The 56258-nt window shown below is 35.7% G+C and overlaps 3 protein-coding genes across 3 annotated transcripts; all 3 read left to right on the top strand.

Annotated features, from left to right (window-relative positions):
- Window positions 1-22390: 22390 nt before the first annotated feature.
- LOC137733333 (ethylene-responsive transcription factor RAP2-7-like) lies at window positions 22391-25573 on the top strand. The gene is made up of 9 exons (XM_068472486.1): window positions 22391-22911; window positions 23013-23038; window positions 23151-23181; window positions 23297-23384; window positions 23505-23662; window positions 23781-23887; window positions 24159-24268; window positions 24404-24496; window positions 25316-25573. The coding sequence occupies exons 1-9, from the start codon at window positions 22391-22393 to the stop codon at window positions 25571-25573; spliced, it is 1392 nt and encodes a 463-aa protein (XP_068328587.1).
- Window positions 25574-40028: 14455 nt separating this feature from the next.
- LOC137735222 (protein RETARDED ROOT GROWTH-LIKE-like) lies at window positions 40029-42652 on the top strand. The gene is made up of 7 exons (XM_068474631.1): window positions 40029-40474; window positions 40661-40772; window positions 40983-41142; window positions 41501-41649; window positions 41740-41891; window positions 42126-42240; window positions 42337-42652. The coding sequence occupies exons 1-7, from the start codon at window positions 40083-40085 to the stop codon at window positions 42475-42477; spliced, it is 1221 nt and encodes a 406-aa protein (XP_068330732.1). The 5' UTR covers window positions 40029-40082; the 3' UTR covers window positions 42478-42652.
- Window positions 42653-52322: 9670 nt separating this feature from the next.
- Window positions 52323-52814, top strand: LOC137734413 (uncharacterized mitochondrial protein AtMg00810-like). Its single transcript, XM_068473687.1, has one exon. It carries the CDS (start codon window positions 52323-52325, stop codon window positions 52812-52814), a length of 492 nt encoding a protein of 163 aa, XP_068329788.1.
- Window positions 52815-56258: the final 3444 nt, after the last annotated feature.

Here is a 56258-nt window from a genome sequence, read left to right as displayed (position 1 = left end):
AAGTTTGAAGTCATAACAAAAACTACTCATTTATGGGGAAAAATAATAATTAATGATTCAATAAATGAATGTATCCCCATAAAGAATAATTTCTTAACCGTTAATTTAAATAAATTGAAAAAATCAAACAACGATAGTAACTAACAAAGACTATGTGGAAAATAGAAAGGACTCTGGTGTGTGAATAGCACAAGCTTATCTTGTATAAGTTTTAACTGTACACACATTTATTTCTCATTTACCCTTTGTAGAAAAAACACCAGTGCAATTCCAATAGAAATAACTCTCTGTTAATTTTTAGTTAGTAGAATTAATAGCAATAAGCAAATGAGTTGTCATCTTAGTCAGAAAATGTGTAAGACAACTTCATGTATTTTTCTACAAGGAATGAAAAAAGTATGGCATTTTGGTTAAATATCAATCTGACTACTAGGCCTTTTACTCAACTTAGGTCAGAGTTTTGCTTTTTCAATTTACCCCCTTGCTTTTGCTAGGTGAAAATCTGTTACACTTTTAACTAATATTAAAGTTATATATTTGTATTACAAATTTACAAGAGGACAGTAAAAACTAACGCGTAATACTAGAGAAATTAAATTTGTAGATAAAATTTGTAAACTAAAAGATATGTTATCAATAAGAAATAAAAACATTTATCAAAGGTTAGACAATAATCCAATCATCAACTTTCATGCTATTTAGTTTACAAAATTTTATCTACAAATTTAGTCTCCTTAGTATTACCCAAAAACTAACAGTGCAGGTTGATTTCCACAAAGCGGTTAAATTTAAAATGCAAGAAAGGACACACAGCCTATATGTTCAAAGAATGTTCTCCTCAAGCTTGGCTTCTCTCAACGGTGGGTGGATTTTATTTTGGTCTCTGTCTCTACAGTTTCTTACTCTTTTTTTATTTTTATTTTTTTTATTTTTTATAAATGGGGCACCAAGACTATATCTGCATCCGTCGGGAGGGCTGCGACAAGGAGACAGAAACTCCAGCATAACTACTGGCTTCATAGCGTAACTACGGGTCTTAATAGCAGAATATAATGAAAGTAACCTTCAAAATTATTCTATATTAGGTACACAAGAAGTTAAAGCATTCAAGCTTTACATTTTTCGTAATGTGAAATTCTAAATCCGCCATTATTTTATGACTCTTATGTATCATTGACCCCCCCAAAAGTAAACAAAAAAAATAAATGTACTGAGGCATCCAGCCCCACGTAGGAGTCCCTTATCCAATTGGAATCCCAAGCATACAAACTCTGGTATGAGTGGAAGTACACAAAGGCAACACCTTTGGTTTTTGTTAAAGGAATAAAAGGAATGATAACATTGCCTTGGAATGATAACATTGCTTTTGCAAACCGTCAGTTGTGTTTTTAAGGAAAGGACAAATCCGTATAGAAGACTGTTCATCGACCGTCTCTTTACCATTTTTGTCCACCCACGAAAGCCATAAAAACTACTTCATGCCTTCAACACGGGGAAAGATGCATAAACATAGTTAGGGGCTATTTGATAACCATTTTGGTGTAGAGTGTACTATCCATAAGTTTTTTACTTCTCACACGTTCATTGTTAATTTTTATTATTTGATCTTCTTCAATTATTCGATCCAACGGCCGAATAAAAAAAATTTGAAAATTAATTTCTTGAGTTCTCAAAATTCGGCCTTTTTTTTTTCTTCATTTTTTATTTTTCTTAAACTGAAATTAGTTATCAAACAAGATTTTAGTTTTACTTTTCAAAAAAATGAAAATAAAAACTGACAAAAAAAAAAAAGTTGTCAAACAACGCTTAGTTTTTATTTTTTATTTATAAAAATAACTTTTAAATACTAAATAAATATTCATGAAATGTTTAAACATGAATTATATTTTCATTTCTTGTTGATGCTAAATTAAACACCATCTATGTCCTCAATTAGTGAAGGAAGACTCCGGCCCTAACAAGCAAATAGCAAAAATATAGAAACATATAGAAACATGACGAAAAATATACATATATTGTGACAACCCATCCCGAATCATTTGTACCGTAGGTGTGAAATATCAATTTTGCCCCTGGATGTTAATTAGTGTTGTAGGGTGTTTGGTTTGTTTTGTTTTTTGTTGGTAGGCTACCATCTGGACCACACACTCACACACACCCATCTCATTTCCCGTGACTCTCTCTCTCTCTCTCGCCTTCTCTCAGATTTCATCCGTTGTCTGTACAAGTGGTACGGTCACTCTTCAAACTACCTTCATCTTTCACGGATCGACGTCGAGGAGATTACTTTTGTGTTCTTTGTGAGCTCAAGAGCTCATCCATACCCTTAAATCGACGTGAGACCTTCGAAAATCCGAGAACCTGAGAACCCAGTTTTGGTGCACTGTTCATGCACTCGTGATCGCGGAGGTTTCATCGAGTTTTGAGGTCGTAGGGAGCTTTAAAACCTTCTCACGAAGCTCGGGGAACAAGTTTGAAGGATTTTGGACGTCGAGAAGCTCGAGTTCATTAAGTTGCAGGTTTGGCCGAATTATCGAGGTTTCTCTAGCAAGATTCCTTTGGTTTTAGATCCCTAAAGTGGTAAGGTTTTGATCTACTCGTTGTAAGCTTCATTATGGTACAAATTTCATAGAATTTGGTTGAGAAATGAAGAAGATATTAAGGTTTGAAGTTTTTCTAGAAACCGACGAAAATTCGAGTTGCAGATGGCGGCGGACGGCGGTGACCGGCGAGGTTCAGTGGAGAAGGAGGTGAATATTTCATCAAAGTTAATGAAATATTCTAACGGCGTCAGGTAACGGCCATTAACTTCTGTTAGGGTTTAACGGAATATTCCCTAACGGCGTTAGGGTTCCACACGCGTGCCAGGCATATGCCCACGAGTGGCCGGCGTGTGGTGGCGCGTGAGAGGTCGAAAAATTATTTTAAAAAAATGGGGATATTCGTGAGGTTGAGTAGAGCTCGTTGGTATATTCAAACATCCCATTTGAGCAATGTATAAGAAGTTATTACCTAAGGTTGGTTATGTGCGTTAATTTGACGTTTATATAGTTGTTTTGCTTCTAGGTGATGACTATCCGGAGGACGAGCACAGCCACGCGAGGGCTTACGACCTTTCTACATATCAGTGAGTGGGCTTTTGTTTTCAGTGTATATATATATATATATATATATATATATATATATTGATTGGTATCTTTCCAGAAATTACGTTTTAATGGTTTTATAATTGAAATGCCATGTCGAATATCATTGATATTATTATTGTGATTGTGTTGGTTATGCTTTGGTGCAACGGATGCTCATGTAAGTCAAGTGAATATGTTGTTAGTGATAGACGTGGTGTTGATGAGATTGAGTTATAGCTTATATTCATGCACCTCGGTGATTGTGCTCCGCCGGAGTGGGGCCTAGCCTTCATGTGATCGTTTACCTCCCGCACCATACGCTCACCTTGGATCCAAGGTAGGTGCCAGCCTGTCGTACATACCACTTTAGGTGGTTCTGACTCGTAGGTGACTTGCGATACATCGCACAACCTTCACGTGATTGTAGCATTGAGCGTATTTATATACACCAGCCTGTCGTACAGAACACTATAGGTGGTTCTCACTCGTGTGCAGGATAGTGGTTGATGAGCTATAGTTTCAACCGTACAGGTCATTTTAGATGACTCCGGCTGATGTACTGATATTACTGGCATATTATGATTTGTTTTATCTCACCTGCGTGATGTTTATACTATTTGTTTGGATATTCTAATGCGGCATATTCTGGCATGGCATATTTGAGCTTTATCGTTTTAGCATGATTTGATATATAGGTACGTATAATATTTTCTGGAAAGTATGCGGGTTTTACAGAGAGGGGTTATTACTTGATATTGAAATGGTTTGAAAAAAAAACTTTGTTTTTGCCCACTCACGTTTTCTGTTTTGTGCCCCTCTAGGTTTTAGGCAGCGAGGACGTGGGTGACGAAAGAGGCATCGAGGCATTTCTGACGGAGCACCCTCCACGTAGGACTTTCTAGTTAACACTTGTGTAGTGTTTGTTTCTAGACTGCACCTAGGATACTTGAACTTTTAATTTGCATTTCTCCTTCCATGTTTGTCGCTATCACTCACTGATCTTTTTATTGTAAATTATGTCATCAACTTTATTTTTCTCGTATTTTCACTCTATTACTTCCGCATTGCGCACTTGGCTACGTCACCTCACGTGACGGCTAGCACACCCCAATTTTTGGATCGGGGTGTGTCACTTATAGTTTTGTCCTTCAACATACATTTCTTGAGTGTCCCATTTAATTTATTTAATCTCATGACAAAAAATATAAGAACATGTGTAAAAGGTTAAATAATGTGTGAAACTAAATTTCCTTCAGTTATTATTAAGCTACAACAAAAATGAAAGATCTAAAGTCATATACTACTTTTTGTTAAAAAAAAAGTCGTACACTACTTGAGAAATGATTTAGAATAACAGGTTGCGTTAAGGTTTTGTAGGCTTTATTGAGGATTGAACTTATTGTTTGTTTGTGCACCCGTAATTGAACGAAAATAAAGAGTCCGATTACAATTACAGATTATCTTTATGTTTACTAAGATATGGAATAATCAAGACTGTATGAGACCCACATGAAAGATCGAATCCATCCCTTCCTTTGGAGAAATTGGATTCATTGGTGGGAGGTGGGATTGAAGTCCAGGTGTGGGGGGCAATCAGAATGCACGATTTTTACTCATTATATCCCTACACATTTGGTAAAATACCAAGTTTGCCTAGAGTATATTTAAAGTAGTTTGGAGATGATGGCCTTAACAAAAACAATTAGGGAAATTAAAGTATACTTAGTGAGTATTTACAGTAGTTTGGAAAAACACTTAATTGCAACCAAATAGGTCTATTCTGAATATAAAAAAAATATAGGCCCTACCCCAACAGTAAAAAATTGCAACCAAATGTCCCTATCCCAGCAGTAAAAAATTCCTCATGGCCTAGCTCACCCATCTCTGAAGCTGGAATGCCTTTACAGAGGAGGCTATCCGAGGAATCTAAAAAGTTTTAAGTGGGATTGGAATGTGATTGGTGATGGATGATGGTTATGAAACTAGTTTTGCATCGTATGATAAGCCTATACAAAAACTTTATCTTTTATTGGCGTAGGTAGGTTATTAGATTGAGTTGAATGCCTGCTAATGCATAAAGGTCCAGATTCAAGCGAGAGGCCGAACAAGGGAGGTGAGAACATCTTTGATTAAAAGCTCCAATGTGTTGAAGAATGAGAAAGACTTTAAATAATTCAATCAAACTGATCGAGAATCTCATGGGCAATTAACCGAGTTGAGCTGGGTGTCCATGTCACATAACCTTTCTTCTAACGAAGAATCCCATTATGATAACAGTACCGAGAAACAAAGAAGAATTTCAATAGAGTCGAAGAAGAAGAAGAAGAAAGAAGGAAAAAGAGAAAGATCAACAAATATGAACTGTTTTTCATTAACTGCACATAATGCTAAAACACCGGGACATATAGAGAATTCCTAACTAACTTGCCTATGTGGCTTATCCAATACAACCATTCCTATTGTATCTATCGTTATCTCTTCATATCAACCAATAGCCTGTTGACATCTATTATTACTCCCCCTTAATCTCAGCCGGGATTTCCTATCCTGGGATTATGATAGTGCTTGATGAATAGAGGACTATGCAATCCCTTTGTAAGTATATCAGCAACCTGAGACTTTGTTGGTACATAATGCACTATTATATCTTGATTTTGAACCCTTTTCTCTGACAAAATGATAGTCAGTGTCAATGTGTTTTATGCGGGAGTGAAACACAGGATTAGATGAAACTGCCAAAGTTGACAGATTATCACAATGTAGAGCTGGAGGACAAGTCAGAACCTGATGCAAGTCTGTTAGCACTGATCTGATCCAACACACATCAGCAGTACAGTTAACTAAAGCCTTATACTCAGCTTCAGGTGAACTTCTTGAAACTAATGCTTGTTTCTTCAACTGCCATGAAATGGGATTATCACCAACATACACTACATGTCCTGAATTCGATCTCCTTGTGTTTACATCTGCAGCCCAATTAGCATCAGAGAATGCTGAGATATTGATGTCTGTGGATGGTAAGTGATTCCACAATCTAATGTACCTTGCAGATACCTTAGGATTTGTTTTACCAAGAAAAAATGTGCATTAGTTGGCTGAGTCATGTATTGGCATACCACATTCACAACATGTGATATATTTGGCATGTGAATGTCAAGTATTGCAATGCTCCTACTACACTCTTGTACAATATTGGATCTTCTATAGGTGTACCTTCTCAGACAAGCAACTATGTATGTGGCTTTGATGGTGTTGGGGTAGGTTTACATGAATTCATCCCTGCCTTACTGAGCATCTCCCTTGCATACTTTGATTGGTTGATAAACAAGCTGCCATCTAGTTTATATTGCATATGTAGTCCCAGAAAATATGTCAGTCTTCCCATATCTTTTAAATCAAATAGTTTTACAAGATGAGTAATGATAGATTGCACCTTTGCTTGATTTGAACCAGTTAGAATAATATCATCTACATAAAGTAGTAAGATGATAATATCCTTACCATCATGTTTAATGAACAGATTTGCATCAGATTGAGAGACAGTAAACCCAATAGATGGAAATACTCCAGTGAACTTCGCATTCCAGGTTCTTGGAGCTTGTTTAAGCCCATACAAGGATTTAACCAACTTGCATACATGGTTGGGATATTTTAAATCAAGAAACCCCTATGGCTGCTTCATATAAATCTCTTCTTGAACCTCTCCATGTAGAAAGGCATTCTTTATATCCAGTTACCTTAGTTCCCATTTGTGACAAGTAGCCAAAGCCAATATCAGTCTTACTATGGTATGACGAAACACGGGACTAAACGTTTTTGAGTAATCAATACCTTGCTCTTGAGTGAACCCCTGAGCTACCAACCTTGCATTATATCTTGCTACACTCCCATCAAGATTTCTTTTTATCTTATAAACCCACTTGCTGCTAATGATTGACCTATTGGATGGTTTGGGAACAAGATTCCAAGTCCCTTGAGTTTTCAGTGCATCAAACTCTTATTGCATTGCTTGCTGCCACTTGGGATTGGATGCATCAGCTTGAAACGTTTTTGGTTCATCACCATCATGAACATCAACTATAAATGAATATCCAGCAAAGATGGTATTACAAGTATCATCAATTTGTAATGACTGAAGTTTTGGAAATGAAGCAAGATAAGCAGCATAGTTTTTCTTTTCAATAGCTCATGTGTTTATCCTTGTTTGCATAGGGTGTGAGTTATGTGATACTGGTTCTTGAATTGGAATAGAAATTGGAGATACATTAAAAGGAAATGGTAGGATTACCTGTAACTGTTCAGGATTGAGGACATGTAACAAAGATTGAAGTTGACCTTGACCTTGAAAATGAGCCTGAAATTTGAAGTTTCAGATCCCCATGAAGATTCTTGCATTGTATGATTTGTTGTAGGAATACTATCATTCTCAGAAAAATTGTAAACTAGGACTTGTGAGATTTGTCTGCAATGAGAAGTAGAACCTGAATCATTATTTGATCCTTGTATTGACATGCAACTGTGACTTACAGACTGTGTTTCAATTGACCTTTGTGGATGTGTTCTGGAAGAAGCAAATAACACCTTTATAACCAGAAGCATACCTTAGAAATAAACTTACAGAGGTCCTCGGTTGAAGTTTGGAATCATTGTAATGCCTCAAATATAGATTTACAACTGATCCAAATATCTTCAAGTCATGTAATTGTGGTGATTTATTAAACACAGTATAATAAGGAGAAGCCATCTACAAGGTTCTACTTGGCATTTTATTGATCAAATACACTGCATGAGCACAAGCATGATACCAAAATTCTTGAGGTACTCTAACAACATTCATCAATGTTATAGCAGTTTCAATTATATGTCTATGTTTCCTCTTAACTAAACTAGTTTGTTAAGGTGTGTAAGGGCAAGAAATTCTGTGAATCATGCCCTTGGAGGCAACAAAATCCTTAAAAGCTTTATTGACAAACTCACCCCCTTCATCAGGTTGCATACTTTTGATCTTAATTCCAAATTGAACTTCAACAAAATTATAGAACTGAACAAAAGTTGAGAAGACTTCAGATTTACTGAATAATCGAAAAATCCATACATGTATAGTATAATCATCCACAAAGGTAACATAAAACCTATAACCTTCAATTGATTTAACAGATGTTGGCCCTCAAACATCCATATGAATTCTTTCAAAAGGAAAAAGACATCTCACAGATTCAGAAGAAAAATATTTCTTAGCTATCTTTCCATGAATAAAAGCAGTACACATCTTATGCACATCATCTATAACATGAGATATTTGAGACTTAGCTAACATAACAGACAATACTTTATTTGTTGGATGCCCCAATCTTTGATGCCACACTGAAGACTTCACCAATTGTCCAATAAAAACTGCTAAAGATGAGAAGGTTGATGCAGGGATCTGAAACAATTCTCCAGGCTTAATCATTCATTGTTACAAGATTTGCTTTGTTGCCTTGTCCTGCACAAAGAATATTGTGTCATCACAAATAAACCAACATTTATTGTCTTTGCACAGTTGAGTCACAGATAAAAGATTAACTGATATTAAAGGAAAAATGTAACACTTGTTTCAGTATTTGAGAACTGAAAGGTGTTTTTATCATAGTACTTCTAGTATTACGAATTGATAATCTCTGACCGTTCCCAATTTTGATTGTTTCTACACCTTCAAATGGAGTTACATTGTTCAAACTTGCAATGTTAGAAGTCATATGGTGGGATGCTCAAATATCAAGAATCCATGTTGAATTCTGTGCAGAAGTATTAGGTACATTATTCTGAGCAGCCATAACATGGACTTGATATGAGGCTTGATTCTGATCAGAGATATTTGGATAAACCCTTGGAACTTGATAGGAAAAATGTGCCATGAAAGGAGCTGATGTACTACAATTGCCTTGTTGCTGAGAGAATGAACCATATGGAATTAAAGGCATTCATGAAGAAGTATTGAATGTTGGTGCTTAAGAAATGGGTGGCCTAGGAGGTTGATATGCATAATTTCCCTGTGGTAACACTCAAGTGCAGTGTGACCATACCTTCCACATATCTGGCACTCAGATGAATAACCAGTAGTTGGTGATTGAGAACCCTTGAAGAAACAATTTAGAGCAGTGTGACCTTTTCTTTTACAAATTTGACATTTAAGATGCAAAGTTATTTGTGACTTAGTATTTCCAGACCATGTATTGTTGTTCATATACCCATTAGACCATTTTCCTTTGTAATTTGACCTATATCCTCCATTATTCCTCTGTTGACTACCATTGTATAGCTTTTGTTGTTGCTGCCCACCATGATATTGAGTTGCACCAGACCATTGACCAGAACCTGAATCAGTGTTACTACTACCAACAAAACTAGTTTCATAATTAAAGTTTTGACCAGGAAAATAAGGAACAACTCTAGGTGGCTGAGAAGTGAAACTTGGTGGCAGAGAGCCATAAGGAACCTGAGTGATTCTTCCTCTAGTACTTGACTCAACATCAAAAGAATTAGAACTCGAAGAACCACTGTTAAGTTGTGAATTACCAGACAAACTGGATGATGCACTATTCATATACAAAGCTGACATGCTATTAGACAATGAATTAATCACCGTTTCATTTTCCCTTTCAGCACCAAGCAGTAAAGATCTGAATTCTTTCATTGAAATAGTAGAATCCCAGGCCAAAATTACAATTCTTATTGTTGCGTACTCCTTTGGCAGTCCAACAAAAGCAGCAATAATGACATCATTATCTGAAATAAACTCTCCCGCTACAGTTAATTGATCCCTAATATATTTAAGCCTTAACATATACTTATCCACTAAATCTCCACCCTTTTGAATGGTATGTAACTCAGTCTTCAAATGATTAACACCAGTTTTTGACACAAAAGCAAATCTTTCCTCAAGACTCAACCAAGCATTTCTAGCAGTTCTACAACCAATAACATGTTCAATTGCATTATCAGACAGTGTAGCAATTAACAAACTCAACAAAGCCAAATCTAGTGATTCCCATTCTTGATAATCTTCTGACACATCTTTACTCACTCCATTTTCAGCACTTACAGTAAATTTGGGTGGACAATTCATAAATCCATCAAAATGACCAAACAATTTGTAACATTTCAAAACTGACTGAAACTAAAAAACCCACTTAGTGTAATTGTTATCACTAAGTTTATAGTTAACATACCCAACAAACCTTCAATTTTCATAGTAGACGAAACCATGATATCAATCTTCAACAAGAAACTAAATGTTCAAATCTTTCATAAGAATCACACACTGTAATCTTCAAAATTCAACTAACTACAACAGAAATGGGTAGCATCGGCTTTTCAGACCCACAATCTTGATTAAGCAAATCCACAATATTGATTAAGTGCAATACCCAATAAACATTGACCTTGTTGAAAGCAGTCAAATTTAGAAACTAAAACTTCATCAATTCACAGCAAATTTTCTTATAGAGATAATTTATTAAACAGTTCATTTGCGAATTTTCAAGATAAGAAACTATAAACCTAAGATCGCCTGGAAATTTGCACCATTGAATCTTGCAGACCGTAGCCAAAGAACGGACCTCAAAGAGCTAATTACTTCAGAAAAAACATAACGTACCTCGAAGGGCCAATTACTTCAGAAAATACATATATAGTGGAAGATTCACCACGGAAAATTCACCATGGATTGAACCTCGACTCTGATACCATGATAACAATATCGAGAAACTAAGAAGAATTTCAATAAAGTCGAAGAAGAAAGAAAGGAAAGAGAGAAAGATCAACAAATCTGAATTGTTTTTCATTAACTGCACATAGTGCTAAAACACCGGTACATATAGAGAATTCCTAATTAACTTGCCTATGTGGCTTATCCAATACAACCATTCCTACTGTATCTATCCTTATCTCTTCATATCAACCAATAGCCTGTTGACATCTGTTATTACATTATTGATCGAATCGGGCTAATTCTTGGCAAATGAGAAATCTATGTTTTAACACTTAACACCTAGAAAGAGGAAGAGTTACTAAGACAAGAGCTAGTAAGCAAGCAAGAAGGACATGCTAGAAAATGCAAGGCAGGGGGCTCTTCTAGGAAGATTGCGTACAAGATTTGGTAATCTAAACCTTGCTTCTTCTGGTCTACCCGTGCTTTATTATAGGTAGTTTTTTTCTCCGTTCCTTTAGTCTTTTCAATGGTACTTGAATCTTAACTCGTGGTCCTGTCTCGCCCCCAGTATAGTGATCGGTTCTATGTCCCCCTTATATTTCCTCAGTTCCAGGCTCAAGTGCCTGCTCATCCAACTTATTCCAAAGGCGAATATTTTGCTTGAGCGACTGTAATTGTTATGGTTTACAGCTAATAGTTATTGCCAACCCTTTCTCGTGAGCTTTATAAAGCTTTTAGAGAGAATAAGGAGTAAAGGGGACCTTCGCTTCATTAGGAAATTGACCCAAACCCTCTTTCTTCTCTTGTGGAGCCTTGAGAAAGTAACCGGCGTGGTTAGTACGGTTCTCCTACTAATTTGGCCCCCCACTGATTTAGGAGCTTCTTCTTTAGTCTAAGATTCAAAATTAAATATATAAAAAAAAAAGTGGCTAGGCGAGAACACGAGGCGGTCGCCATCCAATGGCCAGTAGCTTTACCAAACGAAGAACCGCTTGCAGCCTATTCTTTGCGAATAATATTTGTAGTAGCCTAGGAGAAGAGAAGCAAGCTACCTTCGCCTACCTCCCATCTATACCTGTAGGCAGCAATGGTAAGAGCTAGTAAGCAGAGTAACTATACTGGCGGCTGGGATTCAAAAGAATTAGGTTTGATAATACTAAAAAAAAAAAGAATTATTATTGGCACTCGAAAAATCTCATTTTGCACTCCAAACTTTCTATAATTAGAAAGAAAAATACACTTGTGAAGAGTGTATAATGAGATTTGTGGAGTGCTAATAACAGTTCCAAAAAAAAAAAAAAAAGACATATCATAATGATGCACCTACCATTGTTTAATTAAATCTTTTGTTCTTGTTTGGGCCCAAAATCCTGCGCACCACGTAGGTTTTGTAACTTTTACAGTCAACAGTTCCATATAAAAACCTTTTACTTCTATTTCAGTTTCTTGACCGACTTATTATTTCAAGCTTTTTTTTTTTTTTGAGAAGTGTTATTGGCACTCCAAAAATCTCATTCTACACTCCTCACAAGTGTAATTTTCTTTCCTAATATAGAAAGTTTGGAGTGTAGAATGAGACTTTTGGAGTGTTAATAACAATTCCCTTTTTTTTTTCTTTCTTTTCCTACCTTAAAAGTCTAAGCAAGTTATGTTTGCATCATGATGTGTGAACCTTCTAAATGTTTTTCTCGTTGAACTTGAAAGAATCAAACCATGAACTTACTCTACTACTAAACTATAACTTTAAAAGACTTAAACCTTTTTGTCAAACCTTGTTGAAATTGACAAGAACATCTATAGCATGATACTCGTGCATCTGTAAAAATATAATATTAATGAACTCATGAAGTATACTACATTTGACCAAGTACAAAATGCAGATTTGTCTATGCAGTACGCTGTAAATAAAACATGACTAGAGACATAAATAAACATTGTTTTGGGATATGTAACAAAGGCCAACCGCTTTCTTGTCCTGTTTTCTTGGTTGTTAATTATGAGGAGGGGTGGGTTTATTCAACCTGACCGTTGGGTTTATTACCAAGTCCAACGGCTGGATTTATTCAACCTCTCTATTTATATGGGACCATGACCATCATATACACCATAAATTGAGAAAATAATATGAGAGGCCATCGATTGAACAAAAATAAAAATAAAACTAAAAACAAATAAATAATACAAGAAGGTGGTCCTTCAAATAAAGGATACATCTATGGCATTTCATTATTTTCGGCATCAAACTCTGAATTCGGATCCTCTTTGTAAGGATTATGGGGATCCGTCAATCCTGTCCGTTTATCGTACATCGTGCAATCATAAATTATTTTAAATATTTTTATTTAAAATTAAACACAAACAGTATTTGACAAAAACTGACCGCACGAACTGACTATACGATGTACGATGAACGGATACGATTCACGGATTCTCACGATCCTCACTAAAAAGATTTGGAGAGAATCCTGTTGGTCAAACTCTGATACCTCCATCCATCTTTGAGGTATTCGACCAACCATAGAATGCCACGTATTCATGGTGCCCGTTTAGATATATATAATTTAGGGATCATGATCCTCTCCTGATCTAAGGATGAGGATCCTCCTGACCAAGGAGTGTGGGCTGTTGGATGAAAATTCAACGGCTACAAACAGGAGGGTCCCTTTAAAGTTATAATAATTATAACCGTTGAATTTTGATCCAACGGCCCATATTTTTTGCTTAGGAGGATCCTCATCCTTAGATCAGGAGAGGATCCTGATCCATAATTTAGGTTAATTATTATTTTTAAATTAAGATTTTAATCTTTGTGTGAGAATTCGCGTTTGCCAGCCGACTGCTTGACCGTCCAAAATTGTTGAGTACCAAACCCACGACATTTCCGCATTTAGTAACTGCCTTTCTTACAACGTAATATAAATTCTAAAACAGTAAGTACAAAAATATTCTTGTAATTTGACTCATTTTGGACTTCTATTTATATTTTGCACATCATGGATTTTTAGGCTGCTAAATATAGAATTATGTTTTGGTTGACTGCTTAGTTACACAATGTTCTCGCTTAGTAACACTATCTATTAGTATTCTTCTGCATTTGCAAATGAGAGGTTTTAGGTTCGTTTCTTACTAAAGGCCAATTAGAATCACATTATTGCTAGTCCATTGTAAAAGTTAGCTCATTGTCGACCCCTCAGCGATGATAATATTGTCTGTGCAAATTAATAAATTACAAAATGTTCTAAGTTCTTTTTTTTTTTTGTCGAAACACAATGTTCTAAGTTCAAACATTTCTTTAATTGTATTATACCTATTCCAACACTTAAGTAAAACTCATTCTTAGGAAAATTTAGGCCATAATTCTCCCTGGGTTAGTGGGGATGTGTATTTGGCTCACCATACATGCATATTTTTTGTAGTTTTATATTTATGAATTCATTGATTACAACTATCACATCCCGACCTAGGCCCCCACTACATCCCGGGCTTGACTCTATCATAGCACGATATTGTCCGCTTTAGGCCCCGACCACGCCCTTACGGTTTTGTTTATGGGAACTCACACGAGAACTTCCCAGTGGGTCACCCATCCTGGTATTGCTCTCGTGCGAACTCGCTTAACTTAGGAGTTCCAATGGAACCCGAAGCCAGTGAACTTCCAAAAGGCCTCGTGCTAGGTAGAGATGAGAATATACATATAATGCTTACAAGATCCATTCCCCTGGGCGATGTGGGATGTTACAATCCACCCCCCTTAGGGGCCCGACGTCCTCATCGGCACACTTCTGGCCAGGGATTGGCTCTGATACCAAATTGTCACATCCCGGCCCGGGCCTCCACTACATCCTTGGCTCGACTCCACCATATCACGATATTGTCCACTTTAGGCCCTGATCACACCCTCACCATTTTGTTTCTGGGAACTCACATGAGAACTTCCCAGTGAGTCACCCATCCTAGGATTGCTCTCGCACGAACTCGCTTAACTTTGGGGTTCCAATGGAACCCGAAGCCAGTGAGCTCCCAAAAGGCCTCGTGCTAGGTAGAGATGAGAATATACATATAAGGCTTACATGATCCATTCTCCTGGGTGATGTGGGATGTTACAACAATGACTAAGATCTAATATAATTAAATTCAATAGTCAAAAAAAAAAAAAAAAAAAAACTAATGGTCCAAATTTAAACCCAAAGGCTAAAATAATTAAAAAAAATGATTTCATGTGTTTCATATTCATAGTGTTCCACAAGTTTTATGATTTTTCAATATTTATCGGAATTTAAATATTTTTAGGTTCAAAAATGTTCATAAAACTAAATTAGGATAGTTTACATAATTTTTTTTTTCTCTTAAGTTACCTTAAGAAAAAATTATCCTATATTTATTCTTTAATAATCTTGGGCTAAAAGTTTAATTGGAGCAGAAAAACTGTTTATAGGTTAAAACTTAAATTTTCTAGGTTAAAAATTATACGTTTTAACCTAAGGGTTGAAGTTTGTCTTAAACAATAATTTTACTTTGGAATTGTGTTATATTTGAATTAAAATAAATTATGGTTAATAGCTGAAAATATGAAGCTGTTAATTCGTCTTATACTCTGTTTTTATTGGACACAAAGGTCCCATAATTCCACTAAACTTGTTTGTGTGTGAGGATGAAGGTGGTGAGTGAAAACGATATGACAAGGGCCACTTGCAATACCAAAAATTATTGTGGTTCCAAATTTTATACGAGTCAGTGAGATGGATGGATTTCTAGGAGGTATCCGATTTGAGCACGAATATGTCAATTTGATATTCCTGTGTATATGCCCCTTTTGGGAAAGAAGAAGAAAACAACTATCAATCCTTGTTTCCCCAATCGGCTGTCTTACGTATGAATCATTTTCACTCTCAATGGTTTCAACTTCTTCAATAATTTTGTCCATTGCATAAGTACATTGCTTTAATTGGCCAGTTTGAGATTGTTGTGTTTTATTTATTTATTTATTTTTTTTTAATATTGTTTTTGTTGTGCTTTAAGCAAGGTTCTAAACAATACTAGGCGCTAATCGGACGGCGGGTAGGGGTCTAGTGCATAGGCCGCTAGGTAGGGTCTAGGCGGATTTATGTAAAATTATTATATATCTTGTAAATAAATGCCGATTAACACTTGGAAAAAAAAAAAAAAAAAACTAGTATGGATAATAAAAGAATGATAAAATGCAAAAATAGAAGTAGAAGAATACACAAAGTACATCTATCTAACAAGTTCAATATTAAAAAAAAACAGTAAGCATATAGTCATAATGAGGAGTATTCTTGGATGATAGACTAAATTCTTCTTGTTCATGATCCTTGCATTGGATTGGACATAGACTAAATCATTTAACCTTGTTGTATCTAGTTTATTTCTTTTCTTTGTATGTATTCCCTCAAACGTGCTCCAATTCATTTCACAGCTAGATGAACTTGTAGTCAATCCATCCTTTGCAAATTAGGTACACCATTTCCATAAGTATACCACCATGAAACTTAAAAAGAAAAAAAACACACAATTAATAAGCAAATAAATAAACCAAACCACCTAGGTGCCGCCTATAGTGGTAGTTGTGGTGACAATGGTGGCGGTTGCATTTATACTGGTGGTGGCGGTGGCGGCAACAATAGTAGTGGCAGTTGAGGTTGTGGTGGCAGTGGTGGCGGGTACAGTTGTGGTGGTGGTGGTGACAACAATGATGGTGTTAATGTCAATGGTGGTGTAAGAGGTTAGGGATTGTAGTGGCATGTGGTAGTGGTCACTATTTTAATTTCTATCCAATGATCTAGCAGAATAAATATGTTATTTTGTAAAATTAATAAGCATATTACATGAATTTAAAATATTCATTAAAGGCTCAACTCTGTTTTTTATTAAAGCAGTTTTAAAGGGCAACCTACACACTGCTTTTAATAGTTGCCTTATGGAGGACATTACTTTTAAAATAAGCACGATATTTTATTTTTATCAAGCAATTTTTGGTATAAAAAAAATAATAAAAAAATAAAATAAAATAAAATAAAAAAAAACCAAATTGGGCGTAAGTGTATGTTTTATCTCTCTCGATATTTTAGAGATGCGTACATGTGGCTCATTACTAATTATATGGATTGTTTCTTTAGTTTATATGTATTATATCATATATACAGTACAGAAGTTTCAAGAACATTAATGTATTATCATATATACAGTACAGAAGTTTCAAGAACATTAATGTTGAAGGGGACTTAAAGCTAGTTATTGATGCAGCTAAGAGGATTTGTCAAGTCCCTTGGAGACTAAAACCCATCTTTGATGACATTGCACGGGTCGCAACTCCTTCAACAATATCACTTGGAAGCATGTTTTTAGGGAGACCAACTTCCTTGTGAATGGTGTTACGAGATGGGGCCTGACTTTCAGAATCTTCATATTTCGTTCCTTGCCTTCAAAAGCATGGAATGTGTTTTTATTTGATTGAACTGGAACCGGTTGTACTCATGGTTTTGATCTTCAATTCAATCTCTTTTCTTGAGATAAAAAACAGTACAGTATGTGTATAAGGTTTTATTACAGAATATTTTAAACAACTAATAGAATCATTTATTATATATTGTAGTTTATTTCTCAATGTTCTGTCAAATTTCCCGATATGAGACGATTTTGCATTGTTATATGCACAATACAATATGGTCATATTAGTGCTATCGCTTAGAAATTTCATCCGTCCATATTTTAGGTATTTTTAATGAATAATTTTACCAAAAATCTCATGTGCTCATATGCATGAAGTGAAATATGGGATTATACATCGTAATGTTGCCTTGCTAGATTTTTGTAGCTAGATAAATGTTTATATTGTCCCATTGTCAATTTAAATTTTATATTCATGAAAAAATCAGTTTGATTAATAATTCAAATTTGTGGTCTAGCAATATAAACATCTTATATTGTTGCCATACAAATCGAGAAAAAAAAAACACATATATATGAATTATCCATGTACATATACATATATACATATACATACACGTATACGTATACACCCTCTAGGTTTTAGGTTATTTTCAAAATGGGTTCATCATGTTTAACATTATTACATAGGATCATGAGGTTTTAAAATTGTATCAATTTATATGTTTCATCTGTTTGAACATTTACTCCTTGTTAAAGTGGTGACACGTCATATGAGGGATCCATTATAGACTTGCATATAAGCCACAATTGTACAATTTGGACTAAAACTTTTCAATTGGTTGTCTTCTTAGGTAAATAACCACAATTGCACAATTTGGACTAAAACTTTTCAGTTGGTTGTCTTTTTAGGTAAATAAAGCATCGATTAGGAGAAGATGAAGCTTCATAATGATTTTGTTTTTGTCCATATAGTGCTAGTATTGGGTCAACCTATAAACAGAGTCGACATGCACCACGTCATTAATTTATCGAAGGACCAACCCATAAATATAAATTAGACAATTTCAAATCTGTGAAACAATGTGAGAAAATTAAAACTTTGTAGTTTGTTGTGAGAAATTACTCGTAACATGAGAGAAAATTATAGCAATGATTCTTTAATTTTAACCTAATTGGAGCAATGGTTCTTTAACTAAACATTCATGACCATTGGTCTTTTAACTCATTAAAACGTACATCTATGGTCATTTTCGTCAACTCCATGAGAATTCCGTCAAAATGACTTGTGTTTAAAGGACTATTGCTATAATTGAGTTAAAATTTAGGGACCATTGCTTCAATTGGGTTAAAGTAGAGAGACAATTTCTCTAATTGGGTTAAAGTAGAGAGACCATTTCTCTAATTGGTTTAAAGTTGAGGGACCATTTCTACAAAAAAAATTTCATTTGGTTTTTTATGTTTGCCCATTGATTCGGCCTCACGTGCGTGACATGTGATTCATTTTAACAGAAATTTTAACGGAATTGACGAAAAGGGCCATAGCTACATGTTTTGATGAGTTAAGGGACCAATGATCATGAATTTTTAGTTGAGAGATTATTACTTTAATTAAGTTAAAATTGAGAGATCATTACTACATTTTCTTATGATATAAAATATAGTAACCCATAAATCGAGCACCTTTATGCTATTCCTCTTTAGGTTGGGTCAAGTCACTTCACTATTTAGTGCAAAATCAAGTTACCTGATTTATACTGCCCTTGATTCAGATTCATATTAATGGAAATCAATTTGGTAATTTACTTTTAACTTCCTTAAAATCTCTCCTTACTCTTTCCAAAAACAAGAGAGAAAAAACAAGAAGCTCTCTAAAAAATAATAATAATTGTATTTCATTTTTAGGGAATGAGCTCATTACCATATAAAAAAATTTATAATTAGAACGGTTTAGTTTTTAAATTTTAATGTAAAGATTATGCTTATAAAAATCATTCAAATAGAAGTTCGTTTAATCATCTAGAAGTATCAAGTAAATCGACGGTGTAAGTACCAAGTAACATATTAATGATGAACCGTCCACTTATTGATACATTTTGATGACTAAACGATATCTAATTCAATTGATTTTTGTAAGGTTGATTTAATGACGATTTTGATACAATTTTTACGATGATGATACGTTATTTGCAAGTTTAGAAATGAGCTCATCCTTCCAAAGAGGTGAATACAAGCAGGATAATACTAAGGAGACCATCTAGTTAAATCATATTTTGAAAACCATATGACATCATTATTGATGATTGGATTGTTATTTAAGTGTTGATTAATGTACTTATTTTTTAGGATAAATTACACTTTACCACCTCAAGTTTGAGGTCTATTGCAACCTCATACAACATCTTCAAAACATTTCACTTTCATACCTTACGTACTATTTTATTTCAATATAATACATCCACTACATTTTCCATTCATTGATTTGTTAAAAGCTGACGTGACTGCCAAATTTGTGCCACGTGGTAATTTTTTTTTTTCCATTAAAAATATTATAATATTGAACCTATTAAAAAAAAAAAAAAAAAAAAAACCCAAACCCAGAAACCCATTCCCCCCGACCCCCACCTCGCTTTCATCCATTCTCTTCACCTCCCCTCCCATCCAAAAACCCACCTCATCCCATCCCACCCCATCCCCACCTCTGCCATCGTACTTCTAAAGGGTCCGCTCCGCTGCCCTCACTTCCCGCCATCTTCTTCCTCTGTTCCAATCGCTGCAAACCCTAATTTCAATTCTCCAATTTCCCCATATTTCTCCACTTTATCCCTAATTCGTTTCCCAAATGTAGTGCCTCTCGTTCTCCAAATCTACGAGATTCGAAAGAGGGCCAAGCTCAAAGCCGCCGTGTCCGAGCTCGAGCGACCGTGGGAGGTTGTCGAGAAAGCTTTGAACTTGTTCTCTGTCAGCGCCGACAAACAAGTCAAGGTCTTGGCAGATAGGTTTCAGAAGCCTGGAGCTTGAAGATGGAGGATTTGGAGAAGCTGAGGAATTGGGTGATGGGTTTAAGGGTAAGGGGAAATTGGGAAGTGGGTCATTCGATTTAAAGGAATTAAATGGGGAGGGTTTGAATCTGAAACATGCTCTAGAATCGTTGAGTGTGAATGGCGAAGAAGTACAATGAAGAGGTGGGGTTGGGGTGGGTTTTTGGATGGGAGGGGAGGTGAAGAGAGTGGAGGAGAGGTAGGTGGGTTGGAGGAATGAGTTTTTGGGTTTCGTTTTTTTTTTTTAATATGGTAAATTATTATAATATTTTAAATGTATAAAAAATTATTTTTTTGCCACGTGGTATAAATTTGGCAGCCACGTTAGCTCTTAACGGACCACTAGATGGAAAATATAACGGATGTATTATATTGAAATAAAATAGTATGTGATGTATGAAAATGAAATGTTTTGAAGATGTTGTACGAGGTTACCTCAAATCCGAGGTGGTAAAGTGTAATTTACCCTTTTTTTTTAATTAACAGATCACATGATTTACAAATATGATATAAAAAATTAGTCTATATAGCATTACTCATACAAGTATTATCCCTAAAAAATAAAACCAAACAAATGGTTTTTTTATTAGTACCCCACATATTGTTGAATACACCCCACATAAATCTCTAATAATTAATGAAACCCTCTTTGTCAACTAAAAGAGGGTGAAAAGACTACTTAGTCTTCTATCACACAAAAAAAATGGTGGGCCGTAATGTAATTTCACAAATCCAAATTTTACTGTTTTTTATTGAAGCCTCACCTACAGGTGATGTTAAAATACCTACAATATTAAAAAAATAAAAAATAAAAAAAATAAAAAAAACCAAAAACAAAAACCTTCCACTCCCCCACGTTCTCTCTCTCTCTCTCTCTCTCTCCTTCTCATTTTCTAAAAAAATGTGTTCATACACACAAAGTGTGTAGGCAAATGCTAGTCTCTCCTTCTCATTTTCTAAAAAAATGTGTTCATACACACAAAGTGTGTAGGCAAATGCTAGTATATATTATTAATCACTCATGTATCTTAACATGAAATGACTATTTAGCCCCAAAAAATTTAAAAGAAATTGAATACACAAATTATTTACTAATATGAACCCTAACTCTAAATTGGTTGTCATAAACCCGAACCCTAAAACCCCTAATTGACAAAAACCCCCAAATTGATAGAAACCTAAACCCTAAAAATAAGAAAATGTTACGAATTCGTAACCAAATGTACTTCATTATGGATTTTTGTAAGAACTACAACATTTTTTTGTTGTCAAAATCTATAACTACTCCAAAACAAATTTTCAATTTCTTAAAAAAAAAAAAATTGAATAAATCCATTATAATATAAACAATTTTTTCTCTAAGTGGTAATCTTGGCGGTCGGCACTACTTTCTTTTAAGTTTTGCTCAGTAAAAAGAATTGAACCCATTATAATTTTGAAAAAAAAAAAATTTCACCCATGTCCATCATTCTTTTTTGGGTTGAAATTTTGCGAGATTGACTCTAGAGGAGTAACAGAGAAGGATACAAATTCTGGATTTGTGCCCTTCCGGTAAAATAAACCAACAATCTAATGTCATGTAGTCGACCTCATAATTAGCATTTACATGTCTAGCGAGAGTCTTAAAATTTAGAAGTGTGGTAAGAATGAACAATGAGATAATGTTGAATGTATATAAAAAATGTGGAGTGTATGTAGAAAGTTTGGGGTGTGAGGGTAGTATAGGAAAGTATGTGGGGGTGTACTAAGATAAATTTTGATTGAAAAAATAGATGTGTGGTGTATTCAACAATATGTGGGAGGTTAATAAAACAACCAACAAATAAACAAAAATTCAACACCCCATTCCAAGTGTAACTGTTCTCTTCCTTCACAGCTAACACGTCCCCATCTCTTTCTATTTAGCCTTTGAGACCTCCCTCAAAGCCTCACAACCAGTTCTCATCTTTCTTCCTCTCTGCTTCCTTTCTTCTCTCTGACAAAGTTCACAGAATTTTTCTGGTGGTTTGATTTTATTGTTCCAAATTCGGTTGCTGCAATTGGGTTTTTTGTTTCAAAGATTCTGAGCTGAGCTAATGCTAAACCAATAGCTAAACCAGAGCAAAGAATTACACACGAACATGTTGGATCTTAACATTAATTTCATCGACATAACTAATACAAAATCTATGGAGGTAGAAGATTCCGGGACCTCCAACTCCTCCGTCGTCAATGCCGACGAAGCTCCGACTCCAGGCAATGCCGGAGACGAAGACTCCACCAACAATACCACTTCCTCTTTCATGTTTGATATCCTGAGGAGAGAGAAAGACGGTCTCTCCATTTCTGGGGACGGAGACCAGACTCAGTCTCTGCAGTTCGTGACGAGGCCGCTTTTTCCGGTGGCCGGATATGGCGGAGGAGGCAAGGAGGGGGCAGACTGTGGGTTGGGATTATCATCATCGTCCTTATCAACGGCAAGGACTCACTGGCTGAACCTGTCGTTTGCCGAGTCTGGAAGCCAGACTCAGGCGGAGCTTAGAGTTGTGCAGCAGAAAAAACAGCCGCCCCGGAAAAGCCGTCGCGGGCCGAGAGCCCGGAGCTCTCAGTACCGCGGCGTCACGTTTTACCGGAGGACAGGGCGGTGGGAGTCGCATATATGGTGATTATCATCATCGTTAATCATCTTTATTGTGTTTCATTAAGCAAATAATTTTGTTCAATCATTTGTTTTTGCTTTTTATTTCTTTTTCCGTTGTGCAGGGATTGTGGGAAACAGGTTTATTTAGGTGAGCAGTTGATCATATAATTGTTTTTAAGAAATGGATTCATCCGTTTTGAAGGATTGGATCTAAACTAAATTGGGTTTTGAATTTTTTTTTTTTTTTTTTTTTTTTGCAGGTGGATTTGACACTGCTCATTCTGCAGCTAGGTAATGATTTTTATTTTCGTTTTTGTGATGAACACAATTTGGTGAGCGATATTATAGTTTAAACTAATCTAAATTGCGGACGATCGATTAGCTCACTCGGGTTTAATGATTTCAGAGTATACGATCGAGCTGCAATCAAATTTCGCGGAATTGATGCCGATATCAATTTTAATGTAGAAGATTATGAGGAAGATATGAAACTGGTATAGAATGTGACTGTTTTAATAATTAGAGAGTTTGGATTAACTTCAGATTTACTTACTAATTGCAGTATTTGTTGGTCGAATCTTTCTAATTATAGTATGATTGATTAATTTTTGCAGTTGGGGCATCTGAATAAAGAAGAATTCGTGCACGTGCTTCGTCGCCAAACCACAGGAGCCTCACGTGGGAACTCGAAATACAGAGGTGTAGCTGCAGCTCGTCTGCCTGAATGTGGTGCCAAATGGGAAGATCGAATGGGACAAGTTCCTCGGAAAAAGTGAGAACGTCCTCCCTTTAACTGAAGCTATTTTTCAGCTGAATTTAAGGATATATACATATATGTATATATATACAAACACTATATCTAACGTGTATTTTCTGTTGCTGGATACCAGGGTCTTTGAAAAGGAGGCCATCAAATGCAGGACCGGAAGAGAGGCAGTTACAAACTTTGACCCTAATATCTACGAAGGGGAGACGGTTTTAAATGCTAGCGTTGAAGGTACACTGCGAAACGAGGAAAATATTAGCATCAGTTGTGCATGGACAAGAGCATGAGTTGGTTCTGAGTCCTGACCTACAAATAGTCGGTCAGAATTCACTTACGCACATCTGCGCATCTGAGTCTAGCACTCCTTGTGAAACCGACAACGGTTTTCTTGATTTCTATTGTCTTACGTACAATATGGAATAAAAGAAATAAAATAAAAAAGTAAAAAGTCCATGGCTACTCATGAACTGATACAATGAATTTGGTCTTGGTGTAAATGCAGGCAGTGGTCACAACCTTGATTTGAGCCTAGGGATTTCTCAACCTTGTTCTACTGGTCAAAAGAGGATTGGAAAATTAGGGGATTTTCAATTTCCTAAAGAGAGGCTAATGGTGTGTCCTGATTTTAGTAATTTTCATGTTTTTGTCCCTTATTTGTTTCTTCTCATCTATATTTCTGAATGAATGGGGCTTTCGTCAGTCAGTTCTTGGTGGCTGTTTAGTGATATGTAGTGCCAACTTGTGCAGGTTAATGGGTTTTCTTCTGCAGCTATGGGACAACTCCCTCATGTTCTAACCAAGTGTCCTGCCCTATATCCAGGCTTCGTACAAAGACATGGGGTAATACTTCTCATATCTATCATATATTGTTAATTTTTTGTTTTGAACATAGATGGACTTTTGATTCTTGTCTTTGGCAGTTTATAAAGTAATACGAATGCATGAAATTTTAGAGTACACTAATGTTTGAAACTTCTGAATGTAACTGTTGGATGAGCCACTTAAATGCATATATGAATACCATAGTTATCTTCAAACTTTTCATATAACTTCTTACTTCATCTTTGTCGTCACACTTAAACTTTTCTCCTATTTAGGTCTCATTTAATTAGTGGGTCGGACAAGATTGGAACTAGGTCCAGTCTCGTCCTATTGAGTCTCACCCTAGAGATGGAGAACAATTTACATGGCACAGATACACCGTTACGTGACATCCCATGCCAATAAAACAAAGACATTTAAGCAAAAACTTATATATGTCTTTATGAATATTTCATCAACACCGTGCCATGCAAAATCTTCTGCTAGAGATGAGACTTTAATTTTTTTTTCTCCTAGCATATTTAACACGTGAGATTAATACCGACCTAGTGAGTCTAATCCTTTTCTTTATTAAGACCACCAAACATGGGAGAGGACACTAGTCCATTTTATGACTCACATATTTTTTGAGCCCCCTCACCAACTTGAAAGTGAGTGAAGAAAAATGATAGATAATCTTGTTTTCATTTCCTTTGCATCAATTTATAAAAAGTGAAACCCAAAACTGAAAACGAAATAGTTACCATGCTTGTGAAGTGATTAAGATCAGCCATTTTATTTTGCAAAATACGTTTCAAATTAGTCTATAGGCTAATTAACCTAAGCCTTTTCTTACAGGAAATAACTTCAGATCATAACAGATTGCAACCAATTTCTTCGCCGAGATACACAAATGGGGCATGTCAAGTTTATGGAAACAGCAACAATGTCAACCCAATGCAAGTGTTTTCTATTGCAGCATCATCAGGATTCCCATCTTCTACAGCTACTACACCTCCTCCGCCTACTTCCCTTCCTCCGAACCTCCAAGACAGCAACACTTCTGCCTACAATCTCGGCTGCCTTCCTTTCCCGGCCACATCCAACATTTACTAGTGCTTTTGAAAGGCTGGCTAGGTCATGAGCATATGTACTAGTTTGTAATGTGCAGAGATGTTTTTTTTCGTTTCGAATGTGTTTCATATTATCAAACATACAGTGCTATATATGACCTAACATTGTCCTTGTAACTGTTATATGTGAGCTTCAGTTGTAAGTAAATGGTTATAATCTTTCTAGTGGCAAAATGCATGAGGAAAAGAAACTTGTATGTTACCATAAGTTTCCCAAGTTTGATTTTCACATTGGCACGAGGAAGTATATAGCAATTCGCTCGTATTAACACATAATTTATTTATTAATACCTTGGTCTTAAAAATCACTAGGCTGTAGGCAACGGGGAAGATGGTTGTAGAGGAGGTGAGGATAAAACATGGAAGAGAGAGATGAGGCTATTCTGAACCCCAAGTCACTTTTTTTCATAAAATTTAAAAAATTAAGAAAAAAGAAACTTACCAAATAGCCTAGTCCCCCTAAGCTCCGTCTAGGTGGCCCGCCTAGCACCTAGCACCTAAGGGCTAGTGCCTTGGGCCTAGTTGAGGCGGACGTTTATCACCTAGTGCCTAGTCGATTTTTGTAACATTGATTAATAAAGAAACTAAGAGATAGTTTTTCTATCAATGTTCCTCTTTCATTAAATGAATTATAATTACATAGAAGTATAGTATAATAGCAAGGGTTATGTACAATACAATATCTAACAACCTTATCTAAACCAATTAAGTTGTGCTACAAAGGTTAACAAAATATTAATTGTAACAGGTTTTGCCACAATGCTGAATGCTTCCTGATAACCTAAACCTTCTTTTTGGTGAAATCCTTTATTAACAAGCCTTGCTTTGTATATATCAACCGTCCCATTAGCCTTTTCTTTATTCTAAACATTTATTTACAACTAACCACATTTTGAGATGAAGATGAATGAACTAAAGTCCAAGTGCCAGTGGATTGAAAGGCATTACATTCATCTTGCATAGCTAACCTTCAATGAGCATATGTGGAAGTCAAATTGTAGGTAATAGGTGCAAATTCAACGAAAGTAGGTAAATGTGATTTAGTGACAGTGTAAGTTTTTGGCTTAAAAATACCATTTTTGGTTCTTGTGACCATAGGATGTATATTGTGCAGAGGTAGAGTGTTGGAAGTGGACTGAGATGGCAATGATGAATTACTTGAGGTATTGGTATGTAAAGGAACATGATCAGATAATGAGGAGATGATTGGAGATGAAATAGATGGTAATGATGAATTACTTGAAGTAGAAAAAGATGAAGAAATGAGAAATTGCAGGTTTATAGAAGTTGAATGGTGAGAGGATTTGTGAAATGGAAAGTGGTTTCATCAAATAAAACATGTTGACATATCTATACTCTATTATTATCAGGATCTAAGCACCTATGTCCTTTGTGCAACACGCTATACCTAAGAAAGAGACATCTCTCTTTTGCCATCTAACTTAGAGGAAACATAGGGTTTTAATCATGGATAACAACTACAATCAAAGATCTTAAGCCTAGTATAATCAGGATATCTATGAAATAACAGTTCCCATGGGGATTTGGCAATACCACAAATAGGCAATATGTTAATCAAATAAACTGCAGTAGAAAAAGCTTCAACCTAGTATTCCTGAGGGACATGAGATGCAACCAAGAGAGTTCCAGTTGTCTTTACAAGATGCTTGTGTTTTCTTTCTACATATCCATTCTGTTCAGGTGTACGAGGACAACTAAATTGATGCAAAAATGTAGAACAGACCTCAGACTTTGCCTTTAAAGAAAAAAAATCAGCAATACTTGCTATGATCATCCATTAGTAAAAAGTAATGCAATAGATCTAAACTTTGCACAGAAGATGAAGTAGCAGGACTAAATGGCAACTTATGATTCTTAGCTATAACAGTCTAAACAAAAGAATTCAACTGAAGTTTTACCTTGCAAAGCAAGTTTATTACCATAAATAATCTTCCTAAAGATAGAAGAGGATGAATGGCCCTTATCTACGATGCCATATTTGTATTGGAGCTTTGACACTTGATAAGAATTGATGATGAAGTTGGAGAAGATGTACCAATATGAGGATAGCTTTGTGGAGGATAAAAACCATCTCTAACTAGACCCTTCAAAAGCATCTTCCTCGTAAAACGGTCATTGACAACGGATCCATTAGAGTTAAGTGTCAATGAACAATGATTGTCTTTGAGAAATTGAAAAGCAGATAATAGATTGTGCTTCGTTTTAGGAACATGAAGAACATTTTTTTAATGTAAGTAAAGCATTAAAAGTATGCAATGAAAAAGAGCCAACAAGTTGAGTGGACAGACATTTACCATCACCAATATAAACTTTGTCTTTGCTAGTGTAATGAGTAGGAGAAATAATGTTGGAGATGTCATTGGTGATATGAGAAGTTGTGCCGGAGTCTATGAGCCACGATGGAGTAGATTTGGAGGTAAAGTGGGCACACATCGCAGCAAGGTTGGTAGAAGGAATTTTGCTAGATATCTCTGGATTCATGCAATCAAAACAATCAATGGCTTCATGACTGGTAAAGCTACTGATACCATGAAGAAATTGGGATTCCACTATAAAACCAATTAGCAATATGAGGAGTAGCCCAACTACTTTTAAGCAAATACAAGGTCTCTCCTCCTAACAATGTGGGATTAATTCTCAACACGCCCCCTCAAGTATGACGAATGTTCAAGCCTAACACATAGACAACATAAATGGGGTGACGTGGAGCACGTGTGGCTGTTGTGCTTAACATATAGGACAATCTGGCTCTGATACCATCAAGAAACTAAGAGATAACTTTTCTGTAAATGTTCCTTTTTCTTGGAATGAATTATAATTACACAGAAATATAGTATATATAGCAAGGGCCATGTTTAATATTACAATCCCTAACAATCTAATTACATACACATGTAATAAAATGATTGGCTGATTAGACTAGAGAAATAACCAACTTGTCATGACTTGGCATCTTCATTTTTAATTAAATACTATATCTAATATATCGATTATGTCTCCCATTCATATTATAATGCGTATGCCAAGTCTCAAACCAATCTTGTGACATGCAAGAAGCTTGAATTAATGACATGCCATTGACAATGTGCATAGGTAGCCTTAGCCTCACTTGTTGTCAGCATAAAGCGAGGCTTAAATGCCTTTTGACATGTCATAACAAATCACATGGGTTGTACTAGCCTCGCTTGTTGTCAACGTAAAGCGAGGCTATATGTCAAAATACATGGCAAAGCTAAAGTCTCGACATGACTTGGAAAAAAAACATGGCAAAGTTAAAGTCCCGACATGAATTTGGTAGCCAACTTTAAGATTGATAAACAATTTTGCAAGATTGTCGGATAGGCCAAAGTGTTAGGAATTTTTGCCCAATTGTCGACTAATAATCTCGCATCTCGAAACATAAGTAAATTGAAAAGGTTGTGTAGGGGACGAAAATGGGAAGGATGAATCAAAGTGATGCAGGATTGAATCTTAGTGGATCATGGCAACAAGACCACTTTGCCACTTACAATACCCCGTCGCGTATTTAAGTCATCTGTAAAGAATTCTACCTGCCGCACAGTGAAAATTATAATTCAAGGCGGCCATCACGGCTCGTCCACCACAATGACTTGACCATTGACATGAGCCTTTGGGGGCCGAAGCCCTTACTGCAGGTCGGCAATCGGACGGTGGGCGCATGCATCGCTTCTAACTCGGATTCTAACTTAGAGGCGTTCAGTCATAATCCAACGCACAGTAGCTTCGTGCCACTAGCTTTTCAACCAAGCGCGATGACCAATTATGTGAATCAACGATTCCTTTTGTCCTCTCGTACTAGGTTGAATTACTATTGTGACACTGTCATCAGTAGGATAAAACTAACATGTCTCACGACGGTCTAAACACAGCTCACGTTCCCTTGTTAGCTATAATCTGTGCGTTGGGTCAACTACAATAAGTTTCAAGCCATCCAAGTTGCATGCTAGAAAGAAAGTTAGTAGTTTGGATCCTGATGCTCATCAACCTTGACCTCGAACCCTAAACCAGAATCAACGTAACATTATTTAAATCTTTAAGTACCTATTGATGTCGCTTTAACCTAATGTTAACCAAGAAATACTTACACTACCATTTTCTTTAGGCAAACACCAAACTAACCTAGCTGCCCGCGCCGTTTGGGCTGGACAAATATTAGATATTAGTTCAAAACTTAGGTAATTGTTTGTATACCCTAATTTTTAACTTAGCTTGCTGATAAAAAGTTGTATTATATATGTCTTTTTGTTTCATATTGTTTTTTAAACCAATTATAACATAAGTCAAATTCCTATATACTATAAAAGAGAGACATTGACTACTGGGTCGATACAAGAAATGACTATTTGGTTTACATGCAGTTTTAAACACGTCGAGCTAAATTGAATATCACTATGCTTTCTTTTTCAGGTCACGGTTGCTTTTTATTCAAACTCAAAAATTTCAAGCACAATATTGGACTGAAGTTGTAGCGAGCAATTCATTTGGGTAGTAACAAATTTCATTTTAATATCAATAAAAATAAAATATAGCATATGAAATAAAGGTACCACAAAAAAATTTAAATTATACTAATAAAATATTAAAAAAAATTCAATTGGTAGGAAAATAAAATATGCAATAATATATAAATTATACATAAACTTAATAGCAAAAGATTTGTAACTTAGTTTTTTTTTTTTTTTTTTTTTTTGTCGAAAAATTGATGATTTAAACGTAAAAGAGAAACCTTTTTTTAAGCACCACCCAGGTCTGAAGTTCAACTCTCTCCCTTCAAAGACAAGGCTTGCCTTGTGTCTTGCAAGAGAACAAAGTTGGTGCAAATGTATTGATCATTTTATTTTTACTTTTTTAGGCATGATTGGACCCGACCATTACATAATCTTGGTCCCTCACTTTCTAAATAAAGCGATGTAAGTTACTACGTGGTGAAACACATCGTCTTGATATTTGATGAAAGTACTGTTTCGAGCTGATTATAGGCCCAATTTGCTTTAGTAGTATTTAAGGAAAACTAATGAAAACGCTTTGAAAATTTTGAGTTTTAACGATAAGGACAAAATAAAAGGTAAAGTGAATAGTACCATGATTGACTTTTTAGTGTAAAAATGTGGTTTTTCGTTAAAGTGAACAGTATCAGAAGTTTTTCGTTAAAGTTCCCTGATATTTAATCTTATTTTTCTTATAAAAGAAGTTGTATTTATTGTAAATAAAAAAGACACATTGTATGGCTATCTTCAACCGAATAAGCTATGTTTAGCCCTCGTCCAGATTATAGCCTTGCAAGAATTTATTTTTTTAATGACAGTGTCAGACCATATTTATATATCATCTCCAACCAAAGGGGCTACTTTTTAGTCCCCTCAATAATTTATTATTTTTAAGTTTGCTCTTTAACTTTATTAGTTAATTAAATTAACCTATTGGAATGCTATGTATGTTTTGCTTCAAAAAAAATTTAATTTTTCGGATAGGAGTTTAAAGAATGTGAAGAATTGAAATAAAATGAGGTAAGATAATATAGAAGGGTGAAACGGATGTGAGAAATAGTGTAGAAATGGTTTAGGTATCTATTGGAAAAAAAAATTGTCTTAAAAAAAAAAATATCAAATCCAATGGCTAACTGATGTCAACTAGCAAGTGGGTTGCTCACAGCTGGGCGTAACTTTTCGGGCCGGCTGGCTGGTTAAGTTGCCCGGCTCGCTGGCCATATGGCTAGATTTTGGCCTAGTGGGTCCTAAAAATTTTTGGCCTGCCCCTTTATTGGAGATGAGTTTGTGTAAAAAAAGGCCATATTTTGGCCTAAAACTCTTTGGCCAGTCCAGTTGGAAATGGCCTAAGAAACAGAAGAGGTGGATGTTCCAGTCAATTTGATTTTTTGACAAGGTCTATATGAATTGGAGAAATTCAGTGATATTAAACTGACTGGAAAAGGGCATTCTCATAATTTACCTTTGATTTGTTTCAAGTGTTGCAAGGTTGAGCACAACAAAGAGCATTGCCTTGAGGCTGAGGGAATCCAATGAGTTTTTAAAAGATTTGAGAAAGAAACCGGAGAAGAACTCTACCGTTGCTAGAGGTAATTAAGCAGAACCAGATTGCTTCAGGAAAGAAAAAAGTTGGGAGGCCTAGAAAGGTCCTCAAAGATTTGACCAATGCCAATGGGCTAACTATGCAAAAGCCTGCTCATGCTAATCCTAGTACCAATGTTAATGCCCCCAAGCAAAAAGCTACAAAGAGTTACAGGACAATTTCAGCACTTACTCATTACTCTTATGCACATGATCATAGTGGCAATGTGGAGAGTGCAGAAGATGGAGAGCAGATATAATGGTTATACAACCCCCAAATATTTTTGGAAATTATACTGGAGACCCTTATCGTAATGTGATCAATAACAATATAAAGATGACATCGAATGAAAACGAAGATGAGTCAGAAATGGTATCTTGCTCTATGGTTCCAGAGACATCTCGTAAGATTAGCAAAACACTTCTCTAAAACTCACTGGACAACCTTCTAATGAGGCTAGTAAGTGTGATTGTGCTCTCCCTAATAGTGGGGAAGACATGGTTATCGACTTACTCATGTGGTCTAGGCCATCTTTCACCTCAAATTCCTTTTTATTATGAATATTCTTTGTTGAAGTGTTAGAAGCACGAGGAGGAAGTCTTTGCAGGCCTCTGTCAAAGATCATTCCAGAATAAATAATGTCAGTATTTGTGTCATGGTTGAGCCTTGAATCAGTAGGGTCGAAGCTTAAAAGGTGATCAAGTCATTGGGGTTTCCAACATATGATTTAGTTGATGCTGGGGTTTCTCGAGAGGTATGTGGGTGCTATGGCATGATAAAAAAATGCAAATTAGAAGTAGTGGAATGGCTTGATTAGGCGTTGTCTGCTCTAGTTTTTTCTCCTACTGGCAATGTATTATTCACCATGGTTTATGTTAACCCTTGTAACAACAACAGGGAGCTGTTATGGCAACATTTAGACTCTCTGGTTGTTACTGATATTACTGAAATTTGTAGATTTCCTATGACTGAAAACCTTGGTAAGTATTTGGGGGTTCCTCTAATTTTACACGTGATTGACAAAGTGCAACAAATGCTTTCAACTTGGAAGTGCAAACTCCTTATCCTCCCTCGGAGAATCACTATGATCCAATCACTGTAAACTAATGATATTGTCGAGTGGGCTTCTTGGAACTTGGAAGACTACAACTGCCATGATTTTTCCTACTTTTGTTTTTACTTCTTGGTTCCCATGGAAATGGCGGAATAAGAAAATGTTTTGAGTCAGAGTTTGGCTACCCTCATCATCCTACTCGTATATTGGGTTGTCAGGAGTTTATCAATGTAGATGGAACTGCAGTATACTACACATTTACAAAGAGCTAACATGGTGTCGGACCGCTTTGTTGATTTGGGAAATGGCGTTGGGTTAGAACTTGTAGGAGTTTTGAGACCCCTCTTGTCCCATATCGGGCAACAGTGGTTTTTTACTAGTCTTTATATAGGCTTATTCCTTTTTCTTAGTAATTAGAACTTGAACCATTTGGAATGAGGATTGAGGTTTGGGCCACTAATTGTATGGATTAGGCTTAATGATTATACTATAATATTAATATTAATTAATCAAGACAAGGGCACTTGGGGCCAAAGAATTAAAATTAATCTGATCAATTAATCTGATCAATTAGTTTTAATTTCGAGTTAAGTTTTTAATTAAATTAATTAAAAACGTTTTGATTAATAGACACTACTCTTTGGAAAGAGTTGTATAGCTTCAGATAGATTCAAAAGGTGTTTGAAGAGGTATGAAAGAGCCTGTATAACTGGAGTCCTCAGTTCCATCAAAAATCTTTTTTTTTTCTTCCTCCTTGTCTTCTGTACAAAATTTCCAGATAGTAAACACACAAAGCAATTCGCTAGAGTTTTATAATCCAATGCGGGTTGTAGAATTAGGTAGTTGTATCCTGGTCGAGCAGACGTTGTAGAACCATAAACACACGAGTGGGACGGAAATATTGTTTGAAGGATATCGTGTTTGCGCTAGCCTCTACCTTTAATTCATTCAAGTTAGTATCATTTTAATTTTTTGCTACTGCAACATAATTGCATTCTGTATTACAAGTATTTTTGAATAATAAAGTATAAGTATTTCGGTTCTCTATTTCTATTATTTTATTGCTTCTAAATTGTTCTCCAACAATCTTCGAACAGTATGGAACAATCGGGAACTAAACCTCATTCTGAAAAGCCTGAGAAATTTAAGGGCGGAGACTTCAAAAGATGGCAACAAAAGATGCTATTTTATTTTACAACCTTGAATTTGGCTAATGTTCTGCGCGAGATTGTACCTATTGCAAATGGAGAAAATATTTTTTCTGTAGAAACTTTAACGGCTATAGATGCCTAGAATCATAATGATTTCCTCTGCAGAAACTATATTCTCAATGCATTAGATGATTCATTGTATGATGTCTATGTAGTATGCAAAACAGCCAAGGAACTTTGGGAATCATGTGAGAAAAAATATAAAACCGAGGATGCTGGTTCGAAGAAATTTATCGTGGGCAAATTTTTGGACTATAAAATGGTGGATTCCAAGTCTGTTGTCTCTCAAACTGAAGATCTCCAGAAAATCATCCATGACATTCATGTTAATGGGATGGTGATCAATGAGTCTTTCTAAGTGGCATTCTTTATGGAAAAACTGCCACCTTCTTGGAAAGAGTTCAAGAATTATCTCAAGCACAAACGTAAGGAGATGACCCTTGAGGATCTCATTGTAAGGCTGAGAATAGAGGAAGATAACAGAAAGAATGAGAAGGGCTTGGTTTCGAGTATGGAAGTCAAGGCGAATGTTGTTGAAGGAAGTTCATCAAAGCAAAGGACGAAATTCCAGAAAACCAAGAAGAAGGAAAAGAACTATGCCCCTGGAGTGAAAGGCAAGGACTTCAAGAAAATCAAGGGAAGTTGCTGGGTTTGTGGAAAGCAAGGCCATAGGGCTCAAGAATGTCGTCATCGAAGGGATCAAGGTCCTGGAAGTCAAGGAAACAACAACCGCGCAAACGTGATTGAAAATAATGTGGATGCCCCGGCTGCAATGATTTCTGAAATCAACCTTGTATCTGACCACGCTAATTGGTGGATAGATACTAGTGCAACTCGCCATGTGTGTGGTGACAGAAATATGTTCTCTTCGTACCAGAAAATCGAGGGAAACGAGCAGCTGTTTATGGGCAATACATCTACATTTGTTGTGGCTAGAATAAGGAAATATGTTCTAAAATTCACTTCTGGAAAGGAATTAACCCTCCTTGACGTGCTGCATGTCCCCGATATAAGGAAGAATCTTGTTTATGGTCCTATCCTTAGTAAGAAAGGATTCAAACTAGTTTTTGAGTCTAATAAGTTTGTACTAACTAAAGGGGGAATGTTTGTAGGGAAGGATTACCTTATTGATGGATTATTCAAACTAAATGTACTTGCTAATGCTATGAATGAAATAAATAATGTTTCTCCTTATATTGTTGATTCGTCTAATTTATGGCACTCTAGATTAGGACATGTAAATTTTTGTTCTCTTTTTAGAATGCATAATTTAGGTTTGCTGCCCAAAATTGATTATCTAGATAATGTTAAATGTGAGACTTGTACATAATCGAAATTTGCAAGTCAAAGCTTTAAATTAGTGCATGAAAAGTCAACTGATTTATTAGATTTAATTCATAGTGACTTGTGTGATTTTAGATCATATCTATCTCGTGGTGGAAAGAACTATTATGTAACATTTATAGATGATTTCAGGAAGTATTGTTATGTTTATTTATTTCATAGTAAAGATGAGACCTTGGATATGTTTAAGACATATAAGGCAGAAGTTGAAAATCAACTTAACAAGAAGATTAAAGTCTTAAGGCCCGATAGGGGAGGAGAATATGAGTCCCATGCCTTTGCTGAATTTTGTGCCACACATGGCATAATTCATCAAACAACAACCCCTTATACATCGCAACAAAACGGTGTTGCCGAACGGAAAAATAGGACTTTTAAAGTCATGATCAATTCTATGTTGAATAGCTCTGGGCTTCCACACAATTTGTGGGGTGAAGCTTTACTTACTGCAAATAAAATTTTGAATCGAATTCCACCTAAAACGAGAAAGGAGTCACCGTATGAATTATGGAAAGGAAGAACCCCAACGTTTAAATTGCTTAAAGTGTGGGGTTGCCTGGCAAAGGTACAAGTCCCATTGCCAAAGAGAACAAAATTAGGGCCTAAAACTATAGATAGTGTTTTTATTGGTTTTGCATCTAATAGTTCAGCTTATAGATTCTTAGTTTTTCATTCCGAAGTAAGTGATATACATGTCAATACTATTATAGAATCTATAAATGCAATATTTTTTGAGGATATATTTCCATACAAAATAGGCAAGTCTAATTTATTAAAAAGGAGATTACATGATGATGTATCTGAGGTTAATGATGAACCTAGAGAACATGATGATGGCTCATCCTCATCTAGAGTTCAAGAAGAAGAAGAACTTGAACCTAGAAGGAGTAAAAGGACAAAAATTCGAAAGGACTTTGGGCCTGATTTTGTGACCTTATTAACCGAGACAGAACCTCAATCATTCAAGGAGGCCATGTCCACTCCTGAAGCTCCATTTTGGAAGGATGCAGTTAACAGTGAGATAGATTCCATTATGCAAAATCATACATGGGAATTAGTCGATTTGCCCCCTGGCAATAAGCCAATTAGGTACAAATGGATCTTTAAGAAGAAATTAAAACCTGATGGTACAATTGACAAATATAAGGCTCGTTTGGTAGCTAAATGATACCGTCAAAAACATGGTTTGGATTTCTTTGATACATACTCGCCTATAACGAGAATTACGTTAATAAGATTGTTGATTGCTATAGTTGCACTTCATAACATGGAAATACATCAAATGGATGTAAAGACTGCATTCTTAAATGGAGATTTAGATGAGGAAATATATATGGAACAACCCGAGGGGTTTGTGGTTAAAGGTCAAGAACACAAAGTTTGTAAACTTGTGAAATCGCTATACGGGCTTAAACAAGCTCCAAAGTAATGGCATGAAAAATTTGACCATATTATGATCACATACAGTTTTAAGATAAATGAGTGTGATAAGTGTGTCTACACAAAAACTCAAAATAATGCTTGCATTATGTTGTGTTTATATGTAGATGATATGCTTATAATGGGAACCAACAAAGAAATAATAAATTGGACCAAGAAGATATTGAAATCAAGTTTCGATATGAAAGATCTTGGATTAGCTGATTTGATTCTTGGGCTAAAAATAAAAAGAAACCAAGAAGGATATATTCTTACACATTCCCATTATATAGAAGCTACACTTAGAAAATATGGTCATTTGGAAAGTAAAGATGCAATTACTCCTTTTGATGCCAATAGCAAACTTAAGACGAATAGAGGAGATGTTATATCTCAACGAGAATACTCACAAGTTATTAGAAGCCTTATGTACATAATGAACTATACAAGGCCTAATATAGCATACTCAGTGAGTAGACTAAGTAGATATACATGCAATCCTGGGCATGATCATTGGGAAGCTTTAATTTGAGTATTGAGATACTTAAAGCATACAATGAATTATGGATTGCATTATACAAGGTATCCTCCTGTGCTTGAAGGACTTACTAATGTGAATTGGATATCGGATAATAATGATACAAAATCCACAAGTGGATATGTATTTACTTTGGGAAGAGCAGCAATATCTTGGAAATCTTCTAAACAAACATGCATAGCCCGATCAACTATGGAATCGGAATTTTGTAGCTCTCGATATGGCTGGAGGAGAAGCTGAGTGGCTAAGAGATTTTTTGGAAGATGTTCCCATATGGCCTAAACCTGTAATGGCAATATGTATACACTGTGAGAGTTTAGCTGCATAATATTGAGCTAAAAATAGTGTATACAATGGGAAGTCTAGACAAATTAGACGAAGGCATAATACTATAAAGCAATGGCTCTCTAGTGGTGTAATTTCTATTGACTATGTTAAGTCAAAAGATAATATTGCGGATCCGCTTACTAAAGGTTTGTCTAGAGAGCAAGTTAAGCATACAACGAGGGGAATGAGTTTAAAGCCAATAGAGTAAAATGAAACTGCCAAACGGAAACCTAACCTAGTTGATTGGAGATCCCATGGTCTAGATTCAATAGGCAAATTGGTTTGGCTAGATTCAAGAAGAAACACACTTACATACCCATTCCTATGATGGAAGAAGTGTGGTGACTGCTGATGGTGTAGGATACATTAGTTTAATGATATTGATACTTGTAGATCAGGTGGAATACTAGCAACCTATTCTTAATCAATATCACCTATATGAGAGTAAATGTGGGGTCGCATTTATGAGAATTACATGGCTACATTCTCTACAGCTCTCATGAATTCAGGATTTGTTTAGGACCAAAATGAACACAAACATATGAATTTTGCAATGTGTTGGTGTGACATATGTTTTGCTTATTGTCTTGGTTTACTGTGGAGATGAACAATTCAAAATTTTATATCCACTGCGTCATCTTGTAAATCCGATAAGTATATACTAAGGTAGGTTCAAGTCCAAAAGACACCTCTCCTGATGTATGTCACATCTATTGCTTACTCTTGTATCTTAGTGTTTCTAGGACCAAGGAGTTGTCTCAAATGTGGGGTATTGTAGGAGTTTTGAGACCCTTCTTGTCCCACATCGGGCAACAATGGTTTTTCACTAGCCTTTATATAGGCTTATTCATTCTTTTTAGTAATTAGAACTTGGACCATTTGGAATGAGGATTGAGGTTTGGGCCACTAATTGTATGGATTAGGCTTGATGATTATACTATAATATTAATATTAATTAATCAAGACAAAGGCACTTGGGGCCAAAGAATTAAAATTAATCTGATCAATTAGTTTTAATTTCGAGTTAAGTTTTTAATTAAATTAATTAAAAACGTTTTGATTAATAGACACTACTCTTTGGAAAGAGTTGTATGGCTTCAGATACATCCAAAAGGTGTTTAAAGAGGTATGAAATAGCTTTTATAACTGGAGTCCTCAGTTCCATTAAAAATCATCTTTTTTTTCTTCCTCCTTGTCTTTCGTACAAAATTTCCAGAAAGTAAACACACAAAGCAATTCGCTAGAGTTCTATAATCCAATACGGGTTGTAGAATTAGGTAGTTGTATCCTGGTCGAGCAGACGTTATAGAACCACAAGCACATGAGTGAGACGGAAATACTGTTCGAAGGACATAGCGTTTGCTCTAGCCTCTATCTTCAATTCATTCAAATTAGTATCATTTTAATTTTTTTGTTACTATAACATAATTGCATTCTGTATTACAAGTATTTTTTGAATAATAAGGCATAAGTATTTCGGTTCTGTATTTCTATTATTTTATTGTTCCTGAATTGTTCTCCAACAGAACTTACTGACTATGGTGACTCCCCGATTATATTACGTACAATTTGGGCGATAATGTTTTATGTGTTTCTACGACTCGTGTCATCTTGTAATTTTCTGAACATTACGTTTCTCACCCTACCCGTCGACGGAAATATCTTGTTGCTCTTGGTGTGCGGCTCTTGGTGCTAACATGTCTTATGCAAGCTTATGGGCTGTGGTGGTGTTTTGATGACGTTGGTAGTTCTGGCTGGGTATCCCCTCCCGCCCCATCCTCAGTTGCCCCGGCTACAGCTCGCATGCCATGCCTCTTGCCAATTCTGCACCTGCATCTCCACTGTGGACATGTCATCAATTTTGTGTTGCTTCAACAAGTTGTTTGTGTGCTACCGCAATTTTTTAGTCTTGCTGGTTGCGATGGCTTTAGTAAGGGTTTCGATGCTTGGTATGCCACATCTCGTCTATGAGGCTATCTGCCTCAAGACTCCTTGTTCTAATGGTGGGGTTTGTGGAGTGGTTGTATATGGGATTAAAATTATTTCCGTTATGTGCTAATTACTCTCCGATTAAAATTGATCACTCGAACATATGTACCGTCTAGCACCCTTTTAATTGGTTTGTAATTGTCTGTTTGTGCCTTGTGGTAATGAAACTCTATCAACAAAAAAAAAATTGTAATGTCTTAAAAGGAGTAATGTTAGGAAGACTAAATTTTGTAAATTAAATGATATAGAAGTTGATAATTGGATTATTATTTAAACGTTGATAAACGTGCTCATTTTCTATTGATGACATATAATTTAGTTTCCAAATTTAGTCTATAAATTTAATTCTGGTAACATTACTCTTTTTAAAAATAGAAAAATTATAAAAATTGTTTTTCCGTGTAGGAAAATTGTCCATCGATAAACCCCAGGAGTAGCCAACTGGGACTGGGTCAGAACTCATACTACCCTTCTCCTTCTCCTAAACCCCGAAACCAGAATGCGGCGCGCCATCGACGCCCACCTCAAGGCGGCGCGTCTCTTTCCCTCCTTCTCCTCCTTCTCTTCTTCCTCCTCCCCATCCACGCCTCCCGTAACCGTCCGTACAATCATAACCCTACTCCATCCCCACTCTCCTTCCATTTCCAAAACCTTAAACCGCCATTCGATCACAACTTCTCCGTGCTCTTCGATTCCGACTCTCAGAATCCACGGCATCGCCTCCAATTTCGCCCTCGCCGTCTTGCGCTCCATTTCGTCGGTCCCGCATGCCGATACGTTGGAGTGGAACGAGCCGGTGTCGTGCTCGGAGGTCGGCGATGGCTACAAAGCCACCGTGGACGAAGACTCGAAGCCCTCGATTCCTGTTCGAGCGTACTTCTTCTCCACCAGGTTCTGTTTTCTGATATTTCATTTTTTTGAATTTAGTAACTTTTGTTTCAAAATTCCCCAGAAATGTTTGGAATCGAAAAGGCAGCGGCTTTCACCAGTTTAGTGTTCATATTGTTTTGGATGAGAGTATGAATTCTGTGATTTTACTTGGTTTTTCTAATTTGCATGTATCTTTGTGAAATGTAGTGTGGATTTAAGAAGCTTGGTGGAGCAGAACAGGCTGAATTTCATCCCACCTACGTCGCGAATGACTAATTACGTTGTTTTTAAGTTCGGGGAGCTTTCCGATTCCAATGACGTAAGTTTGCCGCGTTTTTCTTTCATTTCCAGTGCTTTGGGTTCTGATTTGGTAGTTTTTATTCTTAACAAAGAAAGGGATCATAAGAGTAAGACCATTCTACAAATGGGATAATCTTGTACTCTTTACTGCCTCTTCATTTTTTACCTGAATTTTGTGTATCTGCCCGTAAAATGATACCATAAGTTGAATGCGGTTTCTTTGTTTCAGGGTTTGGGTCTTAGTTTAAGTGGGAGTGACTGTTGTTACATGGTAGTCTTTCAGTATGGCTCCATTGTCTTGTTCAATGTCCGTGAACAAGATATCGATGGGTATTTGAAAATCGTGGAAAAGCACGCATCAGGATCACTACCTGAAATGAGAAAGGATGGTGAGACTCTATAATCAAAATTATATCTTTTGAGATAACAAGTTTATGAATTTTGGATTCTGCACCATCTGATTCATTTAGTTAGTCTTTCTGTTATGTACACACATTTCACTGGAGTTAAGATTTCATGTTGCCCTTTAGCTAAGAAAGTTATTTATTGACTGAGTATTCATGCTGAGCTCAATTGTTATTTTATTTCTTGGTTAAGCAATATTATTGGACCGCTACCTTCGTTAATTTTTAATGTTGCAGAGTAATATTTTCTGTTTTCTGCTTCATTGTTGCTGCTCCAATGGTTGTGGATTACAATTTTTGGGATACTTTTCACATCTGAACTTTTATTTTGTTATGAAATCAGAGTATGAGGTGAGAGAAAAGCCCACTTTGCACACATGGATGGAAGGTGGATTAGATTACATAATGTTGCAGTACTTGAATGTTGATGGAATCCGTACCATTGGTAGTGTTCTAGGTCAAAGTATTGCACTTGATTACTATGTGCGCCAGGTATATATGCTTCTTATAATCTTGGGAACTTCAACTTTGTGAAATCATGACTTCTTGATTCATCTCAGAACGCTGTTTCTTCTCTTTTAGGTTGATGGAATGGTTGCAGAATTTACGGACATTAATCGTGAAATGGAAACTACTGGGAAGTTTAAAATGAAGAGGAAGAAACTGTTTCAGTTAGTGGGGAAGGCAAATTCTAATCTTGCTGATGTGATTCTTAAGCTCGGACTTTTTGAGAGGTAATAGTTTTAAATCCATATTGCAGTTATTAAGCTGAAATTTGTTTTTGGATAACAGTGATCCTCCATAAGACAGGCATAAATGTTATCTGCATGTATGATTATGATTGACAGGAAAAGTAATGAATCAGAAGACAAAAAATCATTTCCGCTATTCTTTTTCACCCATTTGAGACGGTTTTTAGTTTCTTGACATGTTTAATCTAACTAATGAAAAATCAATCGACTTTACAGATCGGATATTGCCTGGAAGGATGCCAAATATGCTCAGATATGGGAATATCTCAGGGATGAATTTGAGTTAACTCAGAGATTTGCAAGTCTTGATTTTAAGTTGAAGTTTGTGGAGGTACACGAAACAACTCAATACTGGTTTACTAAATCTGGAGAACTACTTTTCAACTGCTGTGGATGTTGTGGTGACATTTTGTTTTCTTCGTTGCAGCACAATATTCGTTTTCTTCAGGAAATTCTCCAAAACAGGAAGTCAGATTTCTTGGAATGGCTCATCATTGCGTTAATAGGTGCTGAAATTCTTCTCTCCGTTTACGACATTGCCCACAGGTCGGCACTTGCTTCGCTTTAGCACGAGGATCGATGACGCACGAAGTCGAATGTGCCCTTATACAATGGCCTGGTCTTTGTATATCTTACAGTCCCCCTCAAATTTGTTGCTGCTTGCACTTCTCATGCCAGTTAATTTTGTGTAACTATGATTTGAATTGATCTTATAATCTAATCTCTCTATTTTCCTTGTGTCAGTTGGCTTCCACAATCTCAAGAAAGATAAATACAATGTTGAATTAAGCAATCAAAACCTTAAGTCATGCAAAAACAAAATAATTCAAAACTAAAGTGTATCGTCGACATTTCGATTTTTATCAAAAAGAAAATTGATTCAATCTTATTCTTTCATAAGCATTTTAAAACTAAGTACGAGACAAAGCGAATGAGATCTTGACATCAGCAGATGCCCGGGGGAACCCCTCTCCCTCGAGTAAGCTGATTTTATCCCTCATATCGCTAGTCTCGGAAATTAAGAATCATTTTTTCGCAAGCTCCTTCCATGTACAAGGAAAAAAGAGTTTCTCGTCTGGTGGATCTGAGAATTCGAAATAATATAATCCATCAAAACAAACAAAACAATGCATGTTTGAAGATAAGAGATGAATTCACTACCCTCATTATCAATGAACTGCACGTAAAACAAGGAAGCATGCATGCATAAATTTAGGAAAAACTAACCCGGAGATAGACATAAAAAATGCAAAGGTTTTGACGTGCGAAGATTCGCAAAGAAGATTTAACTGTCGTCCTCATCATGTTCATATCTATTTCTACCTGCCAACAAGCTAGGCGACATGTTTTCAGGGCGGGAAAGAGCCCGAGATTGAACTTTTCTCAGAAATGAAAACAGACTCCCACTAGAAATTTGCAGTTTGTAGCAAAAATGTTGACCCCAACTTCCATTTACGTTCTCATGGAAAGCGCATATTTCCAAATTCTCCAGTCTCGTTCCCAAAATGTCCAGGCTGTTAAGAAACGTTTTGACAATGTGCATGTACATGTTTGATGTTTGGACAAGTAATTATGAGATGGGTGACGCCAGTGCAATTTAGCATGCTTAATTTCTCAAGAGAAGGGAAAGAAGAACCAGAAATAAATCCAGCTCCAAAGCACTGTTCAGAAACTCCACACGAGTTAGAGACAAAGATAATGTAAGTCGAAACTATTGCTTTGAAAAAAAGAATTTGCAAAGGATGACTCCAAGCTAACAAGGCTCCCCGTTTCGTGGTAGGGGAAGGAACCAATCTAACAAGACTCTTGGCCTTGACCTAAGGTGTTATTTGTTTTGTAGATGCAATTTTGTCTAAGATCAAGGAGGAAGAAATTTGCATCCATAGAATCAATACTAGGAAATAAATCAAAACAATCGTTTGTTTACAAGACATGAAAACCTAGATCAAATCAAATAATATCAAAATCCTAATTAAATCATATAAAATCACTAATTAAATCAAATCCTAAAATACTTTCCTTTTTATTTTCCAACCCCCCCCCCCTCTTCAAACTCATGGTGTGAAATCATGAGTTTGCTAAGAAAGAAATCTTCATTGATACTCTGAAACTTACGTCAATCTTTTTGAAAGCTCAACTGGAACTAGCGCCTATCTTTTCAAAAGCCCAGCTAGAACAAGCGTCTCTTTTTGAAGGCCCGACGAACAAATCATAATCCTCAGAACTAACGCCTCTTTTCGAAAGCCCAACTGAAACTAACGCTAATCTTTTCGAAAGCCCAATTGAAACTAATCTCTTGATATGATGGAACGAAGCTTCTTTTCGAAAGCCCAAATCACCAAATCCTAATGCTCTTACTAAACTCTCTAAATTCTCCAAATACTTTTCCCTCAAAATTTTAACTTTGGCATCGGAGATTCTTCGGCCAAGACCCCCCCCTTCCGCGTTCAGGGCGCGTGAAGCTCTTAGCCTTGACCTATCAAGGAGGAAAAAATTTATATCCACAGAAGCAATACTAGGAAATAAATCAAAATAATCGTTTGTCTACAAGACAAGAAAACCTAGACCAAATCAAATAATATCAAAATCATAATTAAATCATATAAAATCACTAATTAAATCAAATTCTAAAATACTTTCCTTTTTATTTTCCAACACCCCCCCCCCCCTAAACTCATGGTGTGAAATCATGAGTTTGCCAAGAAAGAAATCTTCATTGACACGCTAAAACTTACATCAATCTTTTTGAAAGCTCAGCTGGAACTAGCACCTATCTTTTCGAAAGTCCAACTAGAACAAACGTCTCTTTTTGAAAGCCTGACGAACAAATCATAATCCTCAAAACTAACGCTTCTTTTCGAAAGCCCAACTGAAACTAATGCTAATCTTTTCAAAAACCCAATTGGAACTAACGTCTTTTTTCGAAAGCCCGATAAATAAATCTCTTGATATCTCTTTTCGAAAGCCCAAATCACCAAATCCTTTTTTTCTTCAATTTTTTGTTTCATCCTTCTTGTTTTTTTTCTTCCTCAAACTCATAATCAAACTAAATAATAAATAAATAAAACAAAATCCAAAAGCCTTCATGATAGGAAACGTATCCTATCTTGACAAAACTTTTTTTTCTTCCAATCTTTTTCCTCCAAGGCATTGAAACCACACACTTTTCTTCTCTTTATTCTTCTTTATGGCAGCAGAAACCATTCTTCTTCGTATAGCAACAATAGACAGTCTTCACCCTCAGTTTCATGGCCTGTGGGTGTACGAAGAAAATTAGCTTCGTGCACCCGCAGGGAAGCGCTCACAGCAAAGTTCAACCAAGAACCGAACTTTACTCTGATACCAAGTTGAAAATAAAGGGTTTAAGGTAAATTTAGAATTCTCTACAATCTCACAACTTTCAAATAACCACTTCAATACTTTATTTTTCTCCAAAATGAGGTATTTATAAGATAATACTAGGAAATAAATCAAAACAATCTTTTGTCTACAAGATAAGAAAACTTAAACCAAATCAAATAATATCAAAATTCTAGTTAAATCATATAAAATCACTAATTAAATCAAATCCTAAAATACTTTCCTTTTTTTTTTCCAACATGTGCCACATGTCTTCGTTAGTTGTGTTTTAAGTTGTCATGTGAAGTGCACACGATCACTCTTAGATGGGTGAACCGTGTGAAATCCTAACGGTTATTTGTCTTTAGCTCCTTTTCGCAGCATATGTGTGTGATGTGGGATTCATTGCTTTTGTAATCGAATCCAAGAGAAATACAAAGAGAGCAACGTACTCTCCAGGCTTACACCACCATCGTTCATCTGTGTGTTCTTCATTTTTCCAGAAAACTCATTCACAAAACCTCTCAATTCATAGAAAACAACACCATAGTTAAACAAACTAGGCTAATTGGATTTGTCACAGAAAAAAATACTTGTCAGTTAAAGAGACATCAGGTGCAAGCTCGTCATCAACCCTATATTTCACAACCCGATCAATACAAGAATACAAACAAGAAGAACTCAAATTACCCTTAACCCTAAAAACCTTTACAATGGAATTTTCATGGCGGTGCCACAATAATGTGCTTACAAATTCTACTTATCGATCTTTTACATCGGAGAAGTCTAGGATAGAAGGGAAGCCTATAGATGACCCCATCTTCTAGAGAAAACAATGGTTTGTGCAAACTCCGACAGGTAAAAATGAGAGTGTGATGTAAATATATCATTCGGAAGACTAGTGATTAAGATTCTAAAAGACGCTAGGCGCTAGTCGGACAATGGACTGGAGCCTAGCGCTTAAGTGGGGGCATGGGCGGACTAAACGGATTTAAGTTAATTTATTATATATCATATAAATAAGTTCTTATTTACACCTAAAAAAACTATACTTTTATTGAGAATTTGAATGTATTATTTTTATTATCGTGGGCCTTTCCTAACTGCCAAAAGACAATAATGTCGACGACTTTACTTGTTAATTTCTCCTTCGTTATAATTCCATTTGGCGAATGGTTTTTGGCCACATGTTTGGGGGATCAAGCTCTCTCTGAAAATACTAAGAGTGACCCTGAAAGGTTAACGAATTTTCAATGACTAGTTAAAATTTTTCAATCTTTGTAACTAGTTAACTAAAACTCTAAAATTAACGGAAAAAAAAATCATAAACATGAAATACGTAAATTACAGTAGTGGAATGCGGGAACGAGATTTCACACATACAACAAGAAAGCCCAAGAACATAAATGTTGCACCACACCCTTGAAAAGCGACAATTGAAAGAATTCTCGTAATTATGTAAAAAGAAAAATCAAAATGGGTTTCGGGGATAGTGGAAACGACACTATTGGAGACATCATGAAAATCGGTTTCAAGATGGGTGACGCCAGTGCAATATAGTAAGCATAATTTTTCAAGAGAAGGGAAAGAAGAACCAGAAATAAATCCAGCTACAAAACACTGTCCAGAAACTCCACACGAGTTAGAGACAATGTGCAAAGTTAGTGCAGACAACTTTTAGCCACAACATAAGAAGATAATGGAAGTCAAAATTGTCGCTTTGGAAAAAGGATTTGTAAAAGGTGACCCCAAGACAACAAGGCTCCCTGCTTTGCGGTATGGGAGGAACGTCTATCGTACATAGTTTTACCCTTACTTTGCAAAGAGGATGTTTTCACGACTCAAACCCATGACCTTTTGGTAACAAAGGAGTAACTTTTTCGTCGCATCAAAACTCGCAAAAAAGATTTGCAAAGCATGTGGAATATATTTAGTGGTAGCCAATTTGAGACTCCTTCAATGAACTACATGTTGCAGTATAAGGATGTTGCTGATGAAAAGAGACTAGATTGCATCACAGTGCAATTCGAAATGAAGTTTTGGATTCTAAGTTTGAATGTTTAAGTTTATATTCAAGTGTAATGAAAGGTTAAGATTAAAGCATCTAAACGATGTAGAGTGTGTCGCATGTCTTTGTTAGTGGTGTTTTAAGTTGTCTCGTGCGATGCACGTGATCACTCTTAGATGGGTGAATCATCTGAAATCCTAATGGTTTTTTGTCTTTAGCTCCCCTTCGCAGCATATGTGTGATGTGAGATTCATTGGTTCTGTAATCAAATCCAAGAGAAATACAAAGAGAGCAAAGTACTCTCCAAGCTTACACCACCACTGTTCATCTATGTGTTCTTCATTTTTATAAAAAAAACTCATATCACCAAACCTCTCAATTTACAGAAAACTGTTGGAATGACACATCAGTAATATCATATACACATCAGCAAAGCCATGTCAGCAGAGTTTGTTAGAGTTGTTAAAGGTTGTTAAAAGTTTTGTTAGAGTTGTTAAAGGTTGTTAAAAGTTAGTTCACATTGTAGCTTGTGGATTACAACTCACTTGAGATATAAAATGACTGATTGTGTTTCTGTACTCATTGTGAAATAATACAAGATCGAATTCTACTTTCTCTCTCTAAGTGTTCATCCTTCTCTCTCTACATTTCTTAAGCCTTAGTATTTCATTTTAGTGTTCTGGTTTGGTTATCATGGTATCAATCGCCTAGACGATCCTTGGTGCCATTTTCTTTCGATGCAGGTTAAAAGGCTGGAGATCTCTTTGGGGAGCTTACATCTAAGTTTCTTCATCTGAGTTTTTCGATTCAAGGTTATATTCTTGGAACTTTATGCATTGTAGGCGTTTGATAAATTACCATAGTGAGAATCTAGTTAAGTTTTTTCTTTTTTTTTTTTTTGAGCAATTGTTGTTTAGTTGAGAAGATGTTAAAATCAATCTCAATTTTTCTTAGAAATTGTGTTGAACTTTGGTGAAGTTTGTGTTGATTGAGGTCGATGCCAAGAGAAATAAGAATTTTCATGAAGAAAGAATTGTTACAAGTATGTTGATTAGAAGCCAATGCCAAAAGAAGTGAGATTTTCTTGAAGATTGTTTACTGTGAAGATTGTGAATTAAAGATTGTGAATTGAAGATTGCTTGGTGCAAAGATTGTTGCTGTAAAGATTGCGAAGTCTGTTTACTGTAAAGCTAGTTTTTCTGAAGATTGTTTACTGTGAAGAGTGATTAGTTGCAATTCTTGATTTGATATGGCGTTTAATAGTGTCAAGATCGAAAGTCTACTAGGAATGATAACTGTGAATCTCTAAGATGACAACTTTGCCACGTGGAGTTATCAATTCCAGTCGGTTCTCAGAGGGTATGATTTGTTTGAGTTCTTTAATGGAGAATTTCAATGTCCACCAAAGTTTTGCATCACTCATGAATGTAGTGTCACTAAGGAACTTACAATTGCCTATAAAGAATGGGTCAAGAAGGATTTAACTTTGTTAAGCTTACTAATTGCAACACTTTCTGATGAAGCTATGGATCATGTCATTGGCTATAAAACATCACAAGAAGCATGGGAGTGTCTTCAAGAAAGGTTTGCATCTGTTTCGATGGTGAGAGTGAATCAATTGAAGACAGAATTTCATACTACACAGAAAGAGGCTGATTATGTGGATAAGTTTTTACTACGATTGAAAGGGATAAGAAATTATTTAGTGTTAGCTGGAGAAAAGATAACAGATAATGATTTTATGATTGCTGTGTTTGGTTTACCAATAGATTTTGAGGTCATTAAAATAGTATTGCTGGCAAGAGATACATCAAGTTCTCTCAAAGATTTTCGAGCACAGCATCTTGGTGCTGAAGCATATATTGATTCCAAGATTACAAGGTTGTCAACCACAATGTCAACTATGTGTGTTCAAGGTGAGCCTACCAATTCACAGAGATTTCAAAGAAAGTATCAAGGGTATGAGCAAGGAAAGAGTTCTAATACTCAGAGATTTTACGGAGAAGTAAATTTTGATAGAGGGTCTGGCTATGCTAGAAATAGGGGGAAAGTCTTTTCATCCACAGTAGAGAAATAATTACAACAATTACAATAACAAAAGGTATTCTGGAAATAACAACAACAATTTTAGGTCCTATTCTAACCTTGGAGATAAGACAGGGAATTCTAATCCTGACAGAGGTGACGGTTCAAATACTAAAGGTTCTCGAAAACAATTTTGGTGGGAATGGTTCAAATGGATCTTTTTCTGGAAATGGTTCAAGACAAGGAAGTGGTTGGTAGGGTAATACAAACTACAAATCATCAGTTTCACCAAAATGTCAAATATGTTCTAGAAGAAGGCACACTACCTCTAACTGCTATTACAGAAGCACTCAGCATCAGAATCAATCATTTGGGAATGGTAATGTGCATCAAATTTATGGAAAAATGGGTCACATAGCATTGGACTGTTATCACATAAACAACTACCATATCAAGGCAACCCCCCACCACAACCATCATTTGCTGGTATGACTGCTCAAGGAACAAATGGTATTGGTTCCAATCCAAATGTACATGAATTCTCTGTAGCTAATACATGGGTACTGGACATAGGGGCCACTCACTACATGACATCTAATCTTGATATCATTAATCAGGTTATTCCTTACAATGGTGATGCTAAGATCACTGTTGGTAATGGTGAAGGTTTACAAGTTCAACATATTGGATCTTTAATTATAAAAACATCATCTAATGCTCTTATTCTGCATAATGTTTTACATGTTCCCAAAATAATTATGAATCTGTTGTCAGTTAAAAAGTTATGCAGAGATAATGGTTGTTGGTTTGTATGTGATGATTTGATCTTCTTTATACAGGACAAGGTAACAAGAATGATTTTGTACCAATGAGAGAGTGATGATGGTGAGCTATTCAAGATACCAATCAGTGTGTTTCTCATTCATTTACTGGAAAGTTGGGAAAATGTGATGCATTCTTAGGGAAGAAAGTAAAGACTTCAGTATGACATAGGAGATTGGGACATCCTTTAGAAGAAGTATAGAGTTCAATGATGCAAAGTGCACAGTTACCAGTTAGTATTGATTCATCTCCTTCTATATGTTATGCTTGTATTCAAGGTAAGATGAGTAAACTGTCTTTTCATGTAAAACAAGAGAGATCAAAATTTATATTTCAAAAGATACATTCAGATGTCTGGGGTCCTACACCTCAGAAAACCATAGAAGAATGTAGGTATTACATCAGTTTTATAGATGGTTTCTCTAGGTTTGTATGGATTTAAACCTATGGTGAATAAATCAAATACCTTTTATGTATTTGTCAAGTTCCACGATTTTGTGTTTAATCAGTTCAATACCATTATTAAATGTTTCCAATCTGATGGTAGAGGGGAATACATGAGTAATACGTTCAAGAACTTTCTGGTAAATAAAGGAATTACTCATCAAGTGTCTTGTCCCCATACCCCTCAGCAAAATGGAATTGCTAAGAATAAGCATAAACACTTAGTTAAGACAGCTTTGACTTTGATGATAGAAGCACAAATTCCTACATCTTTTTGGTATCATTCATGTTCACATGTAGCTTTCTTAATTAACAAAATGCCTGGTAGAATTTTAAAGATGAAGTCCCCTTATCAGGTTCTTTTTGGACAAAATCCTGAGATTTATAATCTCAAGATCTTTGGAACTATTATTTATCCATTACTCAAGCCTTTTAATGCTAATAAATTGCAACCTAGAGTCATTCAATGTGTGTTTATGTTTGCTCTGAGATATAAGGGGGTCATCTGTTATGATATTAAATCCATAAAATTTATTGTGTCTAGGCATGTGGTACATGATGAAGATGTGTATCATTTTATGTAAGTCTGGTTCAAGAAGTATATCAGATCATAAACTAGCAACACAGTCTCATGGTATAATTCACTTTCCTGATACACTTGGAAATTCAGTAAACACTGGATAGAATTCATAGCAAATTCATACAGTGGCTAACAATGATTCAACCAATACATTAGTGACAAATGATTATACATTTGATTCAAATGGTAACGAGGGGGTCTTAGATTCACAACAGTGTGGTTCAAGTGCTAATGTAGAATCTCCAGAGTTACAACAACATCATCATTCATCCCATCATCACTTTGGTACATCATCAATGTTGTCTGTCCATTCATCCACACAACTTGAGGTAATTCTTCTGATCTATCTGTAGACAATGAGTCAATCACACATTCTATGACTACTAGATTGAAAAGTGGCATTATACCTAGAAAGAATTATGCAGCTTTACTTGCCTCATGTCCTGAATTGCATTCTCTCGAATTAACTGAGGATGAACCACTTGTTGAGAGGTTTCTCCTTCTTATCTGAGATTGTTGATACTTCGGAGCCTTCATCATTTAAAAAAGCTGCAACACTGCCACAATGGCAGGCAGCGATGCAAGAGGAATGTGACTCACTTAGACCACAAGGAACTTGGACTTTGGTACCATCTTCAGAAAATAGGGCAATTGTTGGGAGTAAATGGGTATACAAGGTCAAAAAGAATTCATATATGAGTATTTCAAGGTATAAAGCAAGACTAGTGGCTCAGGGGTTTTCACAAGAGCATGGTATTGATTACTTAGACACTTTAGTCCTATTGTAAGGCATACAACTGTTAGAATGATTCTAGCTTTGGCTGCAAGAAAGCATTGTGATCTTAGACAACTTGACATCAAGAATGCATTGCATGGTGATTTACAAGAAGAGGTGTTTATGAAACAACCTCAGGGTTTTGTTGATGCATCTCATCTTACATATGTGTGCAAGTTAATTAAATCCTTATATGAATTGAAGCAAGCCCCACAGGCATGGAATTCCAAGTTCACTAGCTATTTTCCAGCTCTACAATTTGTTGCTTCATCATCTAATACAAGTTTATTTGTCAAAATAGATGACACAAATATGATAATTCTATTTCTCTACGTGGATAACATCATCTTTGTAGGATCAAACTCTTCAAAAGTTCAACAAGTTATTTAAGAATTGTCTTCTGTGTTTGAGCTCAAAGATATGGGGAAACTGACCTATTTCTTAGGATTGCAAGTTTACTACAAAACCAATGGAGATATATTTGTGAATCAGTCTAAATACATTAAATATTTGATTAACAAGGCAGGTATGGATTCCTGTAAACCTGCAACAACTCCATGTAAACCACATCAGCAATTACTTGATGCAGAAGGCACTGTTTTGACAGATCCCACATTGTATAGGAGTATAGTTAGTTCATTGCAGTATTTGACCTTCATAAGGCTAGATATTATGTATGCAGTTAACTCAGTGTGTCAATTTATACCTTCACCAACAGAATTACACTTTACATCTGTCAAGAGAATACTGAGATATCTTCAGGGCATAGCTCAACATGAAATTTTATATTCTTCAGGTACAATGCTTGATCTTAATGTCTTTCCAGACTCGGATTGGGTTGCTGATCTCAATACTAGAAGATCACTCGCTGGCTATGTTGTATTCTTGGGAAACAACCCGATATCTTGGTAATAAAAAAGGCAGAACTCAGTTTCCAGAAGCTTTACTAAAGATGAGTGTAAAGCATTAGCTCATACTGCAACTAATGTTGCTTGGGTGAGAAATATATTGAAAGATTTAGGTGTTGGTTTGTTTACACCTGCAGTTATTCATTGTGATAACATTTCAGCTATAACTTTAAGTGCCAATTTTGTCTTCCACTCAAGAATTAAACACTTGGATACAAATTATCGCTTTATTCGAGAGAGGGTCCAAAAAGATGATTTAGGATATACATTTCTACTGATGAGCAAACTACTGATATTTTAACAAAATGATTTCATAGCCCTGCATTTGTTCGACATTGTTACAATCTCAAACTTGGGAATCCCAGTTGAGATTGAAGGGGGATGTTGGAATGACACATCAGCAATATCATATACACATCAACAAAGCCATGTCAGCAGAGTTTGTTAGAGTTGTTAGAGGTTGTTAAAAGTTAATTAACACTGTAACTTATGGATTACAACTCACTTGGGGTATAAAATGACTGATTGTATTTCATTTGTACTCACTGTGAAATAATACAAGATCAAATTCTACTTTCTCCTTCTGAGTGTTCATCATTCTCTCTCTACATTTCTTAAACCTTAGTATTTCATTTCAGTTTTTTTGGTTTGGTTATCACAACACCACAATTAATCAAACTAGGCCAATTGGATTTGTCATAGAAAAAATAATTGTTAGTTAAAGGTGTTGAGTCCCACATTGGCCATAGCAAAAAGAAATAATAATTTAAATATCCTAACCAACACCGATACTTTTTTATGATAAAACTCCACACCTGACCGATTCTGTAGATGGTAATTATCAAGTTGGGGACAGTATCGATGTTGTTGGAAGTAGGCATTCGGCCTTCTCTCTAATACCCTAGGCCCCGCGTGTATGGTGAGTCCCCTTGGCTCCACGTGGTTGTCGATGTGTGAATCTCCCACGTGTGACCCACTAATTCGGTCCAACATGAGGGGGCATGTTGTATCCCACATCGGCCGTAGTAAAAAAAAATAATAGTTTAAATATTCTAACCCCCACTCTAACTAGCACTGGTGCCTTTTGTGATAAAACCACATACCTAACGAATTGTGCAAGTGATAATTACCAAGTTGGGGACAATATCAGTGGTAATTACTAAGTTGGTCACAATATTGTTGGAAGTGAGACTTCGACCCCTCTCTCTGATAATTCTACAAAAGAAACATCAGGTGCTTCGACCCCTCTCTCTGATAATTCTACAAAAGAAACATCAGGTGCAAGTTCTTCAACATATATTTCATGACCCGATCAATACAAGAATACAAACAAGAAAAACTCAAATTACCTGTAACCCTAAAAACCTTTAGAATGGAATTTTCGTGGCGGTGCCTCAGTACTGTGCTTACAAATTCTACTTCTTGATCTTTTACATCAGAGAAATCTAGGATAGAAGGGAAACCCATGGATGACCCCATCTTCTAGAGAAAACAATAGTTTGTGCAAACTCCAACAAGAAAAAAGGAGAGTATGTGATGCAAATATATCCTTCAAAAGACTAGTGATCAAGGCTCTAAAAGACGTTAGGAAGCGATGGACTGAAACCTAGCGCCTAGGCAAGGGCATGGGCGGATTTAAGTTAATTTATTATGTATCATATAAACAAGTCCTTATTTACATCTAAAAAAGCTATACTTATATTGAGAAATTGAACTTATTATTTATATTATCATGGGCCTTCCCTATATAGAACTGCCAAAAGACAACAATATCGACGACTTTGCTTGTTATTTTCTCCTTCGTTATAACTCTGTTTGGTGAATGATTTTTGGCCACATGTTTGGGGGATCGAGCTCTATCCGAAAATACTAAAAGTGACCCCAAAAGGTTAACAAATTTTCAATGACATTAAAAATTTTCAAACTTTGTAACTAGTTAACTAAAGCTCTAAAATTAAAGAAAATAAAAAATAAAAAATAAATCACAAACGCAAAATACTTAAATTCCAATAGTGAAATCCAAGAACGAGATTTCACACATATAACAAGAAAGCCAAAGAATGTAATTGTTGCACCACACCCTTGAAAAGCGACAATTGAAAGAATTCTCTTAATTATGTAAAAAAAAAAAAAAAAAATTTAAAATCGGTTTCGGGATAGTGGAAACGACATTGTTGGAGATATAATGAAGGGAGTAGAATTCTCTCCCCTCCTATTCTCATCCACTTTCCTCTCCTCCTCTCACATATTGTTTTTTGTCTTCTTCTGGCTATTAAAAAATTAACACAAAACGTTGACGTGGTTTAACTGTAACCGTTCAAATAGGAAGGGAAGGAAGGGGAGAGAATCCTACTACATAATGAAGTGCTTCCAACTTTTGCATATGGTGTTGCACTTTCAATAGTTTGAATACACAACTCAATCTCAATTTCAGAGAAATTTTTCAGTGTGTCGGAAACACTGTTTTGTACACCAAGAATAATAATATAATTGGTTGGAATTTTTTTCAACTTTTCAATCAGTTGTATTATTACTTATTGTACGAAGTCGTGTTCCACATACTGAAAAATCTCTCCAACCCCGCTCCAAGATCATTGTCTCTTTTTCTTCTTTTGGTGTGTTACCTTTTAATTCCTTGATATTACATACATGTCTGATTTTTTATCTTATTTGTTTATATGCGCCATTTTGATAGATATGGCATTAAACACATGACTTCGAATGCAAACATCCTAAAAATGATCGTATGGTACTATTGGGCGAGATAGGATCCTCGCCGGATCCTCTTTGTGAGGATCTTGGGAATCCTTTAATCATGTCTTTTCATCGTATATCGTATGGTTAGAAATTATATTATTTAAAATTGAACACAAACAGTACCTAATGAAAACTGACCGCACGATATATGATAGACGAATAAGATTAAAATATCCGCAAGATCCTCACAAAGAGGATCCAACAAGAATCCTATCTCTTATTGGGCCTGTTGGTGGCATATAATAAAGCTCCGGTCGCCTAACGTTGCTTCGTGCACAAATGATGGCAGATTAATGCAGGAGTGATGAGAAAAATGTGTACTCTTTGTTTATTTATTTATCTTTATTAGTTGATGTATACATGGTTTTACTTTATAGACTTTTATTATCTGTGTGCTCTTTTATTTTACATAAAAATAAAGAAAAATTAATGAAAATGATTCGAAAACTTTGAGTTTTAACGATAAAAATAAAATAAAGGGTAAAGTGAATAGTACCAAGATTGACTTTTTAGTGTAAAAATGTGATTTTTCATTAAAATGAACAATATCAGAAGTTTTTCGTTAAAATTCTCTAAAAATAATTAATGTGATAGAATCGTGGTATTTTTATAATCCAATTTCCCTCGATAATAGTTTTATTACATGTATAATATATAGTCACTGTTGTTATAGGTGCTATGTTTCTGGTGT

This window comes from Pyrus communis, chromosome 5, assembly GCF_963583255.1.
Source record: "Pyrus communis chromosome 5, drPyrComm1.1, whole genome shotgun sequence".
Classification (NCBI taxonomy): Eukaryota; Viridiplantae; Streptophyta; class Magnoliopsida; order Rosales; family Rosaceae; genus Pyrus; species Pyrus communis.
Note: the sequence above shows the minus strand (reverse complement) of the source record. Positions and strands in the feature narration are given on the sequence as shown.

Bases quoted from the DNA above. Each gene is read 5' to 3' on its own strand.
- LOC137733333 (XM_068472486.1), top strand. From the start codon at position 22,391: ATGTTGGATCTTAACATTAATTTCATCGACATAACTAATACAAAATCT. The intron at 23,182-23,296 runs GTAATGATTTTT...TAATGATTTCAG, and splicing joins ACTGCTCATTCTGCAGCTAG to AGTATACGATCGAGCTGCAA. The intron at 24,269-24,403 runs GTGTGTCCTGAT...CAACTTGTGCAG, and splicing joins TTCCTAAAGAGAGGCTAATG to GTTAATGGGTTTTCTTCTGC.
- LOC137735222 (XM_068474631.1), top strand. From the start codon at position 40,083: ATGCGGCGCGCCATCGACGCCCACCTCAAGGCGGCGCGTCTCTTTCCC. The intron at 40,773-40,982 runs GTAAGTTTGCCG...TCTTTGTTTCAG, and splicing joins AGCTTTCCGATTCCAATGAC to GGTTTGGGTCTTAGTTTAAG. The intron at 41,892-42,125 runs GTAATAGTTTTA...TCGACTTTACAG, and splicing joins AAGCTCGGACTTTTTGAGAG to ATCGGATATTGCCTGGAAGG.
- LOC137734413 (XM_068473687.1), top strand. From the start codon at position 52,323: ATGGGGAAACTGACCTATTTCTTAGGATTGCAAGTTTACTACAAAACC.